This window comes from Solanum verrucosum, unplaced genomic scaffold (assembly GCF_900185275.1).
Source record: "Solanum verrucosum unplaced genomic scaffold, falcon-dt-bn FXZP01000119.1, whole genome shotgun sequence".
Classification (NCBI taxonomy): Eukaryota; Viridiplantae; Streptophyta; class Magnoliopsida; order Solanales; family Solanaceae; genus Solanum; species Solanum verrucosum.
The window spans coordinates 191,590-242,420 of record NW_026019935.1 but is presented as its reverse complement, the minus strand read 5'-3'; the positions used below and the strand labels follow the sequence as shown (position 1 = coordinate 242,420).

The 50,831-nt window shown below is 32.8% G+C and overlaps 6 protein-coding genes and 1 pseudogene across 6 annotated transcripts; all 7 read right to left on the bottom strand.

Annotated features, from left to right (window-relative positions):
• Nucleotides 1-7,750: 7,750 nt before the first annotated feature.
• Nucleotides 7,751-12,650, bottom strand: LOC125835460 (acyl-coenzyme A oxidase 3, peroxisomal-like). Its single transcript, XM_049514588.1, has 11 exons — nucleotides 12,160-12,650; nucleotides 10,948-11,065; nucleotides 10,738-10,845; nucleotides 10,437-10,609; nucleotides 10,224-10,323; nucleotides 9,805-9,879; nucleotides 9,589-9,708; nucleotides 8,631-8,783; nucleotides 8,448-8,552; nucleotides 8,259-8,360; nucleotides 7,751-8,029 (listed from the first exon to the last, which is right to left on the bottom strand). Exons 1-11 carry the CDS (start codon nucleotides 12,621-12,623, stop codon nucleotides 7,781-7,783), a joined length of 1,767 nt encoding a protein of 588 aa, XP_049370545.1. The 5' UTR covers nucleotides 12,624-12,650; the 3' UTR covers nucleotides 7,751-7,780.
• A 784-nt stretch (nucleotides 12,651-13,434) lies between these two features.
• Nucleotides 13,435-13,886, bottom strand: LOC125835449 (pentatricopeptide repeat-containing protein At4g35850, mitochondrial-like). The gene is made up of 3 exons (XM_049514579.1): nucleotides 13,859-13,886; nucleotides 13,623-13,758; nucleotides 13,435-13,543 (listed from the first exon to the last, which is right to left on the bottom strand). Exons 1-3 carry the CDS (start codon nucleotides 13,881-13,883, stop codon nucleotides 13,435-13,437), a joined length of 270 nt encoding a protein of 89 aa, XP_049370536.1. The 5' UTR covers nucleotides 13,884-13,886.
• A 265-nt stretch (nucleotides 13,887-14,151) lies between these two features.
• Nucleotides 14,152-16,731, bottom strand: LOC125835340 (pre-rRNA-processing protein ESF2-like). The gene is given in 9 exon segments (XM_049514463.1): nucleotides 14,152-14,307; nucleotides 14,310-14,319; nucleotides 14,414-14,566; nucleotides 14,984-15,114; nucleotides 15,204-15,293; nucleotides 15,712-15,779; nucleotides 15,909-15,972; nucleotides 16,079-16,370; nucleotides 16,665-16,731. Coding segments are annotated over 8 exon segments (849 nt in total). The 5' UTR covers nucleotides 16,299-16,370; nucleotides 16,665-16,731; the 3' UTR covers nucleotides 14,152-14,194.
• A 6,824-nt stretch (nucleotides 16,732-23,555) lies between these two features.
• Nucleotides 23,556-37,170, bottom strand: LOC125835318 (prohibitin-1, mitochondrial). Its single transcript, XM_049514445.1, has 6 exons — nucleotides 37,119-37,170; nucleotides 25,517-25,708; nucleotides 25,015-25,131; nucleotides 24,612-24,782; nucleotides 24,178-24,390; nucleotides 23,556-23,903 (listed from the first exon to the last, which is right to left on the bottom strand). The coding sequence occupies exons 2-6, from the start codon at nucleotides 25,691-25,693 to the stop codon at nucleotides 23,712-23,714; spliced, it is 870 nt and encodes a 289-aa protein (XP_049370402.1). The 5' UTR covers nucleotides 25,694-25,708; nucleotides 37,119-37,170; the 3' UTR covers nucleotides 23,556-23,711.
• Nucleotides 31,495-37,216, bottom strand: LOC125835330 (prohibitin-1, mitochondrial). The gene is made up of 6 exons (XM_049514453.1): nucleotides 37,119-37,216; nucleotides 33,453-33,644; nucleotides 32,951-33,067; nucleotides 32,548-32,718; nucleotides 32,117-32,329; nucleotides 31,495-31,842 (listed from the first exon to the last, which is right to left on the bottom strand). The coding sequence occupies exons 2-6, from the start codon at nucleotides 33,627-33,629 to the stop codon at nucleotides 31,651-31,653; spliced, it is 870 nt and encodes a 289-aa protein (XP_049370410.1). The 5' UTR covers nucleotides 33,630-33,644; nucleotides 37,119-37,216; the 3' UTR covers nucleotides 31,495-31,650.
• Nucleotides 37,217-43,900: 6,684 nt separating this feature from the next.
• On the bottom strand, nucleotides 43,901-46,006 carry LOC125835350 (pre-rRNA-processing protein ESF2-like; annotated as a pseudogene).
• Nucleotides 46,007-46,806: 800 nt separating this feature from the next.
• LOC125835298 (probable O-methyltransferase 3) lies at nucleotides 46,807-49,399 on the bottom strand. The gene is made up of 2 exons (XM_049514425.1): nucleotides 48,559-49,399; nucleotides 46,807-47,262 (listed from the first exon to the last, which is right to left on the bottom strand). Exons 1-2 carry the CDS (start codon nucleotides 49,351-49,353, stop codon nucleotides 46,960-46,962), a joined length of 1,098 nt encoding a protein of 365 aa, XP_049370382.1. The 5' UTR covers nucleotides 49,354-49,399; the 3' UTR covers nucleotides 46,807-46,959.
• Nucleotides 49,400-50,831: the final 1,432 nt, after the last annotated feature.

The following is a 50,831-nucleotide window of genomic DNA, read 5'->3' as shown; positions in this document are numbered from 1 at the left end:
CCCCAACTTTGATCGAATTTGTTGTTGCGATACCAAACTTTCATGAGGACCTATTACCTCCCTAGACTATTTAATACCGTATTTTAAACATATATATTTGCCCACGTGGACATAAAAAATAATGCAAAATTATAAATAGTAATGTGTCCACATGGGCACATATATACCTTTAAAATATACTATTAAATAGTTCAGGGGGTAAAAAATACGATATTAAATAGTCTAGGAAGGTAATAAGTCCTCATGAAAGTTTAGTATTGCAACATCAAATCTAACCAAAGTTGAGGTATTTTTCAGACCTTTATCCCTTTAAACTATGACATGTGTCTCCAATCCAAGCTAGAACTTGGGGAAAATGGAGAGAAGAGAAATGAAGAGGAGCCGGATCCATTGTTTATATATCAAATAATAATTGTAGTTTTTAGTGTACAAAAAAAGTAATTATTTTATTACTTTAATATAAATAAATTAAATAGGAAAGTTAATATTACATGCCTAATTAATTATGTCTAAGCACACTTTTTGGTGATCAATTACCCAAGTTACCCTCATCAATATTTTCTCTTTGATCAATATCTCTATATATAAAACACAAATTTTCTATATTTCCCCCCAAATTCCATTCAATTCAAAATCCTTTTGCATGATTCTAGGAGCAATATTTGTAATTTGTATAAACTTAAAGTATTAATATATTGAGGATACAAGTACTTGTAAAAACATAATGTATTACTCTATCAAACAAGGTAAATTAAATATAACAATTTATCATATGAACACAATAATTTGAAAAATGGATACATTATTGTTAAACAAAAAATTAATATACTAATATAGTATACATATGAATACATTGTTGTTAAACAAAATGTGGATACATTGGACAATTCAGAAACAAGTAAAATGAAAAATAATACAACGTGCATGTAGGTATCAAAGTGTATAAGTATTCAGTTGTACAAAAGTTTGAAAAAAACAACAAACATCAATGTCTTTTTGGTCAATTTTTCATGTAATACTGAGACTTAGTGTTAACTCGAGTATTTATTTATAAAAATACAGTATTAATATATCTAACTATACTTGTATATCCTAATCAACCTTCTAAATTGAATAAAATACTTATGTATTCAAATATACTTATATTCACAAATCACTAGTTCAACTTGTATTTATATAACAATATAAGTATCTATGTATACAAGTATTCTAAATTATATAACTGGAGAATAGAGTATGATGTGTCCCAATTTTCGCTAAAAGGAATAGAGTCCATTCGGATATGCCTGGCCTTCAATAGGTAATTATTAGTTGTTAATTTAATAAGGAAACTTTGAGAGTTTTATGGACGTAATATAAGGATCAGTCCATTATGATAATAGAAAATGTTTTAATAAAAAAACATATACAAAAATACAGCGAGAAATAGACATAAATTATAGTCATTTTTGATAAATAATATATTTATAGCTATTGAACTTCAAATACCTTTTAAATATAGCATTTTTTGTAAATTACTCTTTATTTTTTTTATCAAGTGTAACTAGCGATTCGATTCACGATATGAAAATATATAAAAACATAAAATTAAAAAAATGGGAGTGAAACTGTTGAGCCATAACAAAATCTTTTATTTGATAAGAAGAAAAATCATTTTTTCTATCCTTAATGAAAATTCTTGTACCAATAATCAACGTTTGTTTTTGTCTTTGAAATCACAATTCATGTTGCGTCTTTGCTGTAAGAACAAAAATTATGTTTTAGGGGATGCCAGAAAAACGTACACTCCATTCCTATATTGTTATACATTATAGACTATTTAAATTACGTAATAAATTTATAAAATTAAAATAATATTTTTTGTAGATTAAAAACTATTTCGATTACCTGTTAATAAAGGATTAAAATATTCTGATCCTATAAGGATCATTCTGATCAATTTATCGACCATATCCCATATATTTAGTACGAATGAAACTATTCTACCACTACTATTATCAGTGTTTTAAAAGACTCTGTTGGGACTCGCCTCGAGACTCGCCCTGGGACGGGACTCTAGCAAAACGCCCCGATACTCAAGTGTGGAGCTTAGTGCCCTAAGCGTCCGATTGTATGCCCTAAGCAAGTCCAACGCCCAACGCTCGGGGCTCGCTTAACAGATCTTAGACAAATTATGCGTTAAAATCTTTAGTTAACATTGTTGACCCTCATAATTCTTGAATAAATGAAAGATACTTCAATTTTTTAATCTATAGAGATAAGAAATTGAGAGTAACTCAAATAACAAGTTGTAGTATCACATATTTACTATTTGATAACATTGTGAAGGTGATTATACATTACGTAACATTTCTTTTAAAAATATGTAACAACATTTTACTTTTTCACTTATCCTTGGTCTTCATGGTTTTGTCATAAATCTCAAAGTTGTCATATTTTATTTAGCTATTTTAAAGTAATTTTATTTTTATTCATGATGGAGTGATGTTTTTATTATAATACTAGTAACGTTTATTGATTATTTTGTTTTAGGGGGGTGAATTATATAGTATCATGAAAAAAAAATCAGAAATAATGATTCTCTTATTATTAAAAAGTTAAGATTAATTAGATTATTTATACTTGTATAATCATGTTACAACTTTTATTTTCTATGAGTTTCATTTATCATGTTTGTAATTATTCCAATCTTTGATGTATTTTTATAATTTTGTATTATTATACTATGTTGTAAATTAAAAATTTAAAGATCCATAGGGCTTATGCCCCACGTCTCAAGGCTTACGACTCGCCCTATCTAAGTAAAACGCCCTACCTCACGCCCCACCTTTTAAAACACTGACTACTACTACTAATAATAATAATAATTGAGATAGTGTTATATTATTGTATGAATCATGATATATTTGACTTCTATTAATAATTAAGCTCCAACTCATGGTGATGGTTAGTTGTCCATGTCCAATGTGTGAAGACTAATGCGGCTGGCGATTTTTTATAGACTATTTTAATTACGTGATAGATATAAAAAAAAACTAGAATAATCACTTTTTATAGATTAAAAACTATTTCAATTACCTGTTAATAAAGGATTAAAATAGTCTGATCCTATAAGGATCATTCTGATCATTTTATCGACCATATCCCATATATTTAGTACGAATGAAACTACTACTATTACTAATAATAATAATAATAATAATAATAATAATAATAATAATAATTGAGATAGTGTTATATTATTGTATGAATCATGATATCTTTGACTTCTATTAACAATTAAGCTCCAACTCATGCTGATGGTAAGTTGTCCATGTCCAATGTGTGAAGACTAATGCGGCTGGCGATTTTTTATAAGTCTTTCTGAAAAGGCAAGAAATGACTTAGTTCATATTGAGAAAAAAACTTACTTAATGAATGGATCATTCATGGTTGAGCTCACTGTTTTAAAAAACGGGGGCGTGAGGCGGGGCATTTTACTTAGCTAGCGTTTGGCCATAGATTTCCAAATATTTTTAGCAAATATTATTTGGGTGAAATTTCACCATGTGTTTGACCATAATATTTGGGAAACATATTTTACTTTTTTAAGAAATATAATTTATATTCATAAGTTTTAAAAACTATTAAAACTAACCATATGTTTGTATTACATAACAAAATAGAAACATCGACGTAACAAGATTTATGACTTCCGCAACAAGTCAATTAGATCGTTGTTGCAGAAAATAACAAGTAGTGTCCATGACATTGGAGCAATGTGGTAGTTCGGAGTGAGGGCAACAAGCATCATTTCATACATCGTGAAGTAGACGAAGAATCTGACTTTATTACCCTTTATTACCCTGAGTCAATTGTTCGTCATTTTCATCAATAACCATATCATCACTTTCATATTCACTGAACATTCCATCATTGCTTTGATATTCACGTAAAAAATCATGTAATACAGCGCAAACAACTACTATAGAGGATGTTTTTGTAAAATATAAAAGTTTGATGTAGAATTTGAATTTATTAAAGCTCCCAAATAACGAGATTTGGCCCAAATTCTAATTTTTTTTCTAGTATTTGAAAATTTGGGTTATTTGCCAAAAATATTTGTCAAATAATGGCAAGTTGTATGGACAAACACTATTTGCCAAAAATTCTCCCAAATTTTACTTGGGAAATCTATGGCCAAACGGGCCCTTAGTATAGGGTATAGTAATAGAATACACAAAATTATAAAAATACTTCAATAGTTTGAAATAATTACAAACACGATAGAAGAAACTCATAGAAAATAAAACTTCTAACATGAAAATATATATAAGTATAAATAATCTAACATCTTAACTTTCTAATAATTAAAGAATCATTATTTCTATAAAAAAAAAACTCTATCATACTATACAATTTACCCCCTAAAAGAAAATAATCAATAAAACTTACTAGTATTATACTAAAAACATCACTGCATGAATAAAATAAAATTACTTCCAAATAACTAAATAAAATATGATAATTTTGAGACATATGACCAAACCATGAGACCAATAATAAGTGAAAAAGTAAAATTTCGCTACGTATTTTTAAAATAAATGTTACGTAATATATAATCACCTTCACAGTGTTACAAATAGTAAAGATGCAATACTACAACTTGAATATGAGTTACTCTCAATCTTCTTATCTCTATAGATTAAAAAATTATCAAGTATCATTCATTTATTCAAGAATTATGAAGGTCAACAATGTTAACTAAAGATTTTAACACATAATTTATGTAAGATATGTTAGGCGAGCCCCGAGCATTGGGTGTTAAGCATGCTTAGAGCGTATAGTCAGACGCTTATGGTGTAAGTCTTATAAAACTAAGCCTCACACTAGAGTCTCGGAGTGTTTTGCTAGAGCCCCGCTCCAAAACGAGCCCTGAGGCAAGTCCCAACGAAATCTTTTAAACACTAATCAAGCCCGTCAAAAATATTAAATTTAATAGTATCTGATCATAAATCAATAATTACAGAATAAATTGATCCCAAGTAATTTTGGAAGGAAGCATAGTTTACATAAACAAGTTTTCAACGAATCTACTTAATATAATTAATATATAGTATCGATAGTTCCTTTATAAGTCAGAAAAATTGAAAAATAAAACCATCTAATTTCATTCATATACACCTAATTTGATTCGTATACATTCAATATTCATTGGTCCAATTAATTATATAAAAAAGAAAGAGGATGGGAGATTTGTCATATTAGTTGCACGTGTTCAAGAGGATCGTGCATTTTCTGCATTATATTAAAGTTTGTTATTATTTTATATGAGAAATACTACATTCTAATAATAACAATATGCCTAGCTATTAGATAAGATTATTTGAAGAAAAAAATTATTGAAAAATTATCAAATCATACCATTATAGAAGAGTAATCGAAATGATCATGATGGTTATGAAAAATTCAAATTTATTTATGCACATTAAACTAATTAAAAAATTATACGATATACAGTAATTTAATAATCAATCGAATTGTATCATTGACATATTATAGTGCATCAACTTTCCCAAGAACACTTTAATACCCTTATCAGCGACACCAACCCACCTACCAACTTTACTATCCTTAAATACACACATTATGACATTTCAATGTGACCCAAAATACTTAATAAACCACCAAAAAATGTGATGTAGTGAATAGGGTTGCTCCTCATTTAATCAGAAGATTCGAGTTTAAGCCTTGGATATGGAAATTTTTTTAGTAGGAACTAGGAAGCATTCCCCCTGAATAAGACCCTACGCAATGGAAATCTAGATATAGTTGGGCTTCAGACTTTAGTGCAGTTATCAGACACCAAATGAGAAAAAAAAAAAACTTAAAAAACAATGCAATTAATTATCCAACTACCAGACTAAATCCCCAACTACCAAAAGGAGCACCAAAATCAGAGTTTTTCAGGTGCAATAATTAATATTTTTTCAAAAATTAATAGTCTCTTTTTTCTGTGTCTCCTTTTAATTTATTCCTAGATATCATTTTTCGTTATTTTGTTATGTTATTTCATCAACCCGAATGACCATTAAAGATATTAACTCTAAATGTCTTGCTTTTAATTTGAGAAGCGAAGATTTAAATAGTCAATCCCTGTATCAATAGACACAAGTTTATTGTGATTGGAGGATTAGAACTAGATAAAATGACTACAGAGGATTCATATAGTCGTCCTCACCAATTTGAAAGTGAGATGTGATTAGATTAATTGTTCTTTTATTTGAACTTTGTGAGTTTGAGTTCGAAATTCTATCAATTATTTAAAATTTATAGTTATTTAGTCAAAAAAAATATTAATCACATATACATGATCTGAATTAAGATTTCTGGACTCGAATGAACCTATAACTCCAACACTACACCTGCCCCTACTGGCAATTCTGAAGATATGCTACCCTTAGAGGATGCATGTTGCTGATATAAAGATGTTGAGATGGATGTGTTTGCGTACTAAGAGCGACAAGATTAGGAATGAGGTTATGTGGGAGAAGGAGGGAGTAACCTCCGTGGTGGACTAGATGAGGAGAGCAAGACTAAGATAGTATGATTATGTGAAGAGGATGCATTACGTTGATGTCCTAGTGAGGAGGTGCAAGAGGTTGTTGTAAGGCATAATCGTAGATGTAAAAGTAGGTTGAAAAAGTATTGAAGAAAGATGATTAGACACAACATGGTAACTTCATATTATTAAGGGCATGACTCTAGATATGAAAGAGTGGAGATCGCATATTAGGGTAGAAGATTAGTAGGGATAAAGTGTTGTGTTGCCTTGCGAAGGTTTAGGCTTTTTAGTACTTGTCGTAATATGCTAGACGTTCCCTTGTACGTCTTGCATTATATTGTTTATTGTGTTACGATTATCATATTATTTTGTTGTTATTGTTTCTTTCTTATAGACTTTACAACACTTTTCTTATTAACTGTTATGCATTTTCTTTTACTTGAATTTGATGCACTTTAGCCGAGGGCCTTTCGAAAACAATCTTTCTAGCTCCACAAGATAATGATAAGATTTGCGTACACTCTACCCTCCCTGAATCCCACTTATCGATTTCACTGGGTTGTTATTGTTGTTGGCTAGTACAAAAAAAGAATAGTGTTCCAAAAACATTAAGTGTAATCTAGACAAATAATATGACACTAGATCTGGCTCAGATCGAGATTGGGGAGGTTGAAAGAGAGTTTGAAAAATGTCTTCAAATATGAAGTTTATCTTACTGGTATTTGTTGTACTGCAATGATCACTACAGAGACATCAATTCACTGATTTTGCTCCATGGTATTAACAAGGCCAAGGAAGCGGAGCTAGAATTATAAGTTTATGACTTATGAGTTCTAGATTCTAGAAAGGACAATTTACATGGTTCACAGAGTTCTAGATTCTAGAAAGGACAATTTACATGGTTCACACAAACAGAGTTTTACCAAACTCGTAAGCAGAACTATAACTCCGTCCCTGTTCAAATGTCATGGTATCTTAATGAGCATCTACACAGTCACAGACACAGCATCTATAACATATCAGAGGATCAAACAACACTTTCTATGAGTAAAAACTATCTGTCCTTTCATGATTAAAGATAAAAGGTGAAATGTACTTATTTTTTGAGAAAGAACAACGGCAAATAGACTATTGGTTATTCATGGCAAGCACAGAAGTTGCAGGAACAAGCCATGTTGTGATATCTTTTTAATCTAGGTAGTATCTTGTGGTAACTAGTAATCTACAAACGACGAGCTAGTTTTGTTCAGAAGACGAAGCATTGGCCTCAACCCAATTGAAAGCTATCGGGCTCAAGAAGGCGTCAGGTAAGCCAAAGGAACTGACCAAGGAAAGTGCATGTGGCCTTAGTTCACTGCATTGCTTTGCAACTTCTTTTCTCACTATAGCAGCATTGTCCATCAACAGGTATCCGTATCGGAGGAATGCAGCATCCTCTTCTAGGGTGACCAGAACATACATCGATCTGACGAGATCCAAAACGTTCTGCAAGATAATTCACGGTTGAACACATACAACACGGTTTAGATATTATCTATTGATACGACATTAGAAAACTCTATTTCACATTCTCATCACGCATAAAGGTCGAACATTCTGATTATTTCCTGGCAGTGAGACATTTCATGACTTTGTCCACTGCACCTACCCCCTCTTTAGTTAAATAGTTGTGTCTAACAACTATAAAAATGATCTGAAAGACATTTGTTAGTACCTTAAGGGGGCCAGATGTGACGGATGCCTCTGCATCGAGGAAAGTATGGAGAACTGCTCGGTCTGAGAAGGCTCTCCCCAGGTCTTCAGCAAGCTGATAATTCTGTCGAGGGGGAAACATTGATTTGTTATATGCAAGCACCCTATACAAGCTGAATAAGAGAAGAATAAAGATGAAGAGTATGCTTACCAAAGTAAAAGCATATTCCTTGCTTTTTCCCTGTGCCTGGCATTGCGAAACTTCAGCAGCAAAACGTTCCAACAGGTCTCGTTCCCGTAGGCAGAATATGTCATTCTGGAATAAAGGCAATCAGAACTTCTGACCTGATAAATGATTCATCTAAAATGAAAAAGGAAACAAAAGCTTTGTTACCCGGAACTGGGCTTGCCTCATTGTAGAACTTGTAAGTTGTGAAGGTATGACGGGACGAGAGGTGTTCATGTGTTCTAATCCCAATCCTTTGAACGGCTTCTTACTCCTTTTGACTGCCACATATTCCCCAAAAAGTGCCTTGCTAACCTGCCATTACAATTTATCCATCGAACAACAAAGTTACCTAGTGACTATGCAAAGAGATCATCAATAACGTGTGTGCGCCGTGTAGAGTAGGTCAATGCAGAATGACTACTAATGCTACAAGATGATGAAATATCTCTTTTCACCTAATGCTGCTGCAAAAAATCTATGATCCTATCAACTTTTCGACCCAAAGAACCATGCATGCTCTTGAGAGTGTTACAAATTCTTTTTTTACAAAAGAATCACGGAAGAAAACGTTACTGTTTCATTTTTATCGGAGTCAGAAGAAACTACATATGTACTACAAAAAAATGGCAGACTGCATGGTAGGTTTTAACAAATGATGATAAGATTGTAGAAGTACAGTAGCTGAAAATAGAAAAAAAAAATGATGGTAACATTGCAGAAGTACAGTAGCTGAAAATAGAAAACAATTGGCCCCGAGGAGGTGGGAGGTAAGTGACTCTGAGAACATACTACAAGAAAAACATGACAAATTAGTAAAGGAAAAAAACTGAAACACATTCTCAAAAGGCTTATTTATTATAAAAACAAGTTTCAACTAGCAGGCATAGAAGAGTTTCTATACATACCTACAGCCAGAAAGTTAACTACGGAGCGACAAAATGGACATTTGAAAGGTTAAACCTACTTCAATTTAAAAGAGAAAACAACAAAAGATTTTGGTTATTTTATCGATGTAGTACTGTTGAAAGAAACAAAATAAAGGGGGGAAACCATAAATAAAGAATAATAATACAAAGAGAACGAAGGAAAGAATGCATGGTAGAATAAAATATAGACCATTTCAGTGAGGAAGAAGTCGCCGTTGATGACTTGGGTAATCAAGTATAAGAACTTCTGGTCCATTAGGAGTAACTGAAAACGCTCTTCTTGTCAGCGAGTATCTTATCGCAGTTGCCAAACCAATCTGATAAAGCATCATGAACAGAAAAATGATATGCCAGAAAAATACTATGATTGGTAAATAAAATACGTGTGTAGAAGCAACTGTTGCTTGTCATACCTTTGCGGAGTAAACTGCACTAGATGCAATTGTCACACGGCCAGATGTCAAAGGGGACAAAAATGCTGCAAATCTCTGGGAACAAATTGTCAAAATCCAGTTAGCATTATCCTCAGCAATGTTTCTTGACGAACTGTCAAAACTGTAACAATCTCCTATGATCCTAAAGAATCACTAGAAAAATGGCAGCCCCTGTACTAAGCTCCTACTATGCGCAGGGTTTGGGGAAGGGCCGACCACAAGGGCCTATTGTACGCAGTCCTACCTTGCATTTCTGCCAGAGGCTGTTTTCTCCGGCATACCGTAAAGAATCACTAATAGATAAAAATTATCCTTATTATGCTTCCTTAGAAAAGACTTGTATTAATCAAGCACAACAAAATAATTGGGAATCATTGCCTTAAACGAATTAAGTTTACCTGGTCAGGATCCTTGATAGCAGTAAGATATTTCCCATCTGGAGAAACATCCGCCACTGAATTTAACAAATTTTCTCTGGGTACCCGGACATTGTCAAACCTGAAAAATGAGATTTCACAAAGAGCTTAGCTCCTAACTGCCAAAATGAAGCCATAAACTTTTACTACAATTTACTACACTTAAAGCCAAGTTCAAGTACAGCTCTTCTCTACCAAATTCTGCCATTGTCAACACCATTTAAGCCAATCTTGTGACCACAATCAGCTATGCGGATGTTTGGACAAATGTCTCCATTTTCATCTCTGATCTGAGCGATAAAAGCATGGACACCTTGATTTCCCCCGTCAATGATGAGCTGAGAGAAAACTATGGTATGTGTTGCATGCTACAACACAGTCAAGAGAAATGATATCAATTTAGACTAAGGCTCAAGCAAGAGTTAGCAAGTTGACAAACAAAAAACATCAATCAAATAAACATGCCAAATTTGTTTCCGAGAGGAAGTATAGTTACATTAGCTGCACCCCCAATCCAATACTTCTGAGCTGATTCACATGGAGTATTTATGACAAACTCTCCTGTGCTTGAATCATACGTTGTTACTGTTTCAATACCTCGAACCTGAACGGTACTTGCAAATATATCAGTTAGAATTGCAGAAACAATGGACAATATTTTACTTTCTAAAGTTATATAATATATACTTAAACAACTTTCACATACATTACTTCCATGCCCCAACTCTGTCATCGAGAAGCAACCTTTAACCACGTAATCCTCTGTGTCCTTCAACCATTTATCATGATGTCGTTTGGTACCGAAAAACTGGATTGCACCACCCCTGAATCAATCAACCAAAAAGTTCAATGATATTCTGATAACCTGGAAATTCAATTTATGCAACGACAACCAACCAATCAAGATTGTCTCTACAATAAATTTCATCCATTTAGGTTCTTCTTATAATATTCTTTAATTATCTTTTTCGTGCAATAGTTGACCACCAACATAAAAATCATCCAATCATGTACTTTTCAAGAAAGCTCAGTTGTATGCAGATACCCTGGAAGTCTGACGGAAAAAATAACATTGAATGTCTGTACATAAAAATTCAATGTCTACTTAGGTTGTTACAAGTTAATCAGGCAATCAAGAATGTTCGTGCTCATGACATAGTATTGATTGATGAAACGCGTGGTATAGTTAACGATAGGCTAGAAGTTTGGAGACAAACCCTAGAGTCTTAAAGTTTTCTGATTAAGTAGGACTAAAAGAGAGTACTTGGAGTGCAAGTTTAGTGACGTAATGCATGAAGCGAAGGTGGAATGAATATCGATGCACAAATCATACCCAAGAAAGGGAGCTTCAAGTATCTTGGGTTCATAATCCAAGAAAACGGGGAGATTGATGTTGATGTCACGCGTCGTATTGGAGCGGGTAGGCAAAATGGATGCTCACATTCGGAGTACTGTGATAAGAATGTGCTAGCAAGACTTAAGGGCAAATTCTACAGAGTGGTGGTACCGATATTGTTATACGGGACATAGTATTGGCCAACCAAGAATGTCCACGTCCAAAAGATGATTATAGTGGAGATGAGGATACTCAGATGAATGTGTGAGCACACTCAGGAGATATGATTAGAAATGAAGTTATAAGGGACAAGGTGGGGAGCGGCCCCTGTAGCAAACAAGATGAGAAAGGTGAAACTAAAATGATTCGGGCATGTGAAGAGGAGGTGCGTAGATGTGCCGGTAAGAAGGTGTTACAGGTTGGCTATACCAGAAATCTAATTGAGGGAGGTGATTAGATAGGACATGACTCAATATCAACTTACTAATAAATATTAAGGTATGGAAATCGAAAATGAGAATAAACGGTTAGTAGGTAGTCGAGTGTTGCCGCACTAGGTACATAACGGACAAAAAAGCATACCATAGGAGAAAATGAACACCCATCTTGATGGAAAGAGAATGATCATAGATAAAAAGACAATCCAAGAGAGCCAATTTCCTCAACTCATCTTCAGGCCCTTTAATAGTCGGCCAATCCTTGGAAAACCCATGTTCAACAAGGTACTGAATCCTCCTCAAGGTAATTTGCCTTTGCTGTTCCTTAGATTGACTATAATCAGGTGAAAGAAACACTTTTCCACCTCTTTTTACAGGGTTAAAAATTTTGCTCTGTAATATCAGACCAAAAAACCAGTCTCTTTCCTCCAAATTGTGACCATCCATGAGCTTTCTCATCTCTTTAATGTAAAAAACAGAAGCTGGCTCTGAAAGCTCAGGTAGATTGTAGCTGAGACATGGCAATGATTGGAGTATAACATTGAGTATTGGGGTTTCTTGTTTTAGGTGTCTGCTCAGAACTTTAGTTCTGAAATTCACTTTCTCCATTGAAGAACACAAAAGATTATACTTTTCCATTATTGAGAGTTTTAAAGTGATGCTTGATTTTGTATGAGAAATCAAGAAAATGCTAGTGAGACGGAATTTTCTACTATTAGAAATGTTGAAAATTCTGGTGGGGTAGGTGATTGATGATCATGGGATAAATGTCAACATTATTTTACGGAAAAATTACATTCTATTAAAAGTATTTACACCACGTAATTTATACATTCGTGTTTAAACACACTAACTAAACATCTTTATACAAATTTACCTACTCATGGTAGAGTGAAAGCTACCTAGTGTGGAACCGTTGAGGACTGAGTTTAGTAGTTTGTTATGGTCCACTAAAAGGGATTTATATAGCTTTTTGCTCTCTCGTCTTAATAGCTAGCTTTTCGGGTATGGTTCTCGATGAATTATATGTCATTCTATCTAACAAAGCAACACGGATTATGGTGCACTGGTGGGAGTGTTTCATCCTTACCCAAAGGTTTCGGGTTCGAGCCCTGGATATGAAGAAAATCCCATTGGGAGCGCTACTGCGAATGGGCTCCACAGAGCACGATCCGAATTTAGTCGGAGCTCCAATGTAGGCTCCGGACACCGAGTGAGAAACCAAAAACGTAAAAGCAACACAATGAAGGAAAAAAAAAAACATACCATAGGAAAAAATGGACTCCAACTTTGATGGCAAGTGAATGATCATAGATGCCAAGACAATCCAAGAGACCTAATTTCCTCAACTCATCTTCAGGCCCTTTACCAGTAAGCCATTTCTTAAAAACCCCATGTTCAAGAAGGTACCCAATTCTCTTCATGGTGATATTTCCCTTTGTTGTTCTTTAGATTGATTGTAATCAGGTGAAACAAAAACTTTGCCACCTCTTTCAATAGGGTTAAACAGATTGCTCAACAAGAAATTCCTAATTCATTCCTATAATAATTGGAATCAAAATCATGTATGTATGCCTTAATCTCAAATCAATTGGAGATGAAAATTACTTTCTCTGAGCAGTAATAGAGTTAATAACAGTGGTATATTCAGACTCATTGTTGGCATAGTTTCTGTTGGCGTACTCTTCTGGTGTGGCCGCAAAGTATCGATGCCCTATACTTTGAACGAATAGATTTTTGGGTCCTGAAAGAAAAAAGAAAAAAAAAACCTCAAATAAATGGTTTGGTGATGGAACAGTAGTGAGTATATATAATATATAATGAGGAAGAAGAGTGATATCTACCAGAGAGGGTTCTGAGGAGCTTCATGGCTGCAGCAGAATCTCACACACACATTGAACGATTTTGGGATAAGTAGCCTTGAGAGGGTTATTATACAGCTTTGCCACACGTTTTAAGTATTTAATCAAATATTGGTTCAAGGTAAGGACAGATAAGCTCAATACGTCTCACAGACTGTACAGTCGTAAAGTCCTAATGGTTCATCCACTGATCCATGAGAGATACATTAGTCCATTTGAAATTAGACAAGTTAAACAAGGCTACACACACATTTAATATGACATCTACAATCAACTGCAAATAAAGATAAAAATTTTGATTGAGGTTTACTTATAACTTTAACATCTAATAACAGTCAGAGATGTTTTTGAAGGCAACAAAATCAAATATGGTTGAAAAAATTGGCAAGCACAATTTCCGAAATGTTTGCACTCGTACGCCCTTGTCATTGACCACCAAATACCTGTACAAAATGAAGAGCAGTTTCCATCAGAACATAAGCAAGTCTTTTATTTACCTCTTTCACCACAGCAGGGAATGGGGGAAATGGAACTTACTCCGGCCAAAACATCCTTAGACAGACTAGGCTTGAGTTTCCCAGCTTGATCTGCCACAGGTTTTTTCTGGGGAAATTGTCGTATCACCTTTGGTGCAAACTGATCACTTGGGAAATCAGAAATTACACCAGATTCCTGTTGCACCTTTTGCTTCTGTAAAGATGGAACAATTAAAAAGTTTTATCTATACTATATTACTCAATTGCGAAAGATATAAGGTAAGATAAAGTGAGTGGTCGAATACCTAAACTAAAACTGGCTATAATACATTACCAAGTAATAATAATTCAGGGTGAGGGAAAGAGACTCTTCCTATTTTACATACAAACCAACATCTATATTTTATTAGTTTTGCTTAAAGAGTCATCTTCTAACATCAATCAATGTATTAGAAATCCACATCAGAGCTTATCAACGAAAAACTAGAGTTGTCTCATGTTGTAACTACTATTTAAAGAATAAAAACTCAAAAGGAGATGGCAAATAAGAAAGTCAATTGGGGGAGATCAAAACATGCTGCTTAACAACTACTTGCATGCTAAAGAATTAATTAAAAATTGTATCACTGACCTTCTTCATTCGTTCTTCAATAGAACTTAAAGCACGAGATTTATCAACTTGTGTAAGGTAGAAATCACGCTCCCTCTTAGCAGCAGAAAGCTCCAAAGCTAGTTTCTGCTCACGAACTGCATGCCTTTGTGCTGCAAAATGTTTGTAAGGCATCAATTAAGAAGTGAATGGAGATCGAAAAATGCATCACTACCCAATAAACCAAAAAGTAACAGCATACCGATTTCATCAGTAACATCATCCCATTTGATTTTAGACAAGTACTTGACATTCCAAATGTCATAATAGAATGATGACCTTTTTCTTCCACCTGTCAAACAGAAATTTGACAGTAAAGTCGATAACCTCTCAAGGTCACTGAAAATATAAGAATAACAGAAGTTGAAATCTGAATCAGAATAACCAAATTACATTGTTATGACACAAATGACATAATGCAACAAAACAATGATAGTCTATTCGTAATAGAAGCCAAATTTTGGCTAGTATCTGAATAATTGGTGTGTCCCCTAAAAATGTGTAATAAGCACAATAACTAGTCAGCTCAACAAGAAAATAGAAACATTTGTCAAACTTACTGTTAGATGCTACGATGGCACCCTATTCACCAAAAAAAAGAAACAGCTAGAAAGCTATGTAAATAGCCTGAACATCTAAACATAATTCCTTAAACTGGAAAAGAATCAAGAAGAAAAGGAAGGCACTGCTAAGAAAATATGTTGTTTTACCCATCTGTTGACCATTCAACATATTTGCGACTCTTTTGGCAACACTCTTTTTTGTAAACTCAACCCACCTACAGATATAGATGATAGTTTAATTACTTTCGGTAAAAAATGTCATAATCATGCAGATGCAAGATACAATTCATGCTAAATAATAGATAATCTGATTTCAGTTGATAGAAACTTCAATATGAGCATACCCTTCTGAAAATGCTTGTCCTCGGAATCCACCTGCCCGTTTCCGATTCATTTGAGCAGCAACAGCTGTATGAAAGACAAATTAGTAAAGACAACCAAGCTAAGCTGAGGAGCACAGTGAAGTGTTTAACCAATATCAGATATAAGAGCATAAACAAGGAACTCAACAAACCTTCAGGTACAAGATATATTCTCTGAATTTCTCCAAACTGAGAAAGAACCTGGCGAAGTTTCACGTGGTCCATACGAGGCGGTACTCTACTTACGTGACAAACTCCACGCTTTTCCGCCTTCACCTTCTTCTTCTTTTTAACTTTTCCTACTTGTGTTTTAGTTTCATCTTCTCTACGTGGTGGACTTGTTTCCTCAATTTCCAAATCTTTCTCACCCATCTAACGAAAAGGAGAAAACCAGTTGTGCGTAACAGATAAAACTTGTGCTATAGTGGAATTTGTCCGTCAAAGCTACAAGAATAATTTCGTATATTAGCAATCATAAAATTAACTCCCCCAACCCTAAAGCTACTAAAAAGCCACAAGGACAGTTGAAAGCAAGGGCGGCTCAACCCTAAGCCCTAAAGCCACAAAATTACAAATCCTTCAAAGAAGCAAAAAAATCCCCAAATTCAGTTCGAAAAAGGAAGCTCAAATACGACAACAAATATATACATCCGAATCCGAAGATAAATTCGAGCAAGAGGCAAGATTAAAGGAGAACCAAATGCACTGAGACAAAAGATGAAGGAGATATAAACATACCTAAAGAGACGACCAGCTCTGCCGAAGGCGATGTAGAATGTTAACTGTGACAAGTGTCGTATTAAGCCAAACCACACTTGGAAGAGCCAAAATACACAAGTAGAATATAAAAAAAACTAGATTCTATTTATTGTTACAATTATAATTAAAATCTTCTTAATAGTTTCTTACTAATTATGTACTTTTTTTTTGAAATTTTATTTAACTATAATTAAAAATTGAGTAAATACATCAAATCCTCTTAAATTTAAGAACAAAATTACTTTAGTACTTTAACTATATAGGCATTTAAATATTCCCTTAATAATTTTGAAGTGATTAAATACCACCCTAAGAACTGACGTGGCAGAGTGAGTGTACTCACTCTCCTCATTTAGTCGTGCATAAATGAGGTGCAAATATACATGAAAAGATTCAGACGCTAAGAGAAAGTTCAACCAATTTTTTTATACACCTCAATCAAAAATATTTAAACTTTTACCTTGGCAAAAACAGCCGAAAACACGGATACTAATAGCATGACAACCGCAAAAACGAGTAATTATGCACTTTCTCCTTGGAACTTTGGAATTTAAAGGGCCCAACACCGAAGCTATGAGTCTCTCACTGATTTGTGCCCTAACAAAATAGATTTGTGTCCTAACAAAACCATTTAAATCATTTTTACCGGCAGAAGAGGCGGCCGTGTTCCTTCTAATAAAATCTAGTTTTTGTAATGTAATATTCATGGATGGCATATTTTCTTTCGACAGGCGCCAATATTTAGCTATGAATTTGTTTTTGGTTACTAGTCCATCAGAACATTAAACATTACTTCTTTTATTTCTTACATTATAATTTCCTGCTAATATAGCAATAACAAACCCCCACCCCCTACCCCCAAAAAAAAAAAAGTTGAGTTATAGTTAAACAAACATCTTGGTTAACAAAAACATCATGCACTACTAAAAAAATAGTGAATACTGACCTACAAATACCGACTTCCCAGCTTAGGTAGGAAAAAGCTTGGTCGTTTTTCAATACCGACCTTTCAAGGTCAGTTTTAATTTTAAGTCGGAAAATTCATTATTTTATTTTCTGACTTCTTGAGGTCACTTTTATATATTTGTTTATTTTTATTTTTATTATTTCCGTCTTCTGGATGTCAAAATATTTATTTCTTATATTTTAAAATACCGACATTCAGAGGTCGGTATTAATTAATTTTTAATCTTTAAAAAATTATTTATTTTTTATATTCCGACCTCCAGAGGTCGGTATCATTTATTTATTTTTGCAATTTTAGTTGTCCACCTGCATATTTCTACCAAAACAGCCCAAAGAGTTGCCAACACAATATGTTTCAACATATACATTAATCTTCTTCAAAATAAACTTCATCCAACTTCAAAATAAACTAAAATACGATCAAACAACTAAACAACTTTAACTCTAACTAGTTTTGACTTAATTCTAACAACTAAATCTACCAACTAAATCACATTATTTATTTGAACTTATTTAAACAACCAAACAACATTAACTCTAACTAGTTTTGAATTAATTTCACCAACTAAACCACACTATTTATTTGAATTTATTTCAACAACTAAACAACTTTAACTCTAACTAGTTTTGACTTAATTTCAACAACTAAATTCACCAAATAAACCACATTATTTATTTGAACTTATTTAAACAACTAAACAACTTTTTAACTCTAACTAGTTTCCACTTAAATCCACCAACTAAACCACATTGTTTATTTGAACTTATTTAAACAACTAAACAATATTAACTCTAACTAGTTTTGAATTAATTCCACCAACTAAACCAAATTATTTATTTGAACTTATTTAAACAACTTTAACTCTAACTAGTTTTGACTTGATTCCAACAACTAAAACTACCAACTAAACCACATTATTTATTTGAACTTAAAAACAACTAAACAACTTTAACTCTAACTAGTTTTGACTTGATTCCAACAACTAAATCCACCAACTAAACCACATTATAATTTATTTGAACTTATTTAAACAACTTTTTAATTCTAACTAGTTTTGAATTAAACCCACCAACTAAACCACATTGTTTATTTGAACTTATTTAAACAACTAAACAATATTAACTCTAACTAGTTTTGATTTAATTCCAACAACTAAATCATATTATTTATTTGAATTTATTTCAACAACTAGACAACTTTTTAACTCTATCTAGTTTTGACTTAATTCCAACAACTAAATCCACCAACTAAACCACATCATTTTAAATAATGAGTCAAACTAGCTAGGGGTTAATTAAACTTTATTTGAACTTATTTCAACAACTAAAAAACATTAACTATAACTACATTTGAATTAATTCCAACAGCTAAATCCACCAACTAATAGGATCAACTAGTGTTGGTACTTATGCTTATCAAACACAGTATTCCTAAATTAAAGCTTAGTATCAACACTAGATGGACAGGAATCGATCTTGCAAGAAAATCAATTTTGTCATCAATAGGATCAACTAGTGTTGGTACTTATGCTTAACAAATATATTATTTCTAAATTTAAAGCCAAGTGTCAACACTAGATAGACACAAATTGATTTTGCAAAAAAATCATTTGTCATCAACAGGATCAACTAGTGTTGGGTACTTATGATTAACAAACACATTATTCCAAAATTAAAGCTTAATATCAACACTAGATGGACACAAATCGATCTTGTAAGAAAATCAATTTTGTCATCAATAGAATCAACTAGTGTTGGTACTTATGCCTGACAAACACATTATTCCTAAATTAAAGTTTAGTATCAACACTAGATGGACACATTTTGATCTTGCAAGAAAATCAATTTTGTCATCAATAGGATCAACTAGTGTTGGTACTTATGCTTAACAAATATATTATTTCTAAATTTAAATCTAAGTGTCAACACTAGATGGACACAAATTGATTTTGCAAGAAAATCAATTTTGTCATCAATACGATCAACTAATGTTGGTACTTATGCTAAGCAAATACATTATCACCTAATTTAAAGCTAAGCCAACCCTCGATGTACCCAAATAAATTATCACAAAATTAAAGCTAAGTATCAATACTAGATAGACACAAACACATTATAGAAAACAATTGTACTTAAACTTTAGAAATTTAAACACATTATAGATAACTAATACTGTCTTATTGATTAAAGGTCTCTTTTTTATGTGAGCATGCTGAAATTAGTTTCTGAAATGTTGTGCGCTCGAGGAGGTCAGAAGTTGAGTCCTTATCTATGTGCGCATGCTAGTGGTTTCCATACTTCAAAGGTAAAATGGTTTGACTTGATGCTACTACTTCATGCAGCCTTTCTATTTTCTTATGTGAATACATAACATTGGCAGGAGTGACTGAATGTTTTTGCTTCTGCCTTATTGACTTGAATGGTTCTCCAATAGGACATGGCTATTTATACCTAAGCTCCACTTGTTAATTCTGAGGATTCTTGTTTGTTTTATCCAGTGGTGTGTTTGTATATCTTTCAAACAAAGATGGTCTTTACGTAAAATAAATGCAGAAGAGTGCTCACTAACTTCCATACAACTGACTCTTGGGTAAGATGACTGATGAATGTCACAAATTACTTTTTTTTTTTTGATGACAAGGGAAACCCGCAGCCGCTACCCTTTGGGTGCGCACAGGGTAAAACCCCCGCTCCTATGCAATAGCTCGCAAACCGAATGTCACAAATTACTTGGGAATCAGTATGTCTTCTTGTTTCCATACAAAGATTGTTGGAATGAACTCTATTGTTTCAGAGTGTCAGTTTCATATTGAGATAAAGGATCAAGTGAGTCGAGAGATAATTTTTCTCTAGAGAGTCTAGACTCCTAATAAATCTACATTCACGGACATTGTTTCTTCTTCCGTCCCAAGTTTGATTATCTAGTTTTGCCAGTCACATATAACTAGAGCTTAAATAAATTTGAATAGTTTTAGAGTTCTAATATTAGAGTTGTTTACAGACGTGTTTGAGAAATTGTTGGACCATGTAAAAGTCCAGGTAAACTTCAATTTAGCGTACTGTTATGTATGTATGATGATTAATCAAATACCTGGATTACTAGAACTTCGCCGAAGAGGAGAGGAATGGAGATGCGAGGGTCTCGCTGCTCGCTGGCCGGCGCCGTTCGCTGCTTCGCCTGAGCTGCTAGGAGAATAGAGGAGAGGGAGAGATAGAGGAGGAGGAGATGAAGAAAGAAGGATGGCTTAGGGTTTTAGTTGATTTGGATGAACGAATGGCTGAGATTAAAGGATGGGGGTTTTGAGAATTGAATTGAATCAGACAGGCTATAATTGAAAAGTGTTCAAGGCTATAATTGAAATAAGCAAATAAATGGCAATAATTGAACATGAAATAGAATTGAATAGATTGAGGGCTATGAATTAAACAAATTGAACAATAAGGTTATGATTTAAATGATTTAAGGGGAGATTAAGGAAATGCTATTCAATTAATAAAATACTACATATATTAAAGTATTTTCATATAAATTAAACACACCTAAATTTAAAAACATTTAAATAAAGTAGTTATTTTGAGTTTAACTATCGATAAATATAATAATTTAATAATAATAATTGATAATTTTGTAAATTAGCGATACTATAATATATAATTTTAGACAAAATCGATTAAGATTTTAAAACTCGTAATATGTTTTAAAAATACGTATTTAATCGAATAAATACCTCCTAATTATATAAATTTAATTTTGTTGATCAACAGAAGTTTTTCAATATCAAATTTAATATATAAATCTCCTTAGATTGATATCGGTATTTCTTTAATTGATAATATATTTCATATCTGAAACATTAATATATAAAACTTGATTTGTTAAACTACTCGACGAGTATATAATCAACATATTTCATACTCCGATGAATTATCATTTACATGGCATTGCCTACGGTATGATCACTACACTTGACATCCATTCAAGATCGAACGTAAAAATCTTGATTGAACTTGCTTTGTATAGTACTTTACGATGTTCTATTGTGTATTTCGTAAAATGAAAATTTAGTATTATGCACAATAGCAAAATTATGATTAATAGGAATATTTTAAACAAATCGACCTCCGAATGTCGCTTTTATTAAAAGTAATTAGATTAAATAAAAAATACGTAAGATAAATAAAAAGTAGTCATGTTAATTAAATAATACTGACATAAGAAAGTCGGTATTTTATATTAATTTATTTTTGAACTTATATAAAACTGTCATCCGGAAGACGATTTATTTAAAGTTAATTGAAAATTTTAATTTATTAATTTTCTGGAAGTCACTATATAAATATTTTAATGAAAATTAATTTAATTACATACTATTTAATTTTACCGACTTCCGGAAGTGGGTATTATAATTTTTTTTGTTTTTTATTTTACACAAAATTGTCCTCCGAAAGACGATTTAAATAAAATTAATTCAAAATATTTCTCAATTTTGTTTTTTATATTTAATTGAGAAAAAATAAAATATTGTTATTTATTGATTTATTTAATACCGACATCAAGAGGTCAGTTTTTATTGTAATTCATTTTTTTCTGGAAAAATTTCGACCTCCAGAGGTCGGTATTTCATTTTCCCGCTATATTTTTCATAAAAACCGACTCCTTGTAGTCGGTTTTCTAAAGTTTTTTATTTTTTATTCTTTTTAAGAATATCGACCTTCGGAGATCGGAACTTACCGACTTCTATTTGAAGTCGATAATTTTTAGGTCAGTATTCACTATTTTTTTTAGAAGTGATATCTAAATCTGAATATTAAAAGGTTGTCTAAATGATTAACACTTTGTTTTCTCAACATTTAAATGTATAACTTTTGCCTTAATCTAAAAACGTAGAGCATGACGTGCGTGTGGATAGAGAAAAATATTGTTTTTTTTTCATTTTTTTCTTCTAATTTCCTCATATTTAATACTAGTATTATTTTTATTTTTATTTATGTAAAGATATTTGATTGGTTAAGTGTTTTATTTAATAAAAAGATTTTTTATGTCCTAAAATAAATAGTAGATATTTATGTACAGGTAAAATGATAATTTAAAATTAAATTGTTACTAAATATAAGGTATGTCACACTTATTGAATGTGATTTGAAAATAGAGTGTCATATAAATAGAGACGAATGGAAATAAAGAAAATAACTTATGTGATAGAAGCAAATACAATAAATAAATTATATAAGTGACATTTCATGTGATTGTCTCCTCCATATTTGTTCCCATCATATTCCACACCCCCTTCTACCTCAGTCTACATGAGAAATCAAACTCTTACCAATAAGGTGAAATTAAGTTGTCTTTACACTTTTAAACTTCGTACCAAGTCAACAACCAAACAAACAAATAAAAATAAATTTCAAGACATTAGTTTCCATTACTTTCTTTTTAATCTTCCTTTAATCAGTGTATATTGAGTATTCACCAACTATATAATTAGAGCGTACACAAAACTAACCTCCGCCTCATGAAGGTAAAAAGATAATATTTCAAAAAAAAAAAAAAACCTGTTCAAGTAACTCATATCAAATAACATATGCAAGGAAGACAACAAATACTAGAAGAAGCATTGCATAGTATGCACGAAAACAATACCATAACAACACAATAATCTGATAACCTAAGCATAAGAAACAAGCAGTAGTAACTGAAATCACAATTAAAACAGAGATGCTACATGATTGTCAAAATGTATTCATTGTATCTTTATTGCTAGAGTCTTAGTTTTTTTCCCAGAAGCAACAGAAATAAGGGACTTGAAAAGACAGATCTTACATGACTGTCAATATACTAATTGCATACATTTATAAAGCTGATAAAGCTTGGTCATGTCAGATCAGACAATGGTCTTTACTTTCACAATAGTTTCTCATGCAATGTTTCCATGTTCAAGAGTTCAAATAACTAAGAAAACCATCTATCAAGTAGTCACTATGTAAACATGAAAGGGGCGATAGGCTCGCAGGAAAACAAAATATTGAAAGTTGAAACATCAATCAGTTGTGCTATCCAAGTCACTTTCTTGTAGTGTCCAAGTTGAAGTCCTGAAGGTTAAGCAACAGATCATCGGCACTCAAGTACACCTTGTTTGCTGCGTGTGAGATAGTCTGGGCGATTTCTCTGGCTGCTTCAATCTTCCTGAGAGTGATAAATGCTGGATTGTTGGCAATAGCTTGACCAATCAGCTGAGCACTCTTAGCTTCTCCCTGCAGAACAACAAATAGGAAGTCAATACTACTGCTTCGTGATGTTCCCTCATCTCCCACCTCCTTTCCCCCAAAAATATGACAGTACAACATAAAACAGAAAAAAAATTATTAGCTGAAATCGATTTTATGTAGTTTAGTTTACTATTCTTGTTTGTCAATAGTAAAGTGGGAGCTATGCATGATACTTCATCAACACAGAAGCAGATAAAAGATAAAACTGGAGCGATAGATTAAATTAAACAGAAGATGTCATGAGGGGAACTCTATTGACCTGAGCTCTGATAACAGCACTTCGCTTATCTTGCTCAGCTTTTTCCACAACAAATTTTGCCCTCTCGGCTTCTTGAGCAGCCACCTGTTTTGCTTCAATTGCAGCAGTAAACTCTTTCCCAAATGTCAGGCTTGTTATGGATACATCATCAAGAGCAATGTTGAAGTTGGCTGCCCTTTCTGTCAAAATCTTCCTTATTTCTCTGCTAACATTCTGCACAAAATACAGAAGACAGGAAATGATGAGTTGGTATATATTAACGGTGGTCTTTGAGAAGGTATCTATTAACATTTCAACAAGTTCCTGTGTGGCAAATAGAAGATTTGTAGTTCATTTCTTTCCCTACTTCAAAGAAAAAGACGTAAGCATCCAATAAGCTTTAGCACCAATGGACCTACAATAACAGTGCAATGGTACAGGCCTCTTTCACGTACCTCTCTCTGGGTGATGAGCTGGCTAGCATTGTATTGGGCAACCACGGCCTTCAAAGTTTCATGAATAATTGAAGGTAGGACCCTTTCATTATAGTTTTCACCAAGACTACGGTAAACTGTGGGTAGTTGGTCTGCAACTGGACGAGTGAGCACCCTAAGACCAATTTTTACCTGTGTAATAAAAACAAAAAAAACAAAAAAGACTGTTAAATCCTCTACTTTTAAGAATTCAAGTTTTCTGTCCCTAGGATAAAATCAGAACATCATCTATCACCAAAATTGTCCTTCATTACTTTGCAATTGTTACAAATGTTTACCATCTTTTCCCCTATTTTGATTTCTTTCTTTTCTCTCTTTAAGTCCTTACGGAGGGGAGGAAACAAGTATTCAGAGAAAAATTTACCATCTGGAGGTCACGACTTCCCGAAGTGCTCTCCACAAGATGGGGTCGTGCACGAACATCATATATGACTGGTCTTTCAAACCAAGGAATCATGAAGTGTGTCCCTTCTGGATAAACCTATTCATAAACAACTCAACAGAGATTAAAAAGAAAAACACAAATATGGGCACACATCAAACATAGAAACAGAGAAAAAACATGGTTGAATCTCATACAATGAGATTGGCCATAACCATCCAACACAAACATTTGAGTTTAGAGCAAAATAAAACCATGAAATACTATGGCAATCCTTCCATGTATTGAAACGGAAAAAAAGAATAGGCCGTGGAAGGCACCTTAATTCAAGTTCCACCTAATAAGTTCCTCAACTTAACATGGATAACAATTAACATAGGCATAATTTTGGAGCGACTGATGCTAACCAAAAGTCAATCTAATTGATAATGTAAAAGAGCACCTAAACATCATCATGATCCAAAAGAACAAAAGGCAAGAATACCTTGTTTTTGACACCACCAATACGGTTGAAAACAATGGCGCGATGCCCACCCTCAACATTGTAGAGACTGTTGGCAACTCCATACACACCAAGACCAGCAATAACTCCAAGCTTGATCAAAGCAGAAGTTGCACCACCACCAGGCATCTTAGGAACCTTGACATTGTTGAGATTCATTTTACCAGCTCCTGAAATAAACCAATAATATTCATATTTCCGTTACCGCAAAATCAAAAGCCTACTAGTATGGAAAAGGAGTGTTGCATGTGCAGTCTGAAGAGCTTTAACAAACAAACACACAATCAGACACACTCATATTGGTCAGCATGGAATTTTCTTTCCAGAGCTACAATTCAGATAGAGATTAAGCGTTTTACTGAAGGAATTTTCTCTTTGATATCCAATATGTGAGAAAATATACTCTAAGGGGTCGTTTGGTTGGGAACAAGTTATCACAAGATTAATTATCCTAGGATAGCTATCCCATCATGTCTATGTGATAACTTATCCATCACTATTATCCCAAACATGTCAATCAAACAAGACACAAAATTTAATCCCATGACTACTTTTTCAAGACTATTTATTTCTATCCCTCACACCAAACGACCCATAAAGGTAGAAGGGATGCTCTCTTCTTCTTTTTTTCCTGTTGAAGCCCTTTTCGATTAAGAGATTGCGATCAAACCTTTTGTAAGTTATGTACCCTCTCTTTTCTAAAAAAATAAAGCTTAAGCTCTTTCGCAGATCTAATATCATCTAAATAAGAGGACTGAGCAAAGCACTCATTGTGTAATGCATCATTAATATTCCAAATCCAAGCATTCAACATTCAATTGATTTTTACCTATTTCTTCATTTACCCTTGACACTATTATTTAAAACATTCACACATTGTTTTTTTCTTTCTTCTCGATGGATAACTGGGAATTCCTTTTTCCAGTAATGTAAAAGAATAGATAAATCCATTGTTTTAGCATCAAAATATGTTGGAAAATGTGCTGACTGATCCACACATGTCCACTAAGATATCATACTTGGTTCAACAACAATGTTTCAAACTTGTGAAGTGCACCTACCACAAATTCCTTGTGCCGTTGAACTAAAGCCTTAGGCCTGGTGTGTTGAGAATTCTAGATACATTTCAATTAGCTAAACTGAAGGTTCAACTCAATGTAAATCACTTTTACAATTTAAAAGTTCACCAGAAAACTGTCAAAAGGTACACACAAATAGAGCCTACAAAACACCAACTCAACCAAAACAGAAAAATGGGATCAGCAAAATCAATCAATCAACTAGATCAATGTACCAAATTAAACATGGGATCAGCTATTTCATTAAGCAACTCAATATAATCCCACTTCAAAACCCAAAATCACAATAACCCGTTAAAACTTACAGAACAACAAATTGTGTCAAAAAATAAAACCCAAGTGAAGTTCTCAGAGAAAATCAATTTTGTCATCAATAGGATCAACTAGTGTTGGTACGTATGCCTGACAAACACATTATTCCTAAATTAAAGCTTAGTATCAACACTAGATGGACACAAATCGATCTTGCAAGAAAATCAATTTTGTCAACAATAGGATCAACTAGTGTTGGTACTTATACTTAACAAATATATTATTTCTAAATTTAAAGCCAAGTGTCAACACTAGATAGACACAAATTGATCTGACAAGAAAATCAATTGTCATCAATAGGATCAACTAGTATTGGGTACTTATGTTTAAAAAACACATTATTCCGAAATTAAAGCGTAATATTAACACTAGATGGACACAAATCGATCTTGTAAGAAAATCAATTTTGTCATCAATAGAATCAACTAGTGTTGGTACTTATGCCTAACAAACACATTATTCCTAAATTAAAGCTTATCATCAACGCTTGATGAACACAAATCGATCTTGCAAGAAAATCAATTTTGTCATCAATAGGATCAACTAGTGTTGGTACTTATGCGTAACAAATATATTATTTCTAAATTTAAATCTAAGTGTCAACACTAGATGGACACAAATTGATTTTGCAAGAAAATCAATTTTGTCATCAATAAGATCAACTAGTGTTGGTACTTATGCTAAGCAAATACATTATCACCTAATTTAAAGCTAAGCCAACCCTCGATGTACACAAATAAATTATCACAAAATTAAAGCTAAGTATCAATACTAGATAGACACAAACACATTATAGAAAACAATTGTACTTAAACTTTAGAAATTTAAACACATTATAGATAACTAATACTGTCTTATTGATTAAAGGTCTCTTTTTTATGTGAGCATGCTGAAATTAGTTTCTGAAATGTTGTGCGCTCGAGGAGGTCAGAAGTTGAGTCCTTATCTATGTGCGCATGCTAGTGGTTTCCATACTTCAAAGGTAAAATGGTTTGACTTGATGCTACTACTTCATGCAGCCTTTCTATTTTCTTATGTGAATACATAACATTGGCAGGAGTGACTGAATGTTTTTGCTTCTGCCTTATTGACTTGAATGGTTCTCCAATAGGACATGGCTATTTATACCTAAGCTCCACTTGTTAATTCTGAGGATTCTTGTTTGTTTTATCCAGTGGTGTGTTTGTATATCTTTCAAACAAAGATGGTCTTTACGTAAAATAAATGCAGAAGAGTGCTCACTAACTTCCATACAACTGACTCTTGGGTAAGATGACTGATGAATGTCACAAATTACTTTTTTTTTTTTGATGACAAGGGAAACCCGCAGCCGCTACCCTTTGGGTGCGCACAGGGTAAAACCCCCGCTCCTATGCAATAGCTCGCAAACCGAATGTCACAAATTACTTGGGAATCAGTATGTCTTCTTGTTTCCATACAAAGATTGTTGGAATGAACTCTATTGTTTCAGAGTGTCAGTTTCATATTGAGATAAAGGATCAAGTGAGTCGAGAGATAATTTTTCTCTAGAGAGTCTAGACTCCTAATAAATCTACATTCACGGACATTGTTTCTTCTTCCGTCCCAAGTTTGATTATCTAGTTTTGCCAGTCACATATAACTAGAGCTTAAATAAATTTGAATAGTTTTAGAGTTCTAATATTAGAGTTGTTTACAGACGTGTTTGAGAAATTGTTGGACCATGTAAAAGTCCAGGTAAACTTCAATTTAGCGTACTGTTATGTATGTATGATGATTAATCAAATACCTGGATTACTAGAACTTCGCCGAAGAGGAGAGGAATGGAGATGCGAGGGTCTCGCTGCTCGCTGGCCGGCGCCGTTCGCTGCTTCGCCTGAGCTGCTAGGAGAATAGAGGAGAGGGAGAGATAGAGGAGGAGGAGATGAAGAAAGAAGGATGGCTTAGGGTTTTGGTTCTTTTGGTTATTGAATTGAATCAGATAGGCTATAATTGAAAGTGTTGAAGCCTATAATTGAAATAAGCAAATAAATGGCAATAATTGAACATAAAATAGAATTAAATAGGAAGAGGGCTATGAATTAAACAAATTGAACAAAAAAGGTTATGATTTAAATGATTTAAGAGGAGATTAAGGAAATGTTATTCAATTAATAAAATACTACATATATTAAAGTATTTTTATATAAATTAAACACACCTAAATTTAAAAACATTTAAATAAAGTAGTTATTTCGAGTTTAATTATCGATAAATATAATAATTTAATAATAATAATTGATAATTTTGTAAATTAGCGATACTATAATATATAATTTTAGACAAAATCGATTAAGATTTTAAAACTCGTAATATGTTTTAAAAATACGTATTTAATCAAATAAGTCGGTCAAATATATATATATATATACCTCCTAATTATATAAATTTAATTTTATCGATCAACAGAAGTTTATCAATATCAAATTTAATATATAAATCTCCTTAAATTGATATTGGTATTTCTTTAATTGATAATATATTTCATATCTGAAACATTAATATATAAGACTTGATTTGTTAAACTACTCGACGAGTATATAATCAACATAGTTTATACTCTGATGAATTATCCTTTACATGGCATTGCCTACGGTATGATCACTACACTTGACATCCATTCAAGATCGAACGTAAAAATCTTGATAGAACTTGCTTGGTATAGTACTTTACGATGTTCTATTGTCTATTTCGTAAAATGAAAATTTAGTATTATGCACAATAGCAAAATTATGATTAATAGGAATATTTTAAACAAATCGACCTCCGGATGTCGCTTTTATTAAAAGTAATTAGATTAAATAAAAAATACCGACCTCATGAGTTCGGTATCACATTAAATTGTAAGATAAATAAAAAGTAGTCATGTTAATTAAATAATATTGACATAAGAAAGTCGGTATTTTATATTAATTTATTTTTGAACTTATATAAAACTGTCAACCGGAAGACGATTTATTTAAAGTTAATTGAAAATTTTAATTTATTAATTTTCTGGAAGTCACTATATAAATATTTTAATGAAAATTAATTTAATTACATACTATTTAATTTTACCCCGACTTTCGGAAGTCGGTATTATCATTTTTTTTTGTTTTTTATTTTACACAAAACCGTCCTCCGAAAGACGATTTAAATAAAATTAATTCAAAATATTTCTCAATTTTGTTTTTTATATTTAATTGAGATAAAATAAAATATTGTTATTTATTGATTTATTTAATACCGACATCAAGAGGTCATTTTTTTTTATTGTAATTCATTTTTTCTGGGAAAAGGTTTTCTAAAGTTTTTTTATTTTTTATTTTTTTAATAATATCGACTTCCGGAGGTCGGAAATTACCGACTTCTATTTGAGGTCGTTAATTTTTAGGTCGATATTCACTGTTTTTTTTAGTAGTGATGTCTAAATCTGAATATTAAATGGTTGTCTAAATGATTAATACTTTGTTTTCTCAACATTTAAATGTATAACTTTTGCCTTAATCTAAAAACGTAGAGCATGACGTGCGTGTGGATAGAGAAAAATATTTTATTTTTTTTCATTTTTTAATTCTAATTTCCTCATATTTAATACTAGTATTATTTTTATTTTTATTTATGTAAAGATATTTGATTGGGTAAATGTTTTATTTAATAAAAAGATTTTTTATGTTCTAAAATAAATAGTAGATATTTATGTACAGGTAAATTGAGAATTTAAAATTAAATTGTTACTAAATATAGAGTATGTCACACTTATTGAATCTGATTTGAAAATAGAGTGTCATATAAATAGAGACGAATGGAAATAAAGAAAATAACTTATGTGATAGAAGCAAATAAAATAAATAAATTATATAAGTGACATTTCATGTGATTGTCTCCTCCGTATTTGCTCCCAACAAATTCCGCACCCCCTTCTACCTCAGTCTACATGAGAAATCAAACTCTTACCAATAAGGTGAAAATTTATTTAATTTATGAACTCTTACCAATAAGGTGAAATTAAGTTGTCTTTACACTTTTAAACTTTGTACCAAGTCAAAAACCAAACAAACAAGTAAAAATAAATTACAAGACATTAGTTTCCATTACTTTCTTTTTAATCTTCCTTTAATCAGTGTATATTGAGTATTCACCAACTATATAATTAGAGCGTACACAAAACTAACCCCCACCTCATGAAGGTAAAAAGATAATATTTCAAAAAAAAAAAAACTCTGTTCAAGTAACTCATATCAAATAACATATGCAAGGAAGACAACAAATACTAGAAGAAGCATTGCATAGTATGCAAGAAAACAATACCATAACAACACAATAATGTGATAACCTAAGCATAAGAAACAACCAGTAGTAACTGAAATCACAATTAAAACAGAGATGCTACCTGATTGTCAAAATCTATTCATTGTATCTTTATTGCTAGTCTTAGATTTTTTCCCAGAAGCAACAGAAATAAGGGACTTGAAAGGACAGATCTTACATGACTGTCAATATACTAATTGCATACATTTATAAAGCTGATAAAGCTTGGTCATGTCAGATCAGACAATGGTCTTTACTTTCACAATAGTTTCTCATGCAATGTTTCCATGTTCAAGAGTTCAAATAACTAAGAAAACCATCTATCAAGTAGTCACTATGTAAACATGAAAGGGGCAATAGGCTCGCAGGAAAACAAAATATTGAAAGTTGAAACATCAATCAGTTGCGCTATCCAAGTCACTTTCTTGTAGTGTCCAAGTTGAAGTCCTGAAGGTTAAGCAACAGGTCATCGGCACTCAAGTACACCTTGTTTGCTGCGTGTGAAATAGTCTGGGCGATTTCTCTGGCTGCTTCAATCTTCCTGAGAGTGATAAATGCTGGATTGTTGGCAATAGCTTGACCAATCAGCTGAGCACTCTTAGCTTCTCCCTGCAGAACAACAAATAGGAAGTCAATACTACTGCTTCGTGATGTTCCCTCAGCTCCCACCTCCCTTCCCCCAAAAATATGACAGTACAACATAAAACAGAAAAAAAATTATTAGCTGAAATCGACTTTATGTAGTTTAGTTTACTATTCTTGTTTGTCAATAATAAAGTGGGAGCTATGCATGATACTTCAACAACACAGAAGCAGATAAAAGATAAAACTGGAGCGATAGATTAAATTAAACAAAATATGTCATGAGGGGAACTCTATTGACCTGAGCTCTGATAACAGCACTTCGCTTATCTTGCTCAGCTTTTTCCACAACAAATTTTGCCCTCTCGGCTTCTTGAGCAGCCACCTGTTTTGCTTCAATTGCAGCAGTAAACTCTTTCCCAAATGTCAGGCTTGTTATGGATACATCATCAAGAGCAATGTTAAAGTTGGCTGCCCTTTCTGTCAAAATCTTCCTTATTTCTCTGCTAACATTCTGCACAAAATACAGAAGACAGGAAATGATGAGATGGTATATATTAACGGTGGTCTTTGAGAAGGTATCTATTAACATTTCAACAAGTTCCTTTGTGGCAAATAGAAGATTTGTAGTTCATTTCTTTCCTTACTTCAAAGAAGACGTAAGCTTCCAATAAGCTTTAGCACCAATGGACCTATAATAACAGTGCAATGGTACAGGCCTCTTGCACGTACCTCTCTCTGGGTGATGAGCTGGCTAGCATTGTATTGGGCAACCACGGCCTTCAAAGTTTCATGAATAATTGAAGGTAGGACCCTTTCATTATAGTTTTCACCAAGACTACGGTAAACTGTGGGTAGTTGGTCTGCAACTGGACGAGTGAGCACCCTAAGACCAATTTTTACCTGTGTAATAAAAACAAAAAAAACAAAACAGACTGTTAAATCCTCTACTTCTAAGAATTCAAGCTTTCTGTCCCTAGGATAAAATCAGAATATCATCTATCACCAAAATTGTCCTTCATTACTTTGCAATTGTTACAAATGTTTACCATCTTTTCCCCTATTTTGATTTCTTTCTTTTCTCTCTTTAAGTCCTTACGGAGGGGAGGAAACAAGTATTCAGAGAAAAATTTACCATCTGGAGGTCACGACTTCCCGAAGTGCTCTCCACAAGATGGGGTCGTGCACGAACATCATATATGACTGGTCTTTCAAACCAAGGAATCATGAAGTGTGTCCCTTCTGGATAAACCTATTCATAAACAACTCAACAGAGATTAAAAAGAAAAACACAAATATGCGCACACATCAAACATAGAAACAGAGAAAAAACATGGTTGAATCTCATACAATGAGATTGGCCATAACCATCCAACACAAATATTTGAGTTTAGAGCAAAATAAAACCATGAAATACTATGGCAATCCTTCCATATATTGAAACGGCAAAAAAGAATAGGCCGTGGAAGGCACCTTAATTCATGTTCCACCTAATAAGCTCCTCAACTTAACATGGATAACAATTAACATAGGCATAATTTTGGAGCGACAGATGCTAACCAAAAGTCAATCTAATTGATAATGTAAAAGAGCACCTAAACATCATCATGATCCAAAAGAACAAAAGGCAAGAATACCTTGTTTTTGACACCACCAATACGGTTGAAAACAATGGCGCGATGCCCACCCTCAACATTGTAGAGACTGTTGGCAACTCCATACACACCAAGACCAGCAATAACTCCAAGCTTGATCAAAGCAGAAGTTGCACCACCACCAGGCATCTTAGGAACCTTGACATTGTTGAGATTCATTTTACCAGCTCCTGAAATAAACCAATAATATTCATATTTCTGTTACCACAAAATCAAAAGCCTACTAGTATGGAAAAGGAGTGTTGCATGTGCAGTCTGAAGAGCTTTAACAAACAAACAAACAATCAGACACACTCATATTGGTCAGCATGGAATTTTCTTTCCAGAGCTACAATTCAGATAGAGATTAAGCATTTTACTGAAGGAATTTTCTCTTTGATTTCCAATATGTGAGAAAATATACTCTAAGGGGTCGTTTGGTTGGGAACAAGTTATCACAAGATTAATTATCCTAGTAATACTTATCCCAGGATAACTATCCCAACATGTCTATGGGATAACTTATCCATCACTATTATCCCAAACATGTCAATCAAACAAGACACAAAATTTAATCCCATGACTACTTTTTTAAGACTATTTATTTCTATCCCTCATACCAAACGACCCATAAAGGTAGAAGGGATGCTCTCTTTTTTTTTTTTTTCCTGTTGAAGCCCTTTTAGATTAAGAGATTGCAATCAAACCTTTTGCAAGTCATGTACCCTCTCTTTTCTAAAAAAATAAAGCTTAAGCTCTTTTGCAGATCTAATATCATCTAAATAAGAGGACTGAGCAAAGCACTCATTGTGTAATGCATCATTAATATTCCAAATCCGAGCATCCTACATTCAATTGATTTTTACCTATTTCTTCATTTACCCTTGACACTATTATTTAAAACATTCACACATTGTTTTTTTCTTTCTTCTCGATGGATAACTGGGAATTCCTTTTTTCAGTAAAGAAAAAGAATAGAGAAATCCATTGTTTTAGCATCAAAATATGTTGGAAAATGTGCTGACTGATCCACACATGTCCACTAAGATATCTTACTTGGTTCAACAACAATGTTTCAAACTTGTGAAGTGCACCTACCACAAATTCCTTGTGCCGCTGAACTAAAGCCTTAGGCCTGGTGTGTTGGGAATTCGAGATACATTTCAATTAGCTAAACTGAAGGTTCAACTCAATGTAAATCACTTTTACATTTTAAAAGTTTACCAGAAAACGGTCAAAAGGTACACACAAATAGAGCCTACAAAACACCAACTCAACCAAAACAGAAAAACAGAGAAAAATGGGATCATCAAACAACAAAATCAATCAATCAACTAGATCAATGTACCAAATTAAACATGGGATCAGCTATTTCATCAAGCAACTCAATATAATCCCACTTCAAAACCCAAAATCACAATAACCCGTTAAAACTTCCAAAATAACAAATTGTGTCAAAAAATAAAACCCAAATGAAGTTCTCAGAGAAAATCAATTTTGTCATCAATAGGATCAACTAGTGTTGGTAAGTATGCCTGACAAACACATTATTCCTAAATTAAAGCTTAGTATCAACACTAGATGGACACAAATCGATCTTGCAAGAAAATCAATTTTGTCAACAATAGGATCAACTAGTGTTGGTACTTATACTTAACAAATATATTATTTCTAAATTTAAAGTCAAGTGTCAACACTAGATAGACACAAATTGATCTGGCAAGAAAATCAATTGTCATCAATAGGATCAACTAGTGTTGGGTACTTATGATTAACAAACACATTATTCCGAAATTAAAGCTTAATATCAACACTAGATGGACACAAATCGATCTTGTAAGAAAATCAATTTTGTCATCAATAGGATCAACTAGTGTTGGTACTTATGCCTAACAAACACATTATTCCTAAATTAAAGCTTAGTATCAACACTAGATGGACACAAATCGATCTTGCAAGAAAATCAATTTTGTCATCAATAGGATCAACTAGTGTTGGTACTTATGCTTAACAAATATATTATTTCTAAATTTAAATCTAAGTGTCAACACTAGATGGACACAAATTGATTTTGCAAGAAAATTAATTTTGTCATCAATAGGATCAACTAGTGTTGGTACTTATGCTAAGCAAATACATTATCACCTAATTTAAAGCTAAGCCAACCCTCGATGTACACAAATAAATTATCACAAAATTAAAGCTAAGTATCAATACTAGATAGACACAAACACATTATAGAAAACAATTGTACTTAAACTTTAGAAATTTAAACACATTATAGATAACTAATATTATCTTATTGATTAAAGGTCTCTTTTTTATGTGCACATGCTGAAATTAGTTTCTGAAATGTTGTGCGCTCGAGGAGGTCAGAAGTTGAGTCCTTATCTATGTGCGCATGTTAGTGGTTTCCATACTTCAAAGGTAAAATGGTTTGACTTGATGCTACTACTTCATGCAGCCTTTCTATTTTCTTATGTGCATACATAACATTGGCAGGAGTGACTGAATGTTTTTGCTTCTGCCTTATTGACTTGAATGGTTCTCCAATAGGACATGGCTATTTATACCTAAGCTCCACTTGTTAATTCTGAGGTGTCTTGTTTGTTTTATCCAGTGGTGTGTTCGTATATCTTTCAAACAAAGACGGTCTTTACGTAAAATAAATGCAGAAGAGTGCTCACTAACTTCCATACAACTGACTCTTGGGTAAGATGACTAATGAATGTCACAAATTACTTGGGAATCAGTATGTCTTCTTGTTTCCATACAAAGATTGTTGGAATGAACTCTATTGTTTCAGAGTGTCAGTTTCATATTGAGAAAAAAGGATCAAGTGAGTCAAGAGATAATTTTTCTCTAGAGAGTCTAGACTCCTAATAAATCTACATTCACGGACATTGTTTCTTCTTCCATCCCAAGTTTGATTATCTAGTTTTGCCAGTCACATATAACTAGAGCTTAAATAAATTTGAATAGTTTTAGAGTTCTAATATTAGAGTTGTTTACAGACGTGTTTGAGAAATTGTTGGACCATGTAAAAGTCCAGGTAAACTTCAATTTAGTTGTCAGAGACATTTCAATTAACAAATTGTATCAAAAAATAAAACCCAAATGGAGTTGTCAGAGACATTTCAATTACCAAAACTGAAGTTTCAACTCAATAAGTAGCATTATGCTTCAAACAGCAAATTAAATCTACTACATCAACGTACCAAATTACACTTGAAATCAGCTCAGCTAGATCATCGCAATATTCAACTATCCCAAATCAATCCCAAATTTCACAAAATATAATCCAACTTCAAAAACCGAAATCACAATAACCGTTAAACTTGGGAACAACAAATTGGGTCAAACATACAACTCAATTGGGGTTATCTTCTGAAATACATTTCACCAAGTTTCAACTCAATAAGTAACACCCAAAAAAAATGCTTCAAACAGCAAAATCAATCAATCAACTACATCACTATATCAAACTAAACTTGAAATCAGCTAAACTATTCCATCTAATTCATTCCAATACTCAATAGTCTATGTTTAACCCAAATAAATCGGAAAAAATCACCAAAAAAAAATAAAAAAAATCACAAAAGCGTCATTACCCAAAATCGGCTTAAAACTTAAACCCAAATAGACCTTGAAGTTGATGAATTTAGCTGATCAAAACGAAGCAGAGAAGTTTAGGGTTTTTGGTAGAAAATGAAGAGAGAAGAAACTAAAAAGAGGATTTTATGGGGAACTTGGAGAAGGGGTTTAGGGGTTTTCGATATTTTTTTTAATTTTAATTATATTTCGTTGATTGTTTAAATGTTTATGGTCTTTGATATTGGGCTCTAATATGAAAATTGGCCTTTTTTTTAATTTATAGAAAAGCCCATTATACTAATTGGACCCCCAATGAGTTTTCACCTTTGTCAAGTTTTCTTAAAATTTGGAAAAATTTCCTCAAATAGCCACTAAAATAAACTTAATTAGGTTTCATAGCTCTAGTTTGTTGATTACGAGTCGTAGTTACATGTTAGAGGGGGGAGAGAGGGGAGCCAGATTGAGAGAGAGATGAGAGAAGTGAGCGAGAGAGGGAAAAGAGTGGAGAGAGACGAATTATATTTGTTTATCTGTCATATAATCGTATGTATATATGTATAATTTGTATATGTGTAAGAGAAGAGAGTCGCGAGAGAGAGGAAGAGAGGAGATACACACACATAATTATAGCTAAAACTAAGCTACGGCCTGCGAGTGGTAATTAATGAAAATTATAACATTAATTTGAAAATAAAAATCTAAGTCGTCAAATTACTAACTCAAACACATGTTCGGAAAAATATCTCTCTCTATATATATATATATACTAGGTTAATCAACACTCCTTTATATATAAATTATATCGTAGGTAAAATATTTTTTATGTATATGTATTACATATTGATATTATGTGACTTCTTTTTATATTTACCTCTTTATATTTTAATACTCCATAGTGAAAATTCTGATTTCGGCATTATTATATCCAGATTGACACAAGAAATGCTACAAACTCAAGTAGCTATATATTTTCATTCTAGTTGATGTAAAACATAATTGGAAAGATGTAGTGCATAGGAAGATAGTCAAACTATTGTGTGAAAGATGAGGTTATCATAAATGTTTTAACCATTTGGAGTGGCAGTAATTTAGAAGTTCAAGGAGAAAGAACATTTTGCCAAGTTGCCTGCATGACTGATTAATATTATCAGAAAGGTTGCTCCTCTCTTTTCCAATTCCTACTTTTACTTTTGTTAGAAAGTTCAACATTCACATGGAAATATGCTTTTAGTTGATCTTTTATCTTGCCCTTTTCTTCATTTTAATCCTAGTAAGATGTTTCCTACACAAAACAATCTCTATTCTCAAATACTTAAAATTTAAAACTTTTGACTGCGCTCCATAGCTATAGTTGTTTGCTATGGAGGCTGCAATTTGTATATTTCTGTCTGTTTGTATACGATTTATGAAAAATTCATAATAAACTATCTTGTTTGTACACTGACAAGCGAAATATACAAACGGAATTCTAAAAAATTTCTAAATATATAAATACGAATTTAATTTGTATATACTTACTCTATTTGTATATTCACAAGCGAAAAAACAAATAGAATCTACAAATCGCAGCCTCCACAACAAAAAACTATAGTGATGAAACACAATTATCGAAACTATAGTTATAAAGTTTTATTATGTTTGCTATTTTTGAAATTTTCTCTAAATAATTTTAAGTATCATATAATATCATGACATGCATTTTAACTATTTTTAAATCCCAAATAATGATCACTTCTATTTTTAACTAGATTTATGTTGGGCCCAACATTTTTACCAATGTGCTCGTACAAATTGTTTGTAATTTAAATTTGGAAGATTAAGTAGACCGTTTACATTCTTCACTGTAATATTGTTTATGCATAGATAGACACAATGTTCACATATATTTACACAAGCTGGTATTGGCAAAGGACATGTCATCATCATCTTGTTTTGTGTATCTACTGTTATAGTTCACTTGGTCTGGGCAGCTACCATTGTAACTCTGGCCGTCTAGTCCTTTTGTTGGTCATTTATATATTATTATTATTATCAGAGGTCTGATAATTTGTTTATCTCTCATGTTACATTGCTACAACTTTTTGTATTGCTATATATGAATATTTTGTTAATTGGTTTTATGAAATATAATTACTATAAATTAGTATGGTTGTGGAATTTATTTTTAATTTTTACAACACATATCACAACTAAAAGCTATCAAAATGAATGACCAACATGAAAAGTTCTATACACAAAAACAACAAAACTACCTAATAAAGAGATGGACAAATCAAAGAAGCCACACAACAGTACCCTAAAGAGCTATATACTTATCAAAGTAGAGGAGATTGAACATAGTGAAACCTTGAAAAAATAAATCAACAGATCAGTTTAGATAATTACATAAACTTTAAATAAAAAAAACTTAGAAACAACCAAACGGGAATATTGAGTTCTGAAATTTATATCATTAGTTCAATTAAGTACTAAATATATTGTTTGTATCTAATTGTACCTGTCATATATGTTTATTTTGACATATATTCTTAGTGGGTTCAATTACCTAAAAGAAAAGATGAAGTGAGTGAAGGGAAACAAAGAAATACCATGAAATTTCAACATTATTATTTTGAGAAATTGAGAAGAAGATAGAGAGAGTTTTGAAGGATCATGTAGAAAGATGAAGCGGCATGAATCCACGTGTAGTGAGGCGGTTTCGGTAAAAAATGTCATAACCATGCAGATGCAAGATACAATTCATGCTAAATTATAGATAATCTAATTTCAGTTGATAGAAACTTCAATTTGAGCAATCATAAATTTAACTCCGCCAACCCTAACGCCACTAAAAAGCCACAAGGACAGTTGAAAGCAAGGGCGGCTCAACCCTAATGTCACGACCCGAGCCTACACCCTGGACGTGGCCAACACTCGAAGACCATTGCTGGTCCCCAAGCGAACCCTCATCCTGGCTGACTACAAGCGGAAAACTGATTCAAACATACAAAGCTTAAAAACTGAAATAAAAGTTCATAAAACTTAAATTCAAACTTTAACTCAAATAAGAAAAACTCTGAATATAAAAATAATATTCAACTCGCCATACAATGCAATTTAAGTCTTTAAAACATTTAATAAAATAAATGATACAGACTTCTCACTATATGACTATCTATGAAGCCTCTAACTGATAAAGATGGAAGATGGGACAACACCTACGACATCCTAACAACTGATATACCTGAAAGGTAAATGAAATCCTCCGAAAGCAAGGAGGCTCACCATAGCTAACTCGAACTCTTGGATGTATCAACGAAGCTCCTGTTGATGATCCTGAATACATGTGTCTGCATCATGAGAAGATGCAGGCCAATTGGCTTAGTACATGGAATGTACGAGAATGTAAGGGGAATTCTAAAGCATAACATAAGCTTGAAACTTCATAAAAGGAAACATACTTACCTCTTCTCAAACTTACTCAACTCAAGGAGTACTCGAGGATACTCAAAACTACTCAACTTACTCAACTCAGAAGTACTCAAGGATAAGATACTCAATTCAGATATTAGATACTCAACTCAAAGATATGATACTCGACTCTGGATACTCAACTCAATATGACTGAACTCATTTCAATATAAAGCAATTTAAAACAAGTGCAATATAAAGAAACAAACTGTTTAAAAACATGATGTCAACTCTATGTATATGCAAGGATACAACAAAACTTTGAAATGTATGTAAAAAATACAAATAGCTGTGTATATAAGAATACAATAACTTTTGTAGGAGTTTCTTTAACCGACAACCATCACGTAAGAGCTATTGTGATGATACAACGATTTCCCTCACGCTGCCAGAGCATCCTATACCTTGCCAAGGGCATAGGACCTGAACTACTAAATGGATCCACTAGTCTTTTGTGAAAAGGGTTCATCTAAAAAGTATGACCCTTTTCTACCCATGGTGGCTACATGGTTTACGGAGGCTGTGAGTTACCTGAACTCTTCCCCATATCGGTGCTCAATACTACTCCCAAAAATATACTAGCTCTTTATGTTTTAAAAACATACTTCTTTCTATGATTTGAGATTAGTGCTAAAAAACGTAGCTCAAAGCATATCTTGGAAATCTCAGTTTCCCTTCTTGCTTCATTTAGAAAGCTATTATTCTTTTCTGAAAACAAGCCCGAAGGCTCTTTGGAAATCTTAGTTTTCGTCTTTATTTAAATGTGAAAACATTTTAAATCTCTTTGGGAATACTTAGTCCCCATATACTTTTTGAAGAACTGAACTTCAACTTACTCTTTACCGAACTCAAAACTTAAGTCATAAAACAAAGTTAAAACATTTGTAAAAGATTTCTTAAAATATGGTTCATGCTGAATTATGGACGTGAACGACTCAATGCAGGGTTTTCAATAACCATAAATAGAACTCAATACTTGGAGCTCAAGAACTTAAATAATACTACTCACTTCAAGAATGCTCAACTCAGAGGGTTCATGCGGAATTTATGAGCATGAAGTACTCAACTCAATGACTCAAAGATACTTCTCGTCTCAAGATTGTTCGACTTATAGGGCTCATGCGAAATTTATGGACATGAATAACCCAACTTAAGGACTTCATGTGTAACACAGAATAGTCCCATGATTAGGAATATAGTCTCAAATGGGTTAGAAACTCAATACTTAAGACTTAGGACATGAAGATACTACTTCTCTCATAGATACTTAACTTCTGGAGTTCATGCGGGATTTATGGGTATGAACGACTTGACTCGTAGGTCTACATAACATTATGGAACTCATGTATACTAATATTCTCATTCTCTTACTTATTTCCTCATAACTTAGTTCAAATCAATAGTTGATCTCAGAGGATTCACAATTGAACTCAAAGGCTTTCTTGAACTCTTCTATTAACTCTCTCTTGAATGTGAATTATGAATTCAAGAGTTATATTTCATGATATGAAGAATCTAGGTGATAGAGTAGACTCATGAATACATTATCCTCACTCTCATTCTCACTTACTTGAGTCTTGAAACAAGTTACTAGAAGTTGTAAAAGACTCCTCAAAAGGGCTCAAAGGGACTTTCTTAGAATGTTCAAATGAATGCTCAAAACTTAGCTCTTTAACTCTACCTTGAATTTGAATTATGGATTCAAGGTTATGATCATGTTAGGAATGATTTTAGGTGTTTAGAAGTAGCATAGAGTAGTTAGAAACGAAAAGGAGTGAAGGTGCACTTTAAACGAACTCAAACAGGGCAACCGACGACAAACTGGAGAGGCAGGAGACCTTGGGACTATGGGTGGCACGGAGCGCCAGACCCTAACATTCAAAGGAGGGTTTGGGGAGCTCTGGCAGGCGCATCGCGCCAGACCCCCAACCCAGAAAATCTGACGAACTTCTTTGCTCGTTTTCTCACCCTAACTCGCCTAGAATCAAACGGTTTCTTCCCTAATCACTTAGAATCAATTACTTAACATAAGTACACTCTAATCTACTCAATACATCCCTTAAAACACTCAATTTGATCTCAAGAAATCATCCAAAACCCAACACAACAAGATTTAGAATGAACTTCAAGAACACCTATCAAGAACTCTATTCTTTCAACTTCAAGAATGAAATTTGCGCTGAAAAGAACATGTTTGGTGTGCGGGTGAACTAACCCAACACTATGGAAGCTTACATACCTCTTAGGGGTCAAACCCGTGGTGAAAATCCGCTACAACACGCAAGAATCTCGACAAACGCTTGATCCTTTCCTCTTTTCTCCTCTTCTCTCTTATTTTCTTTTCTTGAACTCTCAACTAAAACCCTAGGCGTAAACTATGATTATAAAACTGAACCTAATAGGATTACACCCTTAAAATCTTACTAAAAACGAATTAAATCTGATTTGGTAAGGAAAAGACCAAACTACCCCTTACTATTTCCGGCTAACTTTCCTTAACTGGACAGCCTAACTTCAAAAGGCCATATCTCACTCATCCGACCTCGAACCTGAGCAAACTCGGTGGCGTTGGAAAGATAATTCAAATAGATTTTCTACGGTATTTGGTAGAACACCTAACTCATCTTGAGCTAGAAGTTATAGTCGTTTGAAGTCGACCCAAAACTAATACTTAAGCATAACTTTCAAAATTTCAGATTTTGCTATTTTCGAACTCAAGGTGTTACATCTAGTTTACTTAACACTTAAAAGAAATTTTAATTTCTCGGTAAAATCCTACTCACAACGAAGGATGGTTAAAGTCTTAGCTCAAAAATTTTCTGGGGTGTTACACCTAAGCCCTAAAGCCAAAAAATTACAAATCCTTCAAAGAAGCAAAAAAATCCCCACATTCAGTTCAAAAAAGGAAGCTCAAATACGAAAACAAATATATACATCTGAATCCGAAGATAAATTCGAGCAAGAGGCGAGATTAAAGGAGAACCAAATGCACTTAGACAAAAGATGAAGGAGATACATACATACCTAAAGAGACGACCAGCTTTGCTTAAGGCGATGTAGAATGTAAACCGTGACAAGCGCCGTATTAAGCCAAACCACACTTGGAAGAACCAAAATACATAAGTAGAATATAAAAAAACTAGATTCTATTTATTGTTACAATTATAATTAAAATCTTCTTAATAGTTTTTTACTAATTATTATGTACATTTTTTTTTGAAATTTTGTGTAACTATAATTAAAACTGAGTAAATACATCAAGCCCTAATGGTTCATCCACTAATCCATGAGAGATACATTAGTCCATTTGAAATTAGACAAGTTAAACAAGGCTAAACACACATTTAATATGACATCTACAATCAACTGCAAATAAAGATAAAAATTTTTGTTGAGGTTTATTTAAATTTAACATCTAATAACAATCAGAGATGAAATTTTTGAAGGCAACAAAATCAAATGTGATTGAAAAAATTGGCAAGCACAATTTCTGAAGTGTTTGCACTTGTACTCCCTTGTCATTGACCACCAAATACCTGTACAAAATGAAGAGCAGTTTCCATCAGAACATAAGCAAGTCTTTCATTTACCTCTTTCACCAGAGCAGAGAATGGGGAAATCAAATTTACTCCGGCCAAGACCTCCTTAGACAGACTAGGCTTGAGTTTCCCAGCTTGATTTGCCACAGGTTTTTTCTGGGGAAATTGTCATATCACCTTTGGTGCAAACTGATCATTTGGGAAATCAGAAATTACCCCAAATTCCTGTTGCACCGTTTGCTTCAATAAAGATTGAACAATTAAAAAGTATTATCTATACTATATTACTCAATTGAAAAAGATATAAGGTAAGATAAAGTGAGTGATCGAATACCTAAACTAAAACTAGCTATAATACATTACCAAGTAATAATAATTCGGGGTGAGGAAAAGAGGCTCTTCCTATTTTACACACAAACCAACATCTATATTTTATTGGTTATGCTTAAAGAGACATCTTCTAACATCGATCAATGTATTAGAAATCCACATAAGAGCTTATCGACGAAAAACTAGAGTTGTCTCATGTTGTAACTACTATTTAAGAATAAGAGCTCAAAAGGAGATGGCAAATAAGAAAGTCAATCGAGGGAGATCAAAACATGATGCTTAACAACTACTTGCATTCTAAAGAATTAATTAGAAATTGTATCACTGACCTTCTTCATTCGTTCTTCAATAGAACTTAAAGCACGAGATTTATCAACTTGTGTAAGGTAGAAATCACGCTCCTTCTTAGCAGCAGAAAGCTCCAAAGCTAGTTTCTGCTCATGAACTGCATGCCTTTGTGTTGCAAAATGTTTGTAAGGCATCAATTAAGAAGTGAATGGAGATCGAAAAATGCATCACTATCCAATAAACCAAAAAGTAACAGCATATTGATTTCATCAGTAACATCATCCCATTTGATTTTAGACAAGTACTTGACATTCCAAATGTCATAATAGAATGATGACCTTTTTCTTCCACCTGTCAAACAAAAAATTGACAGTAAAGTTAATAACCTCACAAGGTCACTGAAAATATAAGAATAACAGAAGTTGAAAGCTGAATCAGAATAACCAAATTATATTGTTATGACAAAAATGGCATAATGCAACAAAACAATGATAGTCTATTCGTAATAGAAGCCAAATTTTGGCTAGTATATGAATAAATGGTGTGTCCCCTAAAAATGTGTAATAAGCACAATAACTAGTCAGCTCAACAAGAAAATAGAAACATTTGTCAAAATTACAGTTAGATGCTACGATGGCACCCTATTCACCAAATAAAAGAAACAACTAGAAAGCTATGTAAATAGCCTAAACATCTAAACAGAATTCCTTAAACGAGAAAAGAATCAAGAAGAAAAGGAAGGCACTGCTAAGAAAATATGTTACTTTACCCATCTGTTGACCATTCAACATATTTGCGACTCTTTTGGCATCACTCTTTTTTGTAAACTCAACCCACCTACAGATATAGATGATAGTTTAATTACTTTCGGTAAAAAAGGTCATAATCATGCAGATGCAAGTTACAACTCATGCAAAATAATAGATAATCTGATTTCAGTCGACAGAAACTTCAATATAAGCATACCCTTCTGAAAATGCTTGTCCTCGGAATCCACCTGCCTGTTTCCGATTCATTTGAGCAGCAACAATTGTATGCAAGGAAAATTAGTAAAGACAACCAAGCTAAGCTGAGGAGCACAATGAAGTGTTTAACCAATATCAGATATAAGAGCATAAACAAGGAACTCAACAAACCTTCAGGTACAAGATATATTCTCTGAATTTCTCCAAACTGGGAAAGAACCTAGCGAAGATTCACGTGGTCCATACGAGGCGGTACTCTACTTACGTGACAAACTCCACGCTTTTCCAGCTTCACCTTCTTCTTCTTTTTAACTTTTTCTACTTGTGTTTTAGTTTCATTTTCTCTACGTGGTGGACTTGTTTCCTTAGTTTCCAAATCGTTCTCACCCATCTAACGAAAAGGAGAAAACCAGTTGTGCGTAACAAATAAAACTTGTGCTATAGTGAAATTTGTCCGTCAAAGCTACAAGAATAATTTTCAATGTATATTAGCAATCATAAAATTAACTCCCCCAACCCTAAAGCCACTAAAATACCCCAACCCTAAAGCCACTAAAAAGCCACAAGGACAGTTGAAAGCAAGGGCGGCTCAACCCTAAGCCCTAAAGCTACAAAATTACAAATCCTTCAAAGAAGCAAAAAAGTACCCAAATTTAGTTCGAAAGAGGAAGCTCAAATACGAAAACAAATATGTACATCCGAATCCGAAGATAAATTCGAGCAAGAGGCAAGATTAAAGGAGAGCCAAATGCACTGAGACCAAAGATGAAGGAGATACATACATACCTAAAGAGACGACCAGCTCTGCTGAAGGCGATATAGAATGTTAATCCAAAGCAAGGAGGATTATATTGCCCAAGTATTATAAGGGATCCACAAAACTCACCCCTCGCTGATGTGGTACATTTTTCTTCAACACTCTCCTCACGTCCAGACCAGAGTCTGATTCCGATACCAAGTCAAATTAAATATTAGATCCAACTCACATTCCAAAAGTTAACTCAAAAGAAGAAAGATTATCTGAATCTTATAAAAAAGTTCAGAAATTTCATCCCTCATCCACTCTTCACAACATCTTTTACTTATGCACATGAATCTCAATAAAAATACGTCTGCAGTTTTACGGACTTATTACTTTATTGATCTAAAAAATAAGCAAACAGTATGTAAGAAATTAAAGAAATCAAGATTCATCTATCAAAGTAGTAGTTCAATTTCCTTTAAAGAAAATAAAAAAGTACATCAATCATCACATAACCCTCATTATTTATATCAATTACTTGACACACCATGATAAAATTACACACTCATGAGGATCAATTAATTATCATAAACTCAAATTAATTAAGGATAAACCTCAATTAGTGACCTTAATCCAAGAATTGGAGTAACTTTATAGTCACTAAATCCAGCCTCAAAGAAGATTTTAGCCCATCCTTTTTCAGATCTTTCTCTTCCAGTAACTAAAACCATCATTAACATATCAAAGAAAATTTGAGTTTCAAGTGATTCATCATCTCCAATTTTATTATCAACCATCATGTCAATAATTATCACTTTTCCACCTTTTTCCTTGCTTGGTATTGCTTCTTTGCATTTCTTCAATATTTTCACACTTTCTTCGTCACTCCAATCATGTAATATCCACTGCAAATAATTCATATCACAAAAAGTTAGTATTCAAGATTATACTGGTAAAATGTCAGTCAGGACAAATCGATGAGATTCTTAATACTTAACTAGAGTTTCAAATATACAACAAAGATAGAAATTTCGTTAAAAAAGCTCTCTCTCTCTCTCTCTCTCACACACACACACACACACATATATATATATATATATATTTGAGCATATATATACGCTTTCAATGAAGGGCCACACTAGATTTTAAGAGCTCGAGTGAAGAAACCCCTTAATAAGAAGTGTCTTCCTTTTAGTTGGATCTTACATGATATAATATGAATTTGGATTAATCGAATTGATGAATTTTGAATTTCAAATGATTATACTTCATCTCAATGAGAAATATTTTTAAAGAATATATGATATGTACTATTGTCAGTATGCGTAAGACATAAGAAGAAATGACTTTATTTATATATAAAAAAATATTGTGATTGATACATGACGTAGACTTACTCATTCTTTAATCTCTTATTTTAAAAGAAAATAATAGAAGGATGACTTTTTTTAAAATTTTTTTTACCCTCCCTAGGACTCCCATCCCTTTTGCTCCTTTGATAACTCAAACTCGCAACCTTTGAGTTGGAAGTGAGGGGTGCTTACTATCCGAGCAAATCCCTCTCGTCAATAGAAGGATGACTCAACTTTTCAACTAAAGTAATATTTGGCACAAAAATAGTACCTAGGTTCAAAGATTCTTTTGCATAATTATTAGTGTAGTTTAACCAGTAACTTTATGTTAATAATTGATATTATTATTGTATAGTTATAACAATAGCATCATTATAAAGAGATCTTTTCCTGTGGAGTTGATCTTTCCTACTATCTTATATTATATTATATGTTCTCTATAATAACATTTTACTATACTAGTAAAAAACAATCTGAATAATGATATCATTATAAAGTGATCTATGAAACTGATTTTTCACACTATAACATTCAAAATTAACAATCCCGGCAATGGTGCCGTGCTGTTATAAATAGATCTTTTTCTGTAAAATCAATTTTTCACGTTACAATATATTGTATGTTCTCTTTAATAATAACATTTCACTAGAACAATAAAAAATTAACAATCTGAACAATGATGCCGTTATAAAGAGATCTTTTTCTTGTAAAACCATTTTTTCTTGTTATGTTATATTGTGAGCTCTATATAGCAGCCAAAACTATCTAAACAACAGTATAGTATTATAAAGAAATTTGACTGTATCACCGATATATATAACTTAAATCGGAAAAAAGTAGTCAAATTACCTTGAGTAGAAGAGCATCAGCAGGAGGAATGGACACAAAGAAATCTCCACCAACATATGACAAGTTGTCACTTCCATCAAGTCCTTCAACCACATGAGGTAAATCAAACACAGTACATTGCAAATTAGGAAAATTTTTAGCAATTGTTTTAGCCACAGTCCCAGTACCACCACCAACATCAACAATAGAATTTAATCCTTCAAAAACATCTTTAGAATATTTCATTACAACACTCATAACCAACTTAGCATCACTAGCCATTGCATCATTAAAAAAATGATTTAACCTTTGTTCATGTCCAGCATAATCCCAAAATGTTCTCCCATGTGCAACCTCAAAAGGTGTTGGTTCATCACTACTAAACCACTCACTTACATGATGCCATGGCTTAACCAAAATTGGATCCAACATTGCTAGTAAAAAAGGTGTAACTGTTAATGGCTCGTCTTTCAATAAAAGACGAGCTGGAGGGGCCAGGACATAGCCCTCCCCTTCTCCTGATCCTGATGATCCCTCTTCTAAGGGGATCATCGCGGACTTCAGGAAAAATCCTGAGTGGATTAAAATTCGCATGAGACGTCGAAGGTGAGTGATCTTGGACTTGTTGATTGATAGGGCATTAGCTAATTCATCAAGTGTCATAGGTTTGCCATGTTTGTGGATTATGTCTGGGATGTTTAATTGAATAGCTGATTTGAGTGACATGGAATTTATGAAACTAAAAATATGGTTCCATATGTGAGTTTGAGCATGAAGAATATCAGTTTCATGCTCACCTACAATTGGCACAACCATTTTAATAAAATTGTTATAACTTTGTAGAATAATATTCACTTTTTTTTTCTTTTTGATTGATATGCAGTTTCTCTATAGACTTTGATCAATTTATATAGAGTGAAGTATGGAATAATTAATTGTAGACAGAAAGAAATAAATAAATATTGGGATAGTCATGTTATCATGAGATACACGATGGTGCTTTGTAAAATTATTACTAGCAAGTGGTACTTTGGATTATTTTATACCAGGTTCGATTGACACGAAGTTTAAGAATATTTTTTTTGACTTTTTTTTTTATAGATATGGAGTTATAAATCATCTTGTTAATGAGTTTGTTTTTCCTTTCTACCCGTGACTAATATATATCCACATTGAGCTCCTAATATAATCGATTTTTTGCTGAAAATTTTTATATTGAAAGGTAAAAAGTGTTGTCTGCTGTGTTCGAAATAGAAGATCTGAAGATGTATGAATAAAAAATTTAATAAACAAAATTCATTGTGTCCTTAAAGGAATTTAATATCTTTATAGTCTTGAGGTTTGGATTGTCTTTCCAAAGCATGATTATCCTTTTAAATTGTTCCTTTCTAACAAGAAATTGATATGAAAAAAAAATAAGAAACATTTCCGAACGATTCGCTTTCACACTAATATTATAATATAGGAACTATTTTGATTTCTATGAAGTTATTAATTTAAAAGAATTCGGAAAAAAAGAAGATTGGTTCATAATACAAATTACAAAAACTTTGAATCTAAATCCAAAGCTCAAATTGAAATTAAAGGCATACCCTCATTATCAAAAGATGTGATGCAATGGATGAGGTTGCTCCTCATTTAATTAGAAGTGTTGGATTCAAGTTCTGAATATGAAAAATTCATTAATAGGGAATATTACCTCTCGAATGGGGATCTACCTGGCATGAATTTATTTTAATCGGACTCTAATACTGTTATCAACCACAAACTTAAAATAAAAAATAAATAAAAAGGAAAGACAAACACCCTCTACCCCTACCCCACTCCACCTCATCTTCTCATTTGCTGTGTATACTTTTGTATGTTCCTTAGTTAAAAGACGCATGGGCCATGAGCCCATGACCAATAATACAATATGAACTTTTTGTTTCTTTCAATATCCTCATCTAGATATAATCAGGATTGAATTTGTTTTTGGGATTGAGTTTTTAGTGTCCAATAGTTATGATGCGATAGTAATTTAAGTGTCTCGTTGAAGTATTCTCGATTGAAAAGTTTAAATGAAAAATTATAACAATTTTAAAGGAATATTTAAGAAATTTAATTATGTCACGACATTTTACAAATTTATGTAAGAAAATTATAACCAAGCGTGTTTTCAAGAAAATCATAACCTAGCGTGTTTTCAAGAAAATCATAGTTCCTTTACAAGTTTTTTTTTATTAGTTTAAAAAATCAATCAATCATATATTTGTTCGAATCTGATGATGGGATAAGGAAAAAAAAACTGATAA

Excerpts from the sequence above, each read along its gene's own strand:
- LOC125835318 (XM_049514445.1), bottom strand. The coding sequence starts at position 25,693 with ATGAATCTCAACAATGTCAAGGTTCCTAAGATGCCTGGTGGTGGTGCA. Across the intron at positions 25,132-25,516 it reads TTGGTGGTGTCAAAAACAAG|GTTTATCCAGAAGGGACACA; the intron begins GTATTCTTGCCT and ends GTTTATGAATAG. Across the intron at positions 24,391-24,611 it reads AGCTCATCACCCAGAGAGAG|AATGTTAGCAGAGAAATAAG; the intron begins GTACGTGAAAGA and ends TATTTTGTGCAG.
- LOC125835460 (XM_049514588.1), bottom strand. The coding sequence starts at position 12,623 with ATGGAGAAAGTGAATTTCAGAACTAAAGTTCTGAGCAGACACCTAAAA. Across the intron at positions 10,610-10,737 it reads GGATTGGGGGTGCAGCTAAT|CATGCAACACATACCATAGT; the intron begins GTAACTATACTT and ends ACTGTGTTGTAG. Across the intron at positions 9,709-9,804 it reads GTGCAGTTTACTCCGCAAAG|ATTGGTTTGGCAACTGCGAT; the intron begins GTATGACAAGCA and ends ATGCTTTATCAG.
- LOC125835330 (XM_049514453.1), bottom strand. The coding sequence starts at position 33,629 with ATGAATCTCAACAATGTCAAGGTTCCTAAGATGCCTGGTGGTGGTGCA. Across the intron at positions 32,330-32,547 it reads AGCTCATCACCCAGAGAGAG|AATGTTAGCAGAGAAATAAG; the intron begins GTACGTGCAAGA and ends TATTTTGTGCAG. Across the intron at positions 31,843-32,116 it reads GTGCTGTTATCAGAGCTCAG|GGAGAAGCTAAGAGTGCTCA; the intron begins GTCAATAGAGTT and ends GTTGTTCTGCAG.
- LOC125835298 (XM_049514425.1), bottom strand. The coding sequence starts at position 49,353 with ATGGTTGTGCCAATTGTAGGTGAGCATGAAACTGATATTCTTCATGCT. Across the intron at positions 47,263-48,558 it reads CTGATGCTCTTCTACTCAAG|TGGATATTACATGATTGGAG; the intron begins GTAATTTGACTA and ends AATTATTTGCAG.
- LOC125835449 (XM_049514579.1), bottom strand. The coding sequence starts at position 13,883 with ATGAAGCTCCTCAGAACCCTCTCTG. Across the intron at positions 13,759-13,858 it reads GCTCCTCAGAACCCTCTCTG|GACCCAAAAATCTATTCGTT; the intron begins GTAGATATCACT and ends TTTTTCTTTCAG. Across the intron at positions 13,544-13,622 it reads TCTATTACTGCTCAGAGAAA|GAATTTCTTGTTGAGCAATC; the intron begins GTAATTTTCATC and ends GGAATGAATTAG.